General features: G+C 41.2%; 2 protein-coding genes across 4 annotated transcripts; both read left to right on the top strand.

Moving 5' to 3' along the window:
* Positions 1-27,120: 27,120 nt before the first annotated feature.
* On the top strand, positions 27,121-31,382 carry znf703 (zinc finger protein 703). Its single transcript, XM_060883238.1, has 2 exons — positions 27,121-27,711; positions 29,113-31,382. Exons 1-2 carry the CDS (start codon positions 27,418-27,420, stop codon positions 30,619-30,621), a joined length of 1,803 nt encoding a protein of 600 aa, XP_060739221.1. The 5' UTR covers positions 27,121-27,417; the 3' UTR covers positions 30,622-31,382.
* Positions 31,383-45,256: 13,874 nt separating this feature from the next.
* erlin2 (ER lipid raft associated 2) lies at positions 45,257-68,715 on the top strand. Of its 3 annotated transcripts, XR_009649261.1 has the most exons (14): positions 45,257-45,339; positions 47,420-47,524; positions 48,542-48,623; positions 50,825-50,871; positions 51,001-51,062; positions 52,525-52,650; positions 53,333-53,406; positions 58,361-58,419; positions 59,056-59,147; positions 62,178-62,267; positions 63,832-63,911; positions 64,275-65,063; positions 67,834-67,911; positions 68,016-68,715. XR_009649261.1 is itself a non-coding variant. In XM_060882909.1 (12 exons), the coding sequence occupies exons 2-12, from the start codon at positions 47,421-47,423 to the stop codon at positions 64,434-64,436; spliced, it is 978 nt and encodes a 325-aa protein (XP_060738892.1). In that variant the 5' UTR covers positions 45,257-45,339; position 47,420; the 3' UTR covers positions 64,437-66,529. The 3 variants fall into 3 exon arrangements, 1 of the variants encoding a protein (XP_060738892.1); XR_009649260.1 differs by having other exon boundaries at positions 67,834-68,715; XM_060882909.1 differs by lacking the exons at positions 67,834-67,911; positions 68,016-68,715 and having other exon boundaries at positions 64,275-66,529.
* Positions 68,716-72,089: the final 3,374 nt, after the last annotated feature.

Raw genomic sequence — 72,089 nt, 5'->3', positions numbered from 1 at the left:
GCACACACACTCACACACACACCTCAGATGCATCTGAACTCTTAACTACACACAGAAAGAACTCTCTCTTGTCCTGTTTCTCTGCACTGTGACAATGCAGTGCTGCAACCTGAGCATCAACGTCTCTTTGATCTCTGATGGCGACAGTAAAAGCGCTAACTCGGAGTGACAGGTCTACGGCATGGCGTGTTGACAGGTCTGAGATGACGGACAGTTCCTGACATAAGAGTGCTGACATCACACTGTCTCCTGAGGCGCACACACCCAAACACACACACACACACACACACACAGTGGCGCTGTAGCCTAATCCAGGCTCAGACAGGAGTGACAGCCTGAGGAGAGACGAGAGCAGAGAGAAAGGAGAGAGGAGAGTCAGGAGAGAAGAGTGAGGGATGAATATATATATATATATATATATATAGAGAGAGAGAGAGAGAGAGAGAGACCCTGTTTGGGTAGGTTAGACAGGAGGTCTGTTTGTCTGTTATCTGTTTCTCTGCCTCATTTGTTCTACACGTCACCTGTCCAGTGACTGAGGAGCTCCAGAGAACCTTTAGATCTTTCTGAAATGCCTGATTATAAACTGTTTTTCATTGCGACTATTCCAAGATAATTAAGGAATGCTTCCAGATGAAACCTTTGCATGTGTGTGGTTAAGTTAGGGTTCCCAGGAGGAGGACACACAGGACGTTTCTGTGTTAATGTTCAAAAGCTCTCGTAAGAATCGAGTCCTCGGAGTCTTCAATATGTAAAATGTTCTTCAAAGTCTTTTACAAGTTTCCAGACCACACCTGAAACAAAGCTTTAACCAGATTTTATGAGACACAGTTACAGGAAGGTGAAGATAATAAAGGGGTGTAGAACCTGTCTGAGTTCTGATATGGCCAGCTTGACTGGTGAGTTTGTCTGAAGGTCAAAACCTCCTCAAGGTTTCAAGGAGGAACAGAAACCAATGACTGCATAGTGAACACTGATAATGCTCCGTACAGGTGGAGTAGAAGGTGTAGAACTTCACTTATCTCCATTTTAAATCCACTCTTCACTGGATGTTCCTGAAGATCTCAGCCAGCAGCACACATCTCCCAATGATGTTGCATTTCATCCAGAACATTCCTTCAGCTTCAACTAAGACTCTCTAGCAGTTAACCAGATGCTTATATCTCTTACAGGGTTGTTCGTAGTGTGTAGCAGCTGTTCTCACTGTGTCTTGTGTGCGTGGCCTGTATAGCATTCCAGTCTGTATGTGTACTATATGTTGTGTACATGTGATGTTACATGTTCAGCTTCACGCTAGCTTCAGGCTTAGATTAGATTAGCAGATAAGGATGTTAAACTGTTCAGTACCTGCCACATGCACTCCATAATGATTTCTTCTACTTTATTTCAGACTTTTATTGTCTTTCTTTTGATATTTAATAAGAGGATGAGGAGAAAACAGGGTTATATGTGTTTTTTTGAGTGTTTTTTTTGAACTGAAGAATCACAGGATCACAGGAACAGCCTGAAAAGTCATTTCAGATGATCATTTGTAAAGTTACAGCACTTTATTTTACAGAATCCTACAAACCTTTACAGCACTTTATAACAGATTACAGCACTCTACAAAACATTACAACATTTAATAACACTTTACAAAATTTAACAATACTTTACAAAACTTTACAACATTTAACACCTTACAACACTTTACAGCATTTTACAACACTTTACAACATTTGACAACACTTTATAGCACTTTACAACACTTTACAGCATTTTACAAAATTTTACAACACTTTACAACACTTTACAGCATTTTACAAAATTTTACAACACTTTACAACATTTTACAACACTTTACAGCACTTTACATTTGACAACACTTTACAGCACTTTACAACACTTTACAGCACTTTACAACACTACAGCATTTTACAACACTTTACAACATTTGACAACACTTTATAGCACTTTACACTGTACAACACGTTACAGCATTTTACAACACTGTACAATACTTTACAGCACTTTACAGCACTTTGTGACACTTTACAGCACTTTGTGACACTTTACAGCACTTTGTTGCTTGTCAGTGATGTTTGGTCTCGGTGTGATGAACATGAGCAGATAATAAACACTCGTTTTCTGTCCTCACGCTGACTCTCACAGGCTTGACTCACTTCCATGGAGAATAAACAAGTCCATCAGACTTTGGGCTTTTCCTGCTGTTTGTAAAGCTGAAAAGACACATTAAGTGTTTGAACTCTTCTCCCTAAGGCCGTGACTAATCCCCAAATCACCGTATGCACAAAGTACAACATTCTTTATTATTATTTTCTCCTTTGTGTAACTGAGCATGTTCCCACATTTCGTCTGGAGGATCGCTGATAAAGAGCAGCTGAAACTCTCCCAGAACTCTGACGTCTTCTTCTGGAAAAAAAAAAAACTGTACAAAGGAAAAGTTTCTCATGAAACATGTCATTATAAACCACGTGTTTGTGCTGGGGTTAAATTTCACTCTTAAAGAAGACGTCGCTTGCGGTTCTATGTTTTTAAAAAAGATTCGATTAAATGATGAAACACTTCAATAAGACGCAGAAGACAATTTCCTCACAACACAACGATGGTGTTTTAGCTAAAAACCTCTTTTAGTTTGTTTAAATGAGCTAAAAATTAATTCTTTAAATTTATATCTAATAATAATAATAATAAAGTGAAAAATGGTTCTAGATAAAGATTTTATATAAAGAACCTTTTTTGGTTCCATCAGTGAAGCGATAGAAGAATTTTAGGATTAATAATGAAAGATACTTTTAAGAGTCTAACAGACGTTTATATGACGAGCCACGCTGACTGCGTCCTCTGTTTCGTCCACATTTTAGTGATATATAATCAGGACAAATCCTAAAATGACCATAAAACATATTGGACTTTAGAAAAGATTGCACGTTTTTTTTATAAGTTGTTTATTTTGGTTGCTATCAGTACTGAGTTTCGTTCCCTCTCGTGTACCACAGGTTCTGGACTGACAGTAAACCTTAATGACTCATCAAAAAAAAATCCATGTAGGAATTACATAGAATTGTGTGTTTGTGTGTGTTTGTGTGTGTGTGTGTGTGTGTGTGTGTGTGTGTGTGTGTGTGTGTGTGTTTGGCAGCTAGTTCTTTAATAAACACCTTTCTCACACAATGTTTTTAGTATCCCAGCAGCCCTTGAGGTGTCATGTGACCACCTTAATTTAACCACATCTCTGACAGCTTAGAACAGCTGATTGCCATAATACCCTCCTCCTCCACCACCTCCTCCACCTCCACCTCCAGCACCACCTCCTCCTCCTCCTCCTCCTCCTCCTCTACACTCTTTAGCGCTCTGTTTCACAGCTTAACGACTCAGTAGCTGGACTTTGATGGACAGAGGCGTCACAGCTGACACCTTCCTCATAAAAGCTCATCTAAGCTGGATATTATCCCGTCACCGAGGTGCGACCTGGGGCCCAGGCGTGAGGCGGCGTTTAGTCAGGGTGTTGGGGTGAGGGGGCAGTTACAGGTGGCTTTACACGTCTCGTCCCAGAGGAAGGAAACAGACTTTTACAGGTCTGTAAAAATTCCCTGCCTCCTGTTTAGGACTCTTGAGTCAGAGCTGAGTCATTCTCATGAGGCTACTGTGAAGGCTGCAGATATACTGAGAAGTCATTAGTAACACTGTGTGTGTGTGTGTGTGTGTGTGTGTGTGTGTGTGTTTGTGTGTGAGTATCTCTGGAGTTTTTGATTCAATGTACTGTAGGAATCATGAAGCAATTTTTCCACCGCCGCCACCAGCAAGTCTAACGTTCCTCATTATTATTTATTACCTGAAAAATCCTTAAAATCTGCAAACAGGAAGTAAGCTGCTGAAGAAAAGCTGCTAGCGTCAACTCCCTAGTTCACTTCTCAGGGCAGCGATCAGAGCGTCGGCTATCCCACTATTCACCGTGTACAATAATAACATAAGCAGCTTGGTCTCACTGTCGTAGCTCTCAGATCAATCTCAGGTTTTATCTTCAACAGCACGAGCGAGACGACATTCAGTAACGCTATAAACGGAGGTGATTAAGCTGTGACAGTCTGTCATAAAAATATTTTCATTTCATATCGTGTTCTTTTCCTTCTTTGAATTTTTTTTTTTTGCTAACTGTGATGTTCGAATCATTCACCATTAGCATCACACGCTAAATTTTTTAACACAGCATTATGATTTTTATATCAGTTCCACTTTTGCAGATTATTTTTGGAGATTTATTAACTGTTTTTAATCTAATTTTCTCAGAACACTTTAGTTTGTTTAGTTTAGTTGGTTGTTTATTAACAGTCTGTGAACAGGAAGCTGAGCAGACGAACATTATCAGCGGTGACGCTAACGCTAACAGACAACCTTCTGTTCGTTTCACCTTCATTTTTGAGCCTCGACTATTGAACCTGTTTAGGATTTTGAGCTTCAGAGACAAAAATCTCAGATTAATCTTGTGTTTTTATGAGACAGTTTACATCGCTGGTGAAGGTCATCAGTGATTCTGGACTGTTGTTGGTTCGACTCGGCTGTTTCACGCTGCATGATAAATTCCGTCACTGCTGAAAAAAAACACTTCAACAGACCACACAACTGAGCTACAGAGAAGAGAAGAGAAGAGAAGAGAAGAGGAGAGGAAAGGAGAGGAGAGAAAAGAAAAGAGGAGAGGAGAGGAGAAGAGAGGAGAGAAGAGAAGAGAAGAGAAGAGAAGAGAAGAGAAGAGAAGAGGAGAGAAGAGAAGAGAAGAGAAGAGAAGAGAAGAAAAGAGAAGAGAAGAGAAGAGAAGAGGAGAGAAGAGAACAGCAGCTTTTGTTCCTCTGATCTGATCCACACAGTGTTTGTGTAAGACTTCAGTGTGTTTACAGACATTATCTTTTCTTAAGAACCACATCATCTGTTAGGATCTGAAGCCCTCTGTCTGAGTGCTGTTGCAGACGGGATTCACACATCTCTGTGTATACACACACACACACACACACACACACAGAGAGACACACACATACGAAATTAAAGAAAGTTTAAAAGGTTTGGTTTCTTTCTTTCTTTCTCTCTTTCTTTCTGCACACATCCCCTTCTCTCTATGTTCTCTCTCTCTCTCTCTCTCTCTCTCTCTCTCTCTCTCTCTCTCTCTCTCAGTCTCTTTCTCAGTCTCTTTCTCTGTCTCTCTCTCTCTCTCTCTCTCTCTCTCTCTCTCTCTCTCTCAGTTGTTTGTTATGAAAGCCGTTAGCACACGCAGGCAGATGAACAGCCGATAATCTCTCAGCTCATGTGCTCTTTATTTTGTCTCTCTTCAGTCTTGTTAGCTGATAGAATCAGTGAGCAGACACAAGGTCTGGAACATCAGTGTCACTCCAACACACCCTGCAGCCATGTTTTCCTCTCTGTCCTTGAATTCCTCCAAATCTCCCGTCATGGAGGAAGATGGACGTGGATCCAGTGGACATCTAAAATTTCATGCAAATGTGTTCCAGGTGCGGCGCTCAGAAGAGCTGCCAGATGTGTATCAGGTGTTCCAGGTGTGTATCAGGTGTGTTCCAGATGTGAATGGGTGTGTTTCATGTGTGTATCAGGTGTGTTCCAGATGTGAATGGGTGTGTTTCATGTGTGTATCAGGTGTGTTCCATGTATGTATCAGATGTGTATCATGTGTGTATCAGGAGTGTTCGATGTGTGCATCAGGTATGTTCCAGGTGTGTTCGAGGTGTGTTCCAGGTGTATGTCAGGTGTGTTCCAGGTGTGTGTGTGAGTGTGACAGGTGTGTTTTTATGTGTGTATCAGGTGTGTTCCAGGTGTGTTCCATGTATGTATCAGATGTGTATTATGTGTGTATCAGGAGTGTTCAATGTGTGCATCAGGTATGTTCCAGGTGTGTTCTAGGTGGGTTCCAGGTGTATGTCAGGTGTGTTCCAGGTGTGTGTGTGTGTGCGTGTGTGAGTGTGACAGGTGTGTTTTTATGTGTGTATCAGGTGTGTTCCATGTGTGTATCAGGTGTGTTCCATGTATGTATCAGATGTGTACCAGGTGTGTATCAGGTGTGTTCCAGGAGTGTATCAGGTGTGTTCCATGTTTATGTCAGGTGTGTTCCGTGTGTGTGACAGGTGTTTTACAGATGTGTATCAGGTGTGTTCCAGATGTGTATCAAGCGTTTTCCAGGTGTGTATCAGGCTTGTTCCAAGTGTGTATCAGGTGATACTGTGTTTTCCGATTGCCAAGGTTACTAATCAGTCATTAATTAATTAGTACAAAGTCAGTAATCAGTAACTAATCAGCCAATACATTACATGTCTCTATTCCTTATTATTAGTTCAGTATGGTGTGTTTTGATTGGCTGGGGCAGTTCAGTGTGTTTTTTTACACATATTTACAAATACTAAACTTTGATGACAATGCATTAGAAGTTCAGAAGTTCCTACAAATATTCCAAGGTTAATTCAAATATTCTTGTAATTAAATCACCCCTGAAGTTCTTAGTTTCTGAAAAGGTTCCTGCAATGGAAAGTGCCTGAAATGATTAAGTTCCAGCAAGCGCACTCGAAAAGGTTGCAGAAATGAAATGAAACTGCCTGAACTTCTGAAAAGGTTCCTGTAGCAGAAACTGGTTCCTGGATGAGTCCATAATGTCCTGATGTTGTAACTCTAGTGAAAAAAGACCTGATGTTCATAGATTTCTACAAAGGTTCCTGCAGTGAGAAATGACTAGAGGTTCCTATAGAGTTCTTAGGAGCATTCAGGAGCTCCTAAACAGTGGTGGAAATGTGCTGGAAACATGAACCATAAACCATGAGATGTTTGCTGCAACTGAAGGATCCTGAGAAAGTTCCAGTTATTTACCAAACCCAGCGGACTGTGTTAATGACCAAATTGGTTTTTAGCTCATCTAAACAACTGATTCCAACAATAAAAGTTTATTCTCTGGTTTAAATGACAGAGGAAAAGAGAAAAACATCCTTTTATTTGCTTTATTTCACTCACTCACTCTCACTCATTTTCTACCACTTATCCAAACTACCTCGGGTCACGGGGAGCCTGTGCCTATCTCAGGCGTCATCGGGCATCAAGGCAGGATACACCCTGGACGGAGTGCCAACCCATCACAGGGCACACACACACTCTCATTCACTCACGCAATCACACACTACGAACAATTTTCCAGAGATGCCAATCAACCTACCATGCATGTCTTTGGACCGGGGGAGGAAACCGGAGTACCCGGAGGAAACCCCCGAGGCACGGGGAGAACATGCAAAATCCACACACACAAGGCAGGGAATCGAACCCCGACCCTGGAGGTGTGAGGCGAACGTGCTAACCACTAAGCCACCGTGCCCCCCTGCTTTATTTCATATAAAGATAAAAAAGAGCAAAAAAAAAAAAGATTCATAAATTGGTAAGACAGGCCAATGAGTAGAAACGTGTGTCCAGTGGAACAAGTTGGAGAAGAAAAAAGTGGAAAAGAAAGTGGGTGAAAAAAAGGAGAATGATGACCCAAGAATCTCCCTCACATGTGTGTGTGTGTTGGATTTGTGGGCTAATGTGATTTATGTCTTGGAACTTTGATCTCCTAAAAGGCTTGGAGATTTACACAACAATAATTCTTTTTGGCTTGTCCTGAGATAAATGATGTGCTTGTGGCAGGAGTCCAGGATGAAGTTTAATAGACTGATCTGAGGAAGGGGGGGTGGGTCAGTCATGGGAGGAGGGATTGTCGGTGGAGACGAGGGGGCGGTTTTGGAAGACGTTCCTGAAAGGCTTAGTACATAGCTCACAAAAAAAATCTGTAAAAATGCTCCATAAATACCAGGCTAATAAAAGTCAAGGTCAGCAAGAGCTCCTAATAACTTTACGAGTCCCTCTCATCGCCGCCGTCGAGTACAAAGAGACGGAACAGCGTTCTAACAGAGACGCATCTGCTGGGGCTGAGCTGACTTTAACAACAGGAAAGAGCTGAACATGCTGAGTGTTGAAGTTTACATGCTTGTGAGTGAGCAGAAGAAAGGCAGCGGTAGTAAGAACAACAACACGAGTTACGATTCTCTTTAGAAGCTGGAATTTACATCTTTAACCCGGATCACCTCCTTACACATGGCTGCTACAGATCCTGTCTATGTTACATGCTAAACTAGCTAGCTATCTAGATTATTTGTAGTTGGTGACTTCTAGTGCTCTTTTAACCTGGTGTATCTTATTTAAGTCTAAATATTCAATTTCATAAATCACAGTAGCTACTGTAGCTAACTGACATGCTAGCAATTATTTATTTCAGTGTAGCTACTGCAATGCTAACTGTATGTGCCATATTGTATTAAATTGCTTTACAGTGTTGTTAGCTACCTGACTATATGGTTATTTAGCATATCTTCCTGACAACGTTGTGGTGTTATGCTACTGTAGCTAGCTAGCTTGCTATAACGGATATTTTCCCATGAAAATATAATTTTTCCAATGATTTGAGCCACTGGAACTTTAGTTAACTCAATAGTTCCTGGTCCTCAAGAATGTAGCAACTCTGAAAAAGGAACTAAAGCTTATCTAGGAAGTTCAGACCCAAGCTAAAAAATTAGCCCAAGTACATTTAGAGCTAAAACAGCTGAAGTGCATGAGCTACTCAAATGGTTCCTGTGATAGAAACATGCCTGAAGGTACTGAGGTCATTAAAGAGTTCCTGACAATGTTCCTGTAATGGAAATGCAAAGGGTTTTTCAAAGTAGTTCCTATGATGTAAACAGGTCTGAGGTTCCTGAAAGTATACATGAGAGTTCCTGAAAAGGTTCCTGAACAGGTCTAATAGTGCCCTAGTATAGCAATAGTTCCTCAAATTCTTCCTACATTCCTGCAAGAGCTCAAAAGTTACAAAAATGCTCTTGTGATGGAAACATGCCTGAAGATCCTGAGTTCCAAAAAGAGTTCCTAAACTTCCTGAGAAGGTTCAATTCTGACATTCATAATATGTGACACACATAAAAGGTTCTTGAGTTCCTGAAAGAAGTTCTTATTGGAAATGTGCCTGAAGTTTAAGTTCCTGAAAGAGAAAAATGTTTGAGGTTCTAAATGTTTCTTTAAGAGTTCTTAAGCAGCACACCTGAAACTCCTGGAGAAGGTTCCATTACTGGAAACGTGCCTAGAGATGGAATTTTCATAAAACGCACAGTTTTTTTCCTTAAGTAGGTGCCATCTGTAGACCTTTTACATGTAAATCTCTGACACTCGCTCCTGCAAACAAAAACAAAAAGATGGAAGTGGTAAGAAAATCGTTGGCTTAGCCGTGAAGACTGCTTTGCCTTTGGAGTGCCTTCAGAACCTTTGGAGCTGAGTTACAGATACACACACACACACACACACACACACACACACACACGTTTCTTCTGCATTTGACTAATGCTTGCAACCATCCTTCAGCCAGGAGAAACCACAGAACTCATCCCTTTAAGTCTTATCTTGTAAACTTGAGGATCTCCACAACCCTGAGATCTGCACAGGACAGAAAGCCAGCAGGCTGCTCAGACCATCACTAGTGACGGAAGCAGCGTTCCTTTACTTTTAATGAGTAATGATCTATAACGATTATACAGTGGACTATTTTATGGAGGTAAACAAATCACACACCTAGCTAACGTCAACGGTTGCTAACAAATGAGGCGTCCATTTTTTTACCACTTTGTAGCTCAAACAATATTCCGATTTCTGAGCTTCCGAATTCTATTGAATTCAGTGTTATTCCCCAAGGCTGCCTCGCCTTTAGAGATTTTCGAGTTCAGGCATGGATTCCAAAACCAACAACCCTCCCCCTTACACACACACCCACACCCACACACCCACACACACACACACACACTATCTTCCATACATTCTGGGAGTAAGGAGAAGGAGAAGAAAAGCCCACGCAAGCGTTAATCTTTTTGTCTTTCCATGTGTACTCTTTCTTTTTCCCCTAACAGAGGAATTTCCCACACGCTCCTCTGTGATGGCACGGCCACAGATTCGGTTTTTAATAACGCCGAGCGCAAACACTGTAAATCAGCGGTTTGAACGACTCTCTGAAAAGATAACCCAAATCTCTGAGGCCATAATTTTCCGCTCTCCCTCTGCAGCAGCTGGTTGTGCTCAGTGCAGGACGTGACGGGCTTCTTTTGAAATAGCAATCAGTGCATCCGTAGTGCTGGGAGGACTCGTAAAAGTGTCAGGCCGGGGCGATATACGGCGCCATATTTCACCCGCTCCTCTCTATTTTTAAACGGCTGAGTTATGGCTGGGGAAATGGGGCCCCATTAGAGGTGATATGATGTATTCTCTGCCTTGTTCTGAGACTCGTTCATCAAGCGGGGGCGACAAGAAAGCTGCCACCACCCCTCTCCCTTTCTCTCTCTCTCTCTCTCTCTCTCTCCCTCTCTCTCTCTCTCTCTGTCTTTCTCAGCACCCCTAGAGCGCAGCCCCCGTTCTGGTGGACTGTCACGAGTAATTTATGACACACAGGCAGTGTAACCTTCTGGCAGGTTTTGTGCAAGCAGACTTCTCTCTTTCTCTCTCTCTCTCTCTCTCTCTCTCTCTCTCGCTCTCCTAATAACCTTTTGCAGAGTTCCGGCTTTCCCAGGAACCGCAGTGGGATCTAGACCTGAGAGGACAAGTGTGTGATTCTGTCCCTTAAGCCCAGTCCATGAAACCGAAGGCAGAAGAACCTGAGATCCATCAGTGAAGCCGTGATGAGCGCTGATGATGTTACGTTAGATCTCCATGGTCTGGATGTCCACTGTCTCTTGGTTCTTCAGACATCTTATTGAGGTTTATTCAGATGTCTGGAAGATCTTTAACGTTTCTATGTTTTGTTTTTCTTAATTGTCCTACCAGGAGAACCAAAAGTTCCTTGAAAAAGAGCTTTAAAATATTTCTGCTCTCCTCTGCATTCGTAGGAATGGCCTCAATAGCAGAAGATTTTGAAGGGCTCTTCTGATTGTTTTACCAGCAGAACCCTTAGATGTTTCATTTGTTCCTCTGAACAACGGAACCTTAAGTTCTTGGAAAATTTCCAGAGGTTCATTTGATTGTTCATGGAAGATCTTGGGATTGTTTTGTACCACAAACGTTACATCTTGGAAGATCTTTTGGATCCTTCTTCTCTCAGGGTTGTCTCAAGTGCATAGCCGTTAAGGTCCTGGAAGATTTCATGGTTCTGAATTCTGTATCATGGAAGATCTTTGGAGCATGTTTTAGTTAAGAGTTAAGAGTTTCAGTACATCTGTAAGTAATGTTCCTGATGTAGTTTTGAGAGTTTTTTCATTATTTATTGTATTTTCCACCAAATATTTTCCACTGAAACAGTTGGACAGTTTGATCGGATGTCAGTGGATATAATCGCTATCCTTCGATTCCATGCTGTGTTTTTTGTCCGTCCGTCACGACCCCTGTGCCTTCGCCCGCTCGCTGGGAGATTAACGAGGAGGGTGGATCGTCATAATAATCTTTTGTTTGAAGTGACACGACTGATGGCTGCTGATTGGCTTTTAATCGAGCGCCTTCGTGTTGCTAAAAACGGCGAAGATAAAAGCTTACGTCTGTATGAACTCGAGCTCGGGTGGAAAAAAAAATCAGGCATGTCAGTCATTACATCATGGAATTTGTAATTAGGATTTCGAACACGATGAATGATTTATTAATTAGGGGGTTAATGCTCAGACGTTATCACTGACTCTGTCACCAAACCATTTATTTACCTCTGATCCATACATGACTCACTTTACCAGAAATTTGGTCTTTGAGAATGATGATGATGGTGTTGCTGATAATGTAGAGAAGAAATAGTTTTGCTACTCGTCTCATTCGTTTAAAAAGTCGTAAAAGCAAATCGTTTACGTTTGTTCGGTGAATCAAATAACTTCAGTTGATGCCTTATAAATGAATATCACACACAGATTTAGAACAAAAACTTTACCAGTTTTAACACCGTTAGTTAGTTTGTTGTTGTTGTTTTTTTTGTTAGGAAATGGCAGAAGGGGGGGCACGGTGGCTTAGTGGTTAGCACGTTTGCCTCACACCTCCAGGGTCGGGGTTCGATTCCCGCCTCCACCTTGTGTGTGTGGAGTTTGCATGTTCTCCCCGTGCCTCGGGGGTTTCCTCCGGGTACTCCGGTTTCCTCCCCCAGTCCAAAGACATGCATGGTAGGTTGATTGGCATCTCTGGAAAAATTGTCCGTAGTGTGTGATTGTGTGAGTGAATGAGAGAGTGTGTGTGCCCTGCGATGGGTTGGCGCTCCGTCCAGGGTGTATTCTGCCTTGATGCCCGATGACGCCTGAGATAGGCACAGGCTCCCCGTGACCCGAGTAGTTCGGATAAGCGGTAGAAGATGAATGAATGAATGAAATGGCAGAAGAACCGAATCCCACGGATCCTACCAATGTAGTAAACTGTAGAACAACAAAAAGAGAAAACTTTTTAAAACATTTTTGAGAACTAAAGACTGGCGTAAGGTGTAAGTGAGAAGGTTTCTTGAAATTAATTAGCCTATTAAAAAAAATGATCAGAACGAGTACAGCATCCGCATTTGTAGCTCTTTTCACCATGACGACGTTAAACGACACAAAAAGGCGGCAATCAGAATTTTTTAGAAAGATCGTCATGACCACCAGTGATAATCATGCCATAAAGAATTACAGCACCTTCTCAGAAAAAAAGAAACTTAACTTTACCTTTAATATGTTACTATCACCTGTGGATATATAATGTGAGTTGATTGATTGATTGATTGATTGATTGATTTTTGAGACATGTCATTGATTGATTTTGGAGACGTGTCAAAAGCAACGTTCCTGCATTGTTCTAGATATACAGGATACGTTCGATAATGTTCTTAGCTCGCTTTCTTACTCTGTGTTTTGGTAGATAGACAGAAATTAAAATAAAGGAAAAGTTTAGAACGTTAAATAAATGGTCAGTTCCAGTTAAGAGTAAAGTCACCTCTCAGGAAAGCAAATAGATTTCATCTTAATGGCGTCTTTCAAGCCACAAGCAAAGTTAACGATAAACAAGAACGCTAACATAACAGAGTAGCTGCTTCAGCTAGCTATCAATACGTCACTTTAGCTAGCTACATACACTGACATTATGTTAGCGAGGAAAGAAATCAGACTTCCGACAGAAACGACTGTTATAGCTTTAACAAAAACAAAAAATTTTTACTCACATTTGTAGTTGATGCTCAGATGTAGGTTCCCGTTTCCTTGGATACCGCTTTCCAAGTCGGAGGCAATAATTATAGGAATGTTTTAAAGGCTACAAACCTAAAATTCCAATACAGTGAACGTCCTCGAGACTTCACTCAGGAAATGTTCCGCTAAGCTTAACTCTGCTGGAGTCACTATAGAGTTTGGAAAGATGGCTGACATTCTACCCTGGGACGCTTTAAATTCCCTGAAGTGGTTTAGGTGTTTAAGCAGAACACCAGGGAAGAACCTCAGCCGAGTCTCTTCAGGTTTCTCAGTGTGTTAGAGCAGGAACATCTCCAACTGTGCAGTTTACAGACAACAGCTGGAGATTTACACAAAGGGAGTCTGTGGGATACGTTTTCATTTGGTAGTGTAGAATGTACAAATGCTACAAATAGGTGGGAAGAAAGCAGAAATACGGTGAGTTAAGATTTGTGGTATCAATACACTGCCAATGGGGGCACGTAACGGCTTAGTGGTTAGCACGTTCGCCTCACACCTCCAGGGTTGGGGGTTCGATTCTCGCCTCCACCTTGTGTGTGTGGAGTTTGCATGTTCTCCCCGTGCCTCGGGGGTTTCCTCCGGGTACTCCGGTTTCCTCCCCCGGTCCAAAGACATGTATGGTAGGTTGATTGGCATCTCTGGAAAATTGTCTGTAGTGTGTGAGTGCGTGAGTGAATGAGAGTGTGTGTGTGTGCCCTGTGATGGGTTGGCACTCCGTCCAGGGTGTATCCTGCCTTGATGCCCGATGACGCCTGAGATAGGCACAGGCTCCCCGTGACCCGAGGTAGTTCGGATGAGAGGTAGAAGATGAATGAATGAATGAATACACTGCCAAATAATGTTGTTTCCTTCTGTTTGTCTCGTGTCCATGTTGATGATTGAACGTCTTCCTCATGTCTCACTCATGTCTCACTCCACAGTGGTGTTAGTATGAAGCTCATATAAAAGTAGACACTCAGAAATTTGTAGAGTTCCATCAGGATTCATCTGTTTTTCTCTACAATACTAGAGGTGATATATTCATAGAAAGGATACAAAAAAACCCTGTTATTTTTTTCCCACACAGATGTTTGTATTTTCAGAATAAATGTTGATATCAAACCCATTTCTGCTCTCTGAGATGCTCCAAGTGTTTGTTGTGATCTTCAAACATTAAAATTCAGTGTAAGATAATCAACAGAGGGACAAAAACACGTCTCACAGATTCATTTTAGATCAGACTCGTGGAGATAAAGTCACTGTTTTCTTACCACCGCCCCATAAATCCATGTTTAAATGTATTTGATTTCTGTGAGTAAATCTCGACAGGTTTGTTTCCACGGATGCTGCTGTCGTCATGGTGACGTTCAGTTATTCGTCCTTTAATTTTCTACAAAGTGGACAGGAGCCGGTGCAGTGGAGCGTAATGCTGGTTAGTGCGAGGGAATGAAAACATCTGGTGTTTTTTAACAGCAGGTTTACGAGCTGAGAGAAAATTCTCAGAGCTGCTGAGTTGTCAGGGTTTGAGGCTGAAGCTGTAAATGACGTTTGAGCTGATAATCGCTTATGTAACATTACAATACTGAACAGTTTATATATGCTAATGTGGGTAGAAACTGTAAAACCATCAACGCCGCTGCCTTTGAAGAGACATTAGCTCGGGTGGCTAGGACGTTAGCGGTCTGTAAAAAAGACACTGAAATTGTTTCATTCTTGCTTTAATCGGTTGCTTCATTCTGTTCTTTTATCCATCATAAAAGATAAATGACTAGCATGCTAGTTAGCTTTGTTTAGCAGTCTGGCTAGCAGCTAGTAACTCACGCTAGCGCTATCCTCCGTCCAGCTACTCAATAAACCAGTAAATAGTGCTGAATAAACAGATTTTAATTATTTAATTAAATTATATTTTAATATTTTTAATTTATTTAATTATGGTTCAAATGTTGAATCAGAAATGATAAAATAAAAATAAAATAACGATAAAACCCTCGGTACTGTGATAATTACAGAACGTAGAGGTGTGGTGACGTAAGAAACGAAAAAACAACATGAGAAACATCTGACATAAGAAAAAAGTGTGTGTGTGTGTTCGTCTGTTTGTGTCTGTGAGTATGTGTGTGTATGTGTATGTGCGTGTGTGTGAGTGTGTGTGTGTATGTGTATGTGCGTGTGTGTGAGTGTGTGTGTGTGTGTCTGTGAGTATGTGTGTGTATGTGTATGTGCGTGTGTGTGAGTGTGTGTGTGTGTCTGTGAGTGTGTGTGTGTTTCATTTTACAGACAAAGAAAACAAGAAGAAGTAAAGAAGTTGATGTTTAGTCGTTCCGATGCGTTCCTTTTGAAACGATGAACACCTTCTCAGGTCTGATTGGATTTTTACGCTTTTACGATTTATGGCCTACGTGTTCAGATCGGGACGTGTGTGTGTTTTTCCTCACTCACCGCTGATAACTTCACCATGTGGAGGACAATGGCTGCTTTTGTTTCAGCTGGAGCAGTGTATTTAAGTTCACGAGTCTGTGTGTGTGTGTGTGTGTGTGTGTGTGTGTGTGTGTGTGTGTGAGGCATTTATGGTCTAAATAAAATTCCCTCATTAACTTGAAGGCACGCTGGTGATTTTAGGCAGACAGAAAGCAAACACACACACACTCTCACACACACACACACACACTCAGACACACTCTCACACACACACCATCCAGATTTGTTTTCACTCCGATTTGATTTCATTCACTGTTTTTATCGTGTGATTTTCACCCATCCAGGAAGTAAAAAGTCTTCATGTTAACATCATTAATTATGTTATTTGATCTCTTTTGTTTGTTTTTTTTTTGATTCAACAGAAAAGAGCAAAGTTTCCAAACCGACAGGAAAGTAATTTAAAGATGACTGAAACAGGAGGTTTATCTGTTTTCACCATCAAACAACCTGCACATGGGGGAACTGACAGCTTTCATATCTAATGTGACAGAATCACTGATAATATCAAGGTTTCCCTCATGTGTGTGACAGAGAAATGCTAATTATACGTAGCATCAACCACTAAATCTTACGTGCCAAGAAGATTTTGGAACTCCACTGAGATGAGACCGACTCTGTGAGAATCCTGAGGCATCTACAGATCTACCAGCTCATTGGGGATAAATACAAACACATTTAAATATATCTAATATTAATCTTGAGTTTTTGTGTTATATTAATCTTTATATTATTCTTTATATTAACCTTTTGTTCTATGTTTATGTTCCGTAAAGCTGCTTTGAGACGACGTCAGTTCTTAAATGTGCTAAACAAATACATTTGAATTGAATTGAATTAGCGAGTCAGTTGCGCCTAGCTGTCAGGAAATATCCAGCTGTAGTGCGCTTTATGTTGGCTGTTGGTCTGGAATCTTTCTGTAAACGCAGCATCACTTTATCACGCTAATCGTCTGTCATGTAGCTAAATCTGACGTGTCTGTTTTTCCTGTCTGTTCGTTTCCATAGCATTTTATTACAGCTGGTTTTGCTATAACACGACTCCTTCAAACTCACACACACACACACACACACACACACACACACACACACACACACACACACACACACACACACATGCTGTCTCCTGATCCGTGAAGTCGTTCCACTCTTTATGATTAGATCCGAGTTTCTCTGGGAGATTTTTCTTGTGAGTTCTGCTTTTCCTCATCCCTCAGGCCTGCTCTCGCACGTCACTCACACTCCGTAAACCTGTCACCTTTCTTTCTCTTCCTTCAAACTGGTGGTATTCCTGGAGACGACACGGTCCCGCCTGTGGCCTCTGGACGCTTCACGCCACACGCACCTCATCCTTCAGACGCACCTAATTAAATGGGAGTGATTTGCATGCTGCCTCTCCCGCTCAGATCTCCTTACGATTCCCTCGCTCTGTCTCTCTTCTTTAATCTCTTTCTCTGCGCCTAAATCACGAGCGGCAGTTCGGCTCCCGTCCCACGGCGCCGTCACGTTACAGCCGGAACTCGGCCAAGCACGGTCACGCAAATAACACACGCATTAGAACATAGAACAAGAACATGAGGAGATAGCAGATGGAGCACTGGAGCGTGGCCGATCAAACGAAGTGCTTTATAGCTAAAATATAGCAGAATAAAGAAACCACAGGCACATCGAATTCTCATTCCTGATTACTCTTCTGATACGTTACGGTTTCTATAGCGACCGCTCGCTCACAGGGACTCGTACATACGACACCCCACGTGAACAGATTTTTGTTTATTTCACATCTAAGGAAGGAGTCTTCAGTTTCAGCAGAAAAACTTTTTGTCTTATGAACTTCCTGTTCTTCCGGCTGCTTTAGGTCTATATATAGCCAGGGGAAAAAGTTACGCAAGCATTCGTAATGTTGTCAGTTAGCCAAAGTTGCAAAAGTTATTAGGACATTTATAGGTGTTATATGGACAGAATCAGCAGTTCAGGAACAAACAGCCTCTACAGCCACTCATCAAACACATCAGAGCTTCATGATTATTATTATTATTATTATTATTATTATTATTATTATTATTCATTCATTCATTCATCTTCTACCGCTTATCTGAACTACCTCGGGTCACGGGGAGCCTGTGCCTATCTAATGGCGTCATCGGGCATCAAGGCAGGATACACCCTGGACGGCCAACCCATCACAGGGCACACACACACACTCTCTCATTCACTTACACAATCACACACTACAGACAATTTTCCAGAGATGCCAATCAACCTACCATGCATGTCTTTGGACCGGGGGAGGAAACCGGAGTACCCGGAGGAAACCCCCGAGGCACGGGGAGAACATGCAAACTCCACACACACAAGGCGGAGGCGGGAATCGAACACCGACCCTGGAGGTGTGAGACAAACGTGCTAACCACTAAGCCACCGTGCCCCCTGTGTGTATTATTATTATTATTATTATTATTATTATTATTATTATTATTATCTCTTTAGCTACTTACAGCCTTTAGCTACCGCAGTCATTAGCTACACTTTAGCTACCGCAGTCCCAGTCAAATGCTCCACAACGACCCCCACCCTTCTCCATCTGCCCCGGGGGTAAGTGCACTCCTGCCGTGAGCTGTGGTGTTTATTGTGACCGTCAGGATCAGAGCAGAAAGCGAGCTCTTGTCTCCGGATGTGTAGGTGTTCTTCTTTTCAGCCTTTTGTTTGGTTGCTGTATTGTTAAAACACTGTGTGCTGTGATACCACCTCGAATTAGCAAAACACTTCTGGCATTAAAGAGACCCATCTCTCTCTCTCTCTCTCTCTCTCTCTCTCTCTCTCTCTCTCTCTCTCTCTCTCTAAATATTTGTGACAGGAAGTGGCCATCAGTCATGTGCAGGCCAGAGCAGCTGTTAGGATCCTACTTCAAGGCCAGAGATGAAAGGAGCTGTTCCTCTGTTCTTTCAGCCCTCCCTTCATTCTTCTCTCATTCTCTCTGTTTTTTTTCTTTACAGTTATTTTCTATTCCTCCTCCTCCATCTGTTCTTCCTTCTTCCTTATTCTTCATCTCAGCTTCTTTTAAATCGCCTATCTTAATTCCATCTCTCTCCTCCTCCATCTTTGTCACTCTCTCATTTTTACCTCAGCGTTTACCGTGCTAGCTATTTTGCAAGCTAGATTAGTAAATAGCTAGTTAACTAGCTAACAGCGGATGTTATCAGAAAGGTTAATGTTACGTTGTTTTAAATCCGGCGTCTGATATCAGTTCAAACATTTAAACTTTAAAATTAGCTGACACTGACATCATTAAAATGTTAGCGTTAATGTGTTAGCATTAATGTTAGCATTAACGTTAGCATTAATGTTTCCTACTTTAAAAAATGTTGCAGCAAAATGTTTTTCTTTAATAGCAAGCAAGCTCTACGTAAATAAAAAGCTAGTTAGCTAGCTAACAGATAGCATTAGCAGAACATTACCCTGTAGAAAACAGGCTGAAGTGTCACAAAAACTGTATGGAAAGTTGTAGAAATGTGACTTTGTAAACATCATTGACCAAAAAAAGTGAATGTTCTAAAGGCTATATTTAAAAAAATTAATGCTTTAATTGGGAACAGTTGCACCAAACAATTAGCATAAAAGTTGTTCAAATCCTTGCAAAATAATAGACATTTTTCAGATTCCAAAAATTTGTTTCAATTAATAAAAAAAAAAGATTTCTGCTAACATTCATAAAACTAAAATGTTAGCCGCTCTGAAAATAAAATTTTTGTGTTAAGTTTTGCTGTATGAATGTTTATAACATTGCATTAAAAATGTAAAAAAGAATTAGCAACAAATCACATAATTCAGTTTGAATTAATAGTTGTTTTAATTCTTTGGAGTTTTTGAATAAGTTTATTTTTAAAAAACGCTGCTAGAACTTTCTGGAAAAACCTGACAGACAGTGGATTGGGAAATATTTTCTACCAACCTACAATTGTTAGCATACAGGCAAAAAATAAAAATCTAGACTGAAATATGTTCTTTTTTTTTAAAAAAACATTATTTAATAAAATTAATATTTTCTAAGCAGCGCTAACACTCAGACCTAAAAGAATTCTGTAAAAAAAAAAAAAAAAAAATCACATGACTCATGGTGGCTATCGGTTGATTTGCACTTGCGAGTCGACGTGAAAATTCACCCTGGGGTCTGAGGAGGTAAAGGGCCGACTGACAGGTGAATCCCAGCAATGATCACATCACTTTCCACTTTCAACATCACAGCTGAAGAGCTGCTGTTGTGTGAAGATTGATGCTTTAATAACGACAAGTCAAACAGCGGCGGTGTTAAGTGATGCGGAATCAGACCTTTTCTCTTCTTAGTTACATAAAAGTGTCTGGTGCTGGTTTCACACGCTGCACTGCTTCAATGTCCTCACACAATGTTTTACACGTCACACTGCACTGGGATTCTCAGACAGACCGTGTCATGATGTTGTGTGGTGTTGTGTACACAAAGAAGATTCTCTACACATAAGCTTCCCATGCGTAATTTACATCTTCCACCGGTGCCATGAAGAAACACAGATCATGTAAACTAACATTCTTCATGGCCAATAAAGAGATTTGTTTCTGTCCGTTAGCATGTTACATTTCTGTTTAAAGATCGATGTAGCCGTCTTGTGACTTTGCTGTCCTCTGAATGAGCTGTCCGATCAGACCTTCTGATGTCATCCGTCTTTGGCGTCACTAAATCTCCCGCGTTCTCATCTCAAAAAAATATTTTACGGTGTAGTGTAATTTATGTAATTTATTTTCAAAATGGGACGAAGCCTCCTGGTGGTCCAGCGGCAGGATCCCGCACTTTCGTTACCGTGGACCGGGTTCGATTACCAGGCAATGAACTAACCCAGCTGCTTAAATCTCAGTGCTGCTCCAAAGCCCGGATAAAGTGTGAGGGTTACATCAGGAAGGGCATCTGTTGTAATACCAGCAGCAAATCAAAAATATGTGGACCAGACGATCCGCTGTAGTGACCTCAAACAGGTAAAGCCAGAAACAAAATATACAGTTTATTACCCTCTTCAGCACATCTTCACACCATCATCAACGGGCAACATGACAGTTTGAGATGTGGAACAGATGAGTGTGGTGGATTCATCACGCAGGGGGTCATCAATTGTCCAGAAAGAGACACTGTAATAATACCTGTGACACATCACCTGCCTTTGATCATCTATCAGCTGTCAGACAGAGTGTTTCAGGGTGTGTTACCGTGTGTGTGTGTGCTTTTTGTTGCCTTTAAAAACGACAGGATGTTGACAAGTTCAAACCTTCAGCTAGCATAACTCTAAGCACACAGTCTGGGATACAGAAGGAAAATGTCCCGTGCGTATGCTACACAAAGCGAGGAGAAAAATCCACGCTAGCTCTCGGGGCTCCGCCTCTACCTGGGTCAACAGTTTAAGCTTTCTGTCTTATTGTCATTTTTATTACGGCGAGTCGAGCAGGCATGTGCTTTCATCCGTGTCTGCAGGTGTGCTTTGTTTTGAGCATCAGAGCGGCTCTAAAGATCATGGGTCCTACATGTTTTTACACACCAGGTTCTGCAGCAAGTGTTGTGCTGCTGCGATCACTTGAATTCCTGTCCTACAGGAAGCTGAGGAGACATGTGACGAGTCAAAGTCCTCCACGACACCAACAATTACACCGTAAATCAAAGACGGTGTTTCTTGAAAGCATTGCAGTTATCTTGAGTTCTGTATAATGTCAACATTCACATCTGTTTTCTTAAAGATAGATAGATAGATAGATAGATAGATAGATAGATAGATAGATCGATCGATGATAGATAGATGGATAGATAGATAGACAGATAGATAGAGGGATAGATAGATAGATAGATAGAGGGATAGATAGATAGATAGATAGATAGATAGATAGATAGATAGATAGATAGATAGATAGAGTACATTATTTATTTCTCAGGGAAATTCATTAATAATTAATGTTGATAATTTATCACCTACCACTAGCTTGACAACTTACTTAGCTACTATGAAGTAGCTGAAAATGTTTAGCTAGCATGCTAGCAATCTTATTCACTGTTATTCTGGCAAAAAATTCTAAGTTGCCCCCCATTAACTTGCTTTGTAGCAAAGATGCCTTGGAAATACAGTCACATTCAGAACTAGCAGAGATAAGTATCAATAGTAAGATGAGTAAAGCTAGCTTATTTAAATAAGATAGGTTAGCCTAGGCTAGGTTAGGATTCTCTAGGTTAGGTTAGGCTAGGCTAGGTTAGGATTGGCTAGCTCAGGTTAGGCTAGGCTTGTTTAGGTCTAACTGTCATTGCCACACAATGAACTTATAAATTAGCAGTTAGCATCCAAACAGTAGTGCAAAAAAGCAAATATGACAAATGAAATAAATGAGAGTTATGGTTCACCAGTAAAGTTAAACACTTTGATTTAAACCAGTAATAGAAATGGCAACTAGTTTAAATAAAATAAATAATGATTCTGGTGTAATAGATAGAATACAGTGTTACAGCGGTAGAAGTTCACCATGATCTGAGGAGCAAGGCAAGCTTTCTTCAGTCTTCTCAGAGATGACAGGTGCTGTTGAGCCTTCTTGAGGTCAGAGGAGGTGTTGAGGTTTCAGGAAACACCTGGAAATCCAGAAGCTAGAGACATGGTATTACTCAGTTATTCATAAAGGCAGGGGTGTGTCTGTGGCTCCTCAATGACTTCCCACAGTCCACAAACAGTTCTTTGGGTTTCTGGGTGTTAAAGTTAGCAGATCCTGAACCTCTTCCTAACATGTGCAATATGTTAACTTGATTATAGAGTTGGAGGTACGCAGGTACGCACCCTGAGGTGAAGAAGGAGAAGAGTATTAAAGATGGTGGTGGAGGAGGTGCTGCTGTCAAGTCTAAACACTATGGTCCATTGGTCATAAAGTCTACAGTCTAGTTGTTGATACCAAGTTTGAGAGTTTGAGTTCAGTTTAGATGGAATGACAGCAGCTGTATGCAGAGCTGTATGCAGAGACTGTGGACATTCTGACCAATACACCACTGTGTAGCATCTACATGCTATTTTCCAGGTGAGTCAATGCCAAGTGAAGGACTGAGGTGATGCTGTCTGTCCTTTGTTGATTTGTTGAGCCTTTCTTTACATAGATGCAAATGTCTTCTCCTCTGAGGATGCTTTTACAAGAGTTCTCTGCTGTTTAGCTCCTGAGGCCAAAACTAGTGAAAAGAAAGGCTAAGAAGGTTTTCTGACACCTTTTCATCAATTATCTCACATTCTATTCTCCAATATGACCAGATTACTAAAGTTAGCCTACACTAGTTATCAATGTCATTGTTCTAGCTAGCAGACATTGATATCTACCATCAAACATCAAAAACCTACTGTGGGAAAGATAAAGTAATATGTTAGTGCTAATGTTAGCATAGTGCTGAATGTAGCAGTGCGAAGCAGTGAAACGTTGATGTTGAACAGTACGCTAAGGAAGAGCTAAGGAAGTAACAATAAAGTGTAGTGTTGACATACGATCACGTTGATGATTAGCTAATAATGTTTAGCTTTCTAGAACTAATAGGTGCATCAGATACTTGATTTAATCAACATTCGAAAGTAGGATGTTTAAAGTACACACATAGCTACTCTGGAATATATGTTAGAAACTATTTTGAATATTTTAGATCTGTGAAAGTCTATGTGTCAATGTGCAAATCTAAAATTAACTTTTCGTCTTTTATTTACATCCTAATTTGATTTTGTTTCTTTTTCCACCTCTGCACTTTGGCGGTGTAGCTACACTTGGTTCCTGGTTTCTCTCATGATTTGAATACCTATTTTATTTAAAATAAAAAAAAAAAAAAACTAACTAAAAAAAACATTTGCTGTTGCTCACATTTATGGTCAATATCCTGTTTCGTTCTCCGTATGCAAATCGGGGCACTCGTGCGCTTTTCACGGCTACAGGTCTGACAATGCAAAACGCATGCAAAGCCACGTGAGAAGGCAAATCCAGGCTGGGAGGAAAAAAGAGCACAGCTGGCTACAGGTTTCAGTTTATCACCTCAGATAACAAAAACAAATCAAATAACAAAAGAAAAATCTTCTATAAAGCTACAGATAAACGTAAGATCTGCTTAAAAAAATACTGAAGTGAAACAAGTTTAAAGTTTTTATTTCTTTTAGTGGATCAAGAAGCATTATGTACAATTTTCTGAAGTATAGAACACTTTAAATTGTGACAAGATTCTGAAGGACGACTTCACTCGTGCAATAAACATTTATATAATGGCTAAATAAAATGACTAACCCTGAAGGACAAATGCCCAAGTCTGTGTCTGCTACATTAGTTATATTAGTCAAAGTTAGCTAAAATTACTGCTACAAGTAAATATTTATCTCAGAACAAAGCTAAATCTGGAGCAGAATCATAGATTTTATCATAATAAAAAATGCCATTTTTTAATATTTGTCTTAACTTAAGTTCAACATTCAAGAATATTTTTATTAAAAAAAAACTTTAGCTGGCTTCAAACAACACATCTACTGTACATATACTGTAGGCAAGATATGTTTTGCTATATCCATCATCTTCAACATTAATTATTTAACATTAAATATTACGGGATGGTGTGTACGTAGTGAACTAGTTTGCTTAGAACTAGCTTAGCTAATGTTATCATTTGTTGTTAATTTTCCAAAGAGATCAAATTAAACATTGCTCTTTCTTGTGTTCTTTTATAAAGACATTTCTCTAGCTATCCTGTATCACTTTTAGCTTGCTAGCTGTTTTGATCTTTAAATGGTTAGCTCCTTTAAACCTGTGTCCTGGTTGTGTGTGTTTGTGTTTATATTTGTTAGCGTTTGTTGTTAGGCACTAATTTACATGTACATATGGTGGGTGAGGATTAGCAAACATACATGTGCATACTGTTCATATTTAACTAACAAATTAAAATGATGGACAGCGTTGTTCTTGGTTTTAAAGGTATTTGTTTTGCAAAATTAGTCATATACATAGGCTCAGTGTAAACTCCCTTTCATGTGTTGTACCAACACTTAAGGATAACCTACGACTATTTTCTTAATACCAGCCTGTCATGTTACCGAGAAACCGTACAGCGTAAAATCCTTTCAGAAAACAAAAAGTTACAAAGCACTGACACTGGAGACTCCTTCCATAAATGTTACAGAAACGTCGTCTAGCAGACAACTTCACCATAATTCAAGATATTACACAGCATGGCTTTTTATGCGTAAAATATGCGTAAAATGTTATTATAGAAATGATAAAAAAGAAAACCGACAAATCGGAATTCAGACTTCAACAGAATTAGAATAAGAATTATGTCTTATTTAATGACTTTTACCATGTAAAGCACTTTGGTCCATTGTTATGGTGTTGAAAGTGCTATACAAATAAATTTTGATTGATTGATTGATTGAATGGGGGGGGGGGCACGGTGGCTTAGTGGTTAGCATGTTCGCCTCACACCTCCAGGGTTGGGGGTTCGATTCCCGCCTCCACCTTGTGTGTGTGGAGTTTGCATGTTCTCCCCGTGCCTCGGGGGTTTCCTCCGGGTACTCCGGTTTCCTCCCCCGGTCCAAAGACATGCATGGTAGGTTGACTGGCATCTCTGGAAAATTGTCCGTAGTGTGTGATTGTGTGAGTGAATGAGAGAGTGTGTGTGTGTGTGTGCCCTGTGATGGGTTGGCACTCCGTCCAGGGTGTATCCTGCCTTGATGCCCGATGACGCCTGAGATAGGCACAGGCTCCCCGTGACCCGAGGTAGTTCGGATAAGCGGTAGATGAATGAATGAATGAATGAATATACGTCTGTTGGTTGTACATCTTCCGGTCCTCAGACAGAATGATCGCACATGATCTGTGTAATACAAGTGTAGTTTTACAATAACACAATGCATTATGGGATTTCACTTCTGACTTCTTTAAGTAATAGGGCGTGGTGTGAGCAGTCGTTTTGTTTGTAGGAACATTGACTATTCTTAGCCTGGATTATTCTTCCAGTCTGGTAAAAAAAAAAAAAATGAGTCAAAGAGTGTCCCGTAAAACAAGCCTCGCCTTTGTGTATCCAGAGCACACAAAGGATGAAATAATGCAGGCGGTTTCAACTCGCGAACAATTATAGGCCATAAATTACTCCTGAGCTTCAAAGGCATTCAGACGCTAAACTATTACAGGCCTGCCTGCTCTAACAGCCGCTCTGCCAGGCTTCGCTTTTAAGTAATGAAGCCAATTCATTGCATAATTAAGTTAGCTAAATTACTCCGTTAGCAAAGCAGCCTGCGGTAATGGAATAAAGTTATTAACATTCCAGCTTTGGAAACCGACACCGTTTTGACACAAGCAGTTGTTGTGTATTGGATAAATCATTCGGTGTCGTTAGAAACGTGAAAACGAGAGGCTTGTTTTCGAAAAACAGAAATCAGTACGGTGATGATATGAACCGGAAAAGCGAAAGAAATTGTGTCCAAATAATAAAAACATGAATAGCGACTCCTGTGACTGTGAGACATGTTACGTTTTTATTGTTTTTTTTTTAACAGTACGTTTTTTTCTCATTTTTTATTTACTTTTTTAAAAACTGTTTTTCATTTTATTTGGGAAAAAAACTAGTTTTAGATGAAACTCTGTGCCACCTCTAATAGACTGAGCTAAGCTTTTTCTTTTATTTGTTTGATTTTTTATTTTTTTGTTTAAATTTGTCTTTCTAATTTGGGGTCAAAGTGTTTTAAATGACGTCTCATGTCTCATATCTGATCAGTCGAATTTTTGGGAAATCATTTTCGGTTTAAGAAACAAGACAAACAAGACTTTTTTTTTAATCTAAAAAAATTCACTAATTGTTATTTCTAATTGTTTGAAAGCAAATCTCTTTAATAAACAAGGGAAACAACTCCAAATGATATTTAAAATGTTAAAGGTATTTAAAACTTTGTGTAAAAATCGAATGTTTTACATGATGAATGTTTCCTCTGGTCTCATCTTGTAATATTCAGACATCTAGTTTTCACTCAGTTGTGCCTCAATGTTGACATGTTTTAATGTGGAGGTGAAAATGATGCTAAATGTGATTGTAGTGTTATATTATTAATACTGAACCTGTTTGTCATTCATTTCACAACAATGTTGTTCTACGTCTGACAATCTGGTCATATTTATTGGCACACTTCACTGCTGCTTTTATAGGTTTAGCTCCATTTCTGTGGAGTATTTGGGTCATTCTTATCCACCCACATGCCACCTCCTCTAGCACAGCCATGCTGTCAGTCATCCTGGAGAGTGGGAGGGGCGTGGGCGATGTTGTCCCGCCCTCTTTCGCACAGTCACCTCCTTCTCTGCCTGTGATTGGTCGGCGACTGGTAGCTTTGAAGCACCGCTTGAGCGCTCGGTGAGAGCAGCGCGCGCGCGACACGCAGACACAGAAGTGAGGACATCGCGAGCGCGGACGGAGACGAGCACCGGACCGAGCACAGCACCGGACGTACACCGGGATTGTCTCCTCAGTTTAAAGGATCCCCAAAGTCTTTTTTTTTTGGTGATTTTTAGAAGTTCACAAGTGGGGTATTTTTTGGAGTGTATCTTTTCCAGAGAGACGCGTTTTGCTGTTTATTCGGAATTTGTTTTTCTCCCCACATCCCAGTTTGGATATTTTCACGTCTTTTTGGAAGTCGGTGCCATGCGGATACTCGCGCGCTGCAAATGAGAAACGGACGACGCGCTCGCGCCACATGAGCGACGTGCCGTCTGGAGACGCGCGGACACCGAGACCCCCCACACCGGAGAGCAGCCGCCCCGCCAGCACCTCGTACACAGACCGCAACCTCGCTGTCGGTCAGAGCGGCGAATCGAGAGCACAGGATCGAGCTCCACGGCTCGCGCTCGCATCGCTGCCCCTCGCGGATCCGGTGCGTCACGCGAAGCGGCTTCCCGTACGGATTCTCCAAATGCTGAGCGCACGCGCGGCTCACATGCTCCACGCGGACTACCTGCAGCCGCTCAGCTCCGCGCCGCTCCCTATCGAGGTATAATCATCATCATCATCATCATCATCATCATACTACTATTACTACTACTACTAATAATAATAGTAATAATAGAAATAATAATAATCATCAATAAGAACAATAAGAATAATAATAAAAATTTGGTTTATAATTGTACTTGTACCTGGTTTAATAATTTATTTCACTGTTCATTTCGTTCTAAAGAAAAGATAAATGTTCTACTTTATTGCATATTTACATAAAAAATGCACTCGCGCCATCATCTACTTTTAAATTCTAATTAAAGCTAAAACAATATTTATTTACTGTCTTTGGGAGAGAACTGGAGACTTCAGAAATAAAAAAACTCTTTATTTACATAAAAAATAAATTCTTAATAATAATAATAATAATAATAATAATAATAATAATAATAATAATAAACTTTTGAAACACGTGATTTTCGGGTTTTATGTGTAGAAGGATTTGAATTTTAGAACTTAAAATTTTACATTGTGCACATTCAAAAATGCAAAAAAAGAAAGTTAGAAAAAACAAGTACAGCATTAAAAATGAGATTTTTTTAAGAACAAAAATAGATTTAAAAAAGGAAATATAAAGGATTAAAAAAAAACCCTGAAACCACACAAAACAGTTCTGTGAGTGAGTTTTCCCATTATTTTCCTCATGTTATTTCCCAGAGCGTTTTTACAAACACACTAATCATCATCTACAGAAGTTACACATGGGTTTTGTTTTCCATGTCTGACGTTTAGCATTAGTATTTGTCTAGTCAATATAGAATTCACCAATCATTGCACTTTCCTTTTATCTAGTAAACATGGCCATAAAACTAAATGTCATGCTATATTTACATAAGATCAATACTGGGATATAAACTCGTTGAAAAGATAGGTTTGTGAACAGGTGGCGTGTCAGGGCTGGAGCGGTGAGTAAAACCACAGGAGTAAATATTTCACAATTCTAACACTGTGATTATTGTTTAAAAACAGACCGAGTTATAAAAAGGCAGCTGTGAAACGCATCGGATCTCAAACTAGAAACCAGAAGACTGTGCCATCTGTGTTAAAACACTCCACCTATTCGTGTTTAAAGACTTTTTTTTTTTAAATATATATAAGCCGTGAAAAACAGCACAGTTTGGACATACCGTAAGCTCCAGAACAGTTCCAGAAACCTGTGCTATGTCATCAGGCATTTTGAGCTCCTTGGCAAATCGTTTTTTTAACGAGGGGTCTATAAATGAACTAACTCATTAATGAAGGCTTTATGAAGAAACACTAGCTCCCTCCTTCCCTTTTAAAGTATTGTGGATGTCCCCTGAGTTCTAGAGATCATTTCCAAGCTCTGTTTTTTTTTTTCAAATCAATATTTTTTATGAATTGAACCTGAGCATATGTCTCGATTTCTTCCTTTCAGCTGGATGCTAAAAAGAGTCCACTGGCCCTTCTGGCTCAGACCTGCTCCCAGATTGGCAAGCAGGATTCGCCGTCGTCCTCCAAGCTAAGCTCGCTCTCCTCGGGCAACTTGGGAGACAAAGATGGCCGGTCGACTGGTTCGGGTCTTAAATCAGCAGAGCAACAGCAACAGCATGGCCTGGAGGACAAGTCCAGCTTCAAGCCTTATTCCAAAAACAGCTCGGAATGCCGGAAGGATGGAGTCGTCCTGAGCGGATCAGGTGACAAATCCGGGTTCAGGACTTCTGGTGGGAGTTCAGCTACAACGACATGTCCATCATTCCCTCCTCATAACTCTTCTCCAAGGACCTGCTCACCATCCCAGCATGCCCCAGGTCAGGCACATGTACATCGTCAGACACAATCTCCGTCCACACAGAAACCCCTCAGTGTGGACTCCAAAACTGCAAGTTCTGACTCAAGCACGGAGAGTAGCAGTGGCAGCGATCGTGTCGGGAAAAAAGACTTGGATAACAGCAGACTTGACAATGCCCAGATAGCTAACTCTAGCCAAGCACGTGCAAGTGTCAACTCCAGCAGTGGTAGTGCCTCTAGTAGCCCTCGACCAGAGAGCAAGAACGATTCCCAACCACCACAGACATCCTTAGCTAATTCCAGCCATGTTGCCCCAATTTCACCATTTAAACCAGGACACTCTGTGTTCCCCTTGCCTGCTTCCACCCTGGGATACCATGGCTCCATCGTTGGTGCCTATGCTGGGTATCCATCACAGTTCGTCTCTGGGTTGGACCATGCCAAGACTGGTTTAGTGGGTTCTGGGATCGCAAAACACCCAAGCTCCAGTCCTTTAACAGGCACATCTCCTCCATCCTTTATGCAAGGCTTGTGTCGGGACCCATATTGCCTCACTTACCCCAACACGCCCCACTTAGGGGGTAGCAACTGCAATACTTGTGTCCATGACCCATCCTCGTCTCTCAAGTCAGGATTCCCATTGATGTATCCTTCTCCACACCTCCACGCGCTCCATCCAGGGTCTCTGTCCACATCCGGTGCTTCCGTCTCCCTCTCCCACCCGCTCTACACCTATGGATTCATGCTTCCTAGTGACTCCCTTCCTCATGCCTGCAACTGGGTCTCTGTCAGTGGGCCCTGCGACAAGCGCTTTGCCTCTTCAGAGGAACTTTTGGTGCACTTGCGCACTCATACCTCCCTTCCTGGTGTTGATGGAAAGCTCTTGTCTGCCTATCCTTCCTCTGCCTCTTCCTCAGCTGCTTCTTGCCACCTACACTTGCCCCCTCCCAGCAGCCCCGGGGCTCTTCCAAGCTCCTTCTCACTTCGAGGTTCACCTGGACTTGGTCTGGCTCGCTACCATCCATACAGCAAACCCCATTTGCCAGGAGCACCTTCCTTACCTATGCACTCTCTCCCTGCTACAGCACCATACTACTCACCTTACGCTCTCTACAGCCAGAGACTGGGCTCAGCATCGGCACTCGGTTACCCTTGATGGTCGCACAGCTGATGAGAATGAGCAAAGGTTCAAGACAAGGACAAAGACCATCCGGAAAAAAAAAGAAGAGGCTCAGAGTCAAAAAGGAGCCTTTGATGGAGTTGCCTATGTAAACCGTGTCGGGGAACACATAGGAACCGTAAGACATGAACACTGTCAGATCTGTAGAGAGAACCATGAAACATGTGCTTGATACCTGAGAATAATGGAACTGATAACTTTAATATTATTTGATGATCAAAGTTTTATTTCAGTTTATTAATAAAAAAAAAGTATATTTATTTTTCTCTTGAGCGCTTGGCTTTTTACTTGGGAAACATTTACCATCTAAATGCATTCGTTGTCACTTTGGTACAGGAACAATATTTTCCGAGATCAATATCGCTCTTTCCACAATGCATTTTTATAACAAACACTCATTTATCTTTCAGTTGTCACTTTGATTGTTTTTTTTTTTCCTTTTGTTTTCTCGAGTGCTTCAGCAAGCATGACTTGCCCGACAGCCGGTTTGTTCTTGGAAATTTGCCATTTTTTGTTTCTTTTTTTTGTACTTGTACAGTTCAAAAAAATAAAACAAACAGACAGATGTGATATATTTTCTATGGTGAATGATTCGGCAAGCTGGAGAGGGTTTACTTTGAGGGTTGAAGGGAAACGGGGTGAAATAAATACAAACAATTAAGAATCCTATGTATAGATGGTGGCGCTATACGCTTAACAGAATGTCTTATTTTGTGAAATAAATAATAACTTGATTACATGTGTTACATGTTTTAGTTCTTGTCTTTTTATCATCTAGAGTAGATGTTTAGTACTGGTGTAGCATTACACTGTAATGTAGCGTAGACCACCGTGCTAATAGCAAACATGCTAATCTTTTACACATTTTGCAAAGAAACTCAACCTGTAAAAACTATGAAAAAAAATTAAATCATTCCGTCCATTATCACGACATAAAATCTGTTTGACTTAGAAAACACATGAGCTAACGTTAGAAAATTAGAAAAATTAGTTAGCTGTATTTATTATAGATATTGTTTCGGTTTTTAGCTCAAACATGACAATTGATCTTAATTAACATAGATTATTCCCCCTCAAATGCCTGTTGGTTACCATAAAACCACCGCATTTACTTTTACTCTATTTTCTACTTTAGACGGTCTGTAGGTGTTAAACTTGCAGTGGAACCTACATTAATACACACTGTTTGTAGCTCCGCAGTGCTGTTGTTGTGTAAAGTGCTTACTTAGCATCGGACAATCCAGTGACTCTTAACCACAGCTCCATTGGAGGCCAGTAATAACCCTGCTGAGGGCCTGACCTCGCTCCCATGCAAACTCTGATGGATCGTTCCTGCCACACAAAGGCCAAAAGACGGCATCAGGAGTCTGTTAGCGGAGAAATATTTATCAAGCGTCCCTGACACGACCCTCAGGAGGATGGTCCTTATTGTTGGAGCTCTGTATGAGGTCTGCAGGGTCTTCTAATGAAGGTCGCTCAGATACTGAGCTGGCGCTGTGCTTTAGCTCCAACAACTGGTATAATATTTTTATATTTATAGGTACTCGCTGTGCTAGTGGGAGTAATTTCACAGTAATGTGTCTTGAAGGTTGTTAAAGCAGGTTGGAGTGAGAACTGGGTTCTTATACACAAACACACACACACACACACACACACACACACACACTGAGTTCATTAGCACTTCAGACAGAAAAGGACACTGCACAGGTGTCACTTGACAGGACCATTAACTGAATTGATCACAGCAGAGATCTCAGTTAGTTCAGCTTGTCCAGCAAGGTCACTGCCCACTAAAGCTTCTTACCAAAGGATTTAAGGTTTTAAAGATGCTTTCAGTGATGATGATGATGATGATGATGACCAAGATGATGTTCTTCTTTCTTCATAGGAGACCGAGCAAAAGAAACAGTGGTAAGATCGATTAGCTCTGTTAAGCTAGCACTTGGGTGAATGTTCACAATGTTCTGATGGAAATATTGGTTCCTCAGAATCAATATTATAATAAGTTTTGTCACAGCCGACATTTCTGTCTGAGATATCATAGCTTTTAACATATCAAGAACTTAGAAAAACCAAGAAATTACCAACAGATAGACAAATATATCACGATACAGAGTTTTTTTTGCTGTATCGTCCTCCCGTACATAGCTCAAGGTTTTTTTGTAAAGTTCTACTTTGGCATCCACCTTCATGTGATTAAAGAGGTTCTAAAAAAGCACAAAAAACAGTACTAGATAAAAAGATAAAAAAAAAATTGTACTCATAGCATTCATGGCTTGCAATAACTGTGCAAACATTCCTATAGTTTCCTATCAGTTCCTCTGAATTCTCATGGTGACTATAGACAGGAAGTTTATTTAGTGTTTTAACCCTCCAACAGATCTCACATCATATTGGTCTCTGCTGCCCCTTGTGGATAAGGAGAGCAACTACATAATCGTTTAACTTTTACAGTTTACATCAAAAATAGTGCAATAGTTTGATACGTGAACAACAAACAATTTATTTCTGCTCAGGTTTAATAATAAAGTGCCAGCAAAATAACACAGAAATTATCAATCAAGTTTTAATATCCAATCAGCTACTAGCCAACAAACAGTAAAAAACAAATGACATTTTAAATTCTAAGATTTACTGAAAGAAAGAAAATCAAATAATTTTTAATAATAAAATTTTACTTGTGGATACAAAACATCTGCAAAAAAATGGAACAATTGGTCAAATATATTTGATATTTAATGTTTTATTATTTTTTTTTATAAATGTATTATTCATTTAATTTTATTTGTGTTCCTTAAAAACACGACAATACAATTCTTTAAAAAGGTAAAAGAAGAATAAATATTCGACAAACAATTCGGTCAATAATCAGAAAACATGAAAATGGAAAATAAAACGGATTATAAAAAATGAACTAAAAGAAAAGGTGTAGATGAGATCCTTAATGGCTGAGAGAAGAGAAGAGAAGAGAAGAGAAGAAAAGAGAAGAGAAGAAAAGAAAGAGAAGAGAAGAGAAGAGAGGTGAAACCGAGGGGAACGCACTCCATCTTGAGTGATTCATCTCATTCTCACTCGTTCATCACATCCCTCATCCATCTCAATGTTCCATTTCTCTCTCTCTCTCTCTCTCTCTCTCTCTCTCTCTCTCTCTCTCTCTCTCTCACTCATGCACTCTCTTTCCCCTTTATGGCTTCAGCTGAGTCAATATGCAAGTCGACGCTCAGTTTCTGTCACCTGTGTGTGTGTGTGTGTGTGTGTGTGTGTGTGTGTGTGTGTGTGTGTGTGTGGACAATTCCAGGCCATGACAAGTTTCTCCTCAGCAGGACTACACCTGTTTGATTGATCTCTCTCTTCTCTGAGGATTCAGTCTCTTAGGGTTTGAAATGGAGGTGGAGGATGTGAGGTTACAGACGTCCCCCACTGCTCACTCAGCAAAGAGAGAGAGAGTGTGTGTGTGTGTGTGTGTGAGTGTGTGTGTGTGTGTGAGAGAGCTTTATTCGGCCTCAGCAGTGTCCTGGGCAGGCAGCCGACAGCGCCGGTGATTAATGATGACAGCGTGTGGAGTTGCTCTCCAATTAGCCAGAGCGAGAAGCAGAGTGAGACGCACTTTATCTTCCTTTCCTCCTATTTTTCCTTCCTCCCTCTCTCATTCTCTCTCCCTCGTTCCGTCTGGCTCTTTGTCTCTCAGCACACAGGCTCCATCTTTCTGTCTCTCCGTTGTCCTGATTGACTAAACGCCTTGATGAACATTCAGCGCAACACCATTACGCCTCAAACACGCCAGATCCTGAAGCAGCGTCTTTTCATCCAACAAAACAAAACAAAACAAAAACCCTGCCTCCTGTCCACTGTCAAACAACACTGGCTTTTTATAAAAGACGGAAACCATAAACATCTACAGCACTAGCGGCAGAGCCCGATGGTGCGTCACGGTTCCACGTCCACGCGATCCATCACAGCAGGCCTGTGGACGAGCTCAACAGCAGCGGAGCGTGATGAAGGCGCAGTAACGATGGCGTACCGCTAATACTCTTCACGCCGCACCAGCAGCTGGACTCCATTTAGGAACGCTCCGGGGGGACTCTGTGCTCGTGGAAAAACGTGCCTTGGCACGGGAACGTGGGGAATCGAGTCGCGCCAGAGCCGTGCTCCAAATGACAGCACACATGACGTTCATCTGGGGGCTCAGGATTGAAGGGGGTGGGGGTGGGGATAATGGGGAGGGGGTTCGTTTGATTCCTAAGCCACATGCCTCTGGGCCGCTTCGCTGTAGGTGTGTTAGCCTCAACGCAACCGAAGGAAGTTATTTATAAGTTTTTCCACTGAAGTATATATACATTTTATTACTGAACTGCTCAGAGACGTGGAAGAGAAACATAAGCTGATGTCTAGTTTTCATAATAAAATGATTCAGACTGCAGCTGAGGGAGAAAATAAATAACGGCAAAAGTTTCCATTGACTTTAATGACATTTTTACACTTAAAAAAGATTGAATGAAATTTCTACAAAAAAGAACAAAAACCGTTCTCTTTACGTCTGCGGTATTAATATCACGCTCAGCTCTGGATGCTGATTGGTCAGAAGATGTTGATTTGTTTTCTATATACAGTATCGTTATCTGTTATCGGTGAGGTGTGAGTAACTCCTCCTCTTCATCACTGTGCTCTTGGTGAACTTCCTCACATGGACCGGATCGTTCTGTACACGTTCAGGACAGAGAACAGATCTGCTGCAGGATGTTAGAGGGTTAAAGATGGCATAAAGCTCTGAACTACTGTATATATCTCTACTGTGAGAAACTCCACACACACACACTCACACTCACACTCACACTCACACACACATGCCCACACTCACACACACTTACACACACACACACTCACACTCACACTCACACTCACATGCCCACACTCACACACACTCACACACACACACACACACACTCACACTCACACTCACACACACATGCCCACACTCACAAACACACACTTACACACACACACATGCACACACTCACAAACACACACTTACACACACACACATGCACACACTCACAAACACACACTTAGACACACACTCTCACACAGACACACACCCACTCACATGCACACACACATGCACACACATGCCCACACTCACACACACTCACACACCCACACACACACATGCACACACATGCCCACACTTACAAACACACACACACTCACACACACACATGCACACACTCACAAACACACACTTACACACACACACTCACACAGACACACACCCACTCACATGCACACACACACTCACACTCACACACACATGCACACACTCACAAACACACACTTACACACACACACATGCACACACTCACAAACACACACTTAGACACACACTCTCACAGACACACACCCACTCACATGCACACACACACACTCACACTCACACACACATGCACACACTCACAAACACACACTTACACACACACACATGCACACACTCACAAACACACAGACACACACCCACTCACATGCACACACACACACACACACACATGCACACACATGCCCACACATGACCACACTTACAAACAAACACACACACTCACACAGACACACACCCACTCACATGCACACACACACACACTCACACTCACACACACATGCACAAACTCACAAACACACACTTACACACACACACATGCACACACTCACAAACACACACTTATACACACTCACACATGCCCACACTCACAAACACACACTTACACACACACTCACACACACTCACAAACACACATGCACACACTCACAAACACACACTTATACACACTCACACATGCCCACACTCACAAACACACACTTACACACACACTCACACACACTCACAAACACACACTCACACAGACACACACCCACTCACATGCACACACACACACACTCACACTCACACACACATGCACACACTCACAAACACACACTTACACACACATGCACACACTCACAAACACACACTTACAAACACACACACACTCACACACACACATGCACACACTCACAAACACACACTTACACACACCCACTCACATGCACACACACACTCACACTCACACACACATGCACACACTCACAAACACACACTTACACACACATGCACACACTCACACACACTCACACAAACACACACACACTCACACACACACCCACTCACATGCACACACACACACTCACACTCACACACAAACACATTCACACACTCACACACACACTCACACACACACACACACACACTCTCTCACACACACGCACACACTCACACACACTCACAAACACACACACACGAACACACAGTCACGCACACACACACAGTTGCACTTCAGTGTAGGTGTCAGTGTTAGTCACACAGTCAGATTTGTGGCTGTTTAACTTTCCTGAGGCACTTCGTCAGAAACTTGGCACAACGGTGCGAGCAGTTTTTAAGCCTCCTGTCACACACACTTTGGGTTAGCGTCAGCATCATGACAACCGGCATAAACTCGTGACAGTCAGCATGGCACACTGTTCCGTAATGACTCAATAATGTGTCAAGACCAAATAGCTGTCCGTCGCTGAGCCGCAGCAGAGCCGAGCGCTTTGGGTCAGAGGACCTGCTGATGGAGTCTCGTCACAACATCCTCACTAGACCGCTATCAGAACCTCACACTCACTAAACCTGGACCGGGACAGGAACCTGACACATGCTGATCATCTGCGTTCAACAATATTATAAATAATAATAATAATAATTCTGATTGGTCAGAAGGTGATTCATTTCCAGAGAGATTTATATTCATGTGCTCGTACTACATAATACCTTAGACGGTTTCTATAGCAACGGCTCATGCGCATGAAGGTGTGTAATGTATTGCGCCGATACGGTGAAGATTTCTATAATGAAGAGATATGTTTATTGAGGACATAAGGAAGGAGTCTCCGGTTCCAGTGCTTTGTAACAGTCAGAGGTAAAGCTGGAATGTATTCAAGTGACTAAATGGATAAAAAAGTATCCAGTAAAAAGTTCATGATCTATTAAATGTATTGTTTATTTTGTGTGTGTTCAGTTTTATTTTATAAAGTAAGCAATATAAATCAGTTCCGTGTGATTTATCTATAACTTATGAAGTGTTTTCAGTCTGTATGAGAAGCGGCGAGTCCTGCGACAGGTCGAAGGTGGATGTCAGAACACACACCGGTGTGAGACGCCATGCAGAAATCTGTCACGTCTCCTCTAATGAAAGGCTCAGTGATGAAAGTGCTCCTGTCAACGCCGAGCTATATTTCCTTTAAACCTCAAAAAAAAACCTGAGTGTCCTTCCGTCTCCTTCCGTGACCCTGCGCCGAATCTCTGTATGAGAACGACACGAGACCAAGTCACATGAGGAGGGAGAGAACCGAGAGAACTCAGAAGGTTCTCCAGTCATGTGATCTTTCCAGAAGAGTCGAAACTCGCATTCTTTACGAGGCTCTCTCTCTCTCTCTCTCTCTCTCTCTCTGTCTAGCTCTCTCTCACTTTCTCTCTCTCTCTCACACACACTCTCTCTCTTTCTACCTCTCTCTCACTTTTTCTCACACTCGCTCTCTCTCTCTCTCTCTCTCACACACTCTCTCTCTCTCTCTCTCTCTCTCTCTCTCTCTCTCTCTCTCTCTCTCTCATGCACACACTCTCTTTCGCTCTCTCTTACACACACACTCTCTCTCTTTCCTCCTCCGACTCAGCCATAAACCAAAGCCAGCTGTCACTGAAAACTGCTGCAGAGAGGGAAAAGAGGAAGGAGGGAGAGAAGGAAGGAGGGAGAGAGAGAGAGGGAGGGAGGGGAAGGAGGCCTGATTATCCAAATACAGTCATTAAAGGAGAAATGTGTTTTTCAAACTGTCAGGATGATTAATGAGCGCGAGCAAATCCTCACAAATGCTCCTGTTTAGTCTAACTGGCAGACATGATCTTAGGACTGATTTATGGCAGAGCTGCTCGGAGGCCACGCAGAGGTTACGGGAAGGAGGGGGAGAAAAAAAACAGAGCATGGCCGAAACTGAGAGAGAGAGAGAGAGAGAGAGAGAGAGAGAGAACAGAAAAAGACAAGACAGAACAAGAAAGAGAGTAAAAAAAAAGAGATATTATGAGTGTACAAAAGTCACAAAGGGAGAGAAAAGGTTTGAGAAAAGACAAAAAAGGATGATGAAAGAGTGAAAGTAAGAGAGAGAGAGACCCGGAGGTAAGAAGTCAGCTAAAGAAATTTGACAGAAAAAGGAGAAAGTAACAAACACAAAGAGACAAAAGAAAAAGAAATATGAATAAAATAAAGTAAAAATTACAGACAGACATAGAGAGAGAGAGAGAGAGAGAGAGAGAGAGAGAGAGAGAGAGAGAGAAATACACATAAAGACAGACAGATTAAGGGGGAAAAGAGACATAGAGACAGAGACAGATTGATAGAGTTGGACAGATAAAGGAAGAAGACAGGAAAAGAGAAAGTAAGTTACACAGAGAGAAAAATCAGGGAAGGAGAAAAGTTACAAAAAAAAAACAGATCGAGAGAGAAATTTCAGAGAGAGAGAGAGAGAGAGAGAGAGAGAGAGAGAGAGAGAGAGAGAGAGAGAGAGTCTGTGTGTGTGTGTGTGTGTTTGTGCACCAATAAGGCTGACCTCTGTTGTGATTGATTGTCCTCCAGCCACCACTAAAGTGCTGATATGTCGCTTTCTTACTACTGCTGACCTTTACTTAAAGAGCACCATCGCAAAAACACACACACACACACATACACACACAAACACATGCACGCACGCACGCACACACACACACACACACACACACACACACACACACACACACACACACACACACACACACACACAGTAGCTGGTAAGATCTATTAGCTTGGCAAAATGTGCAGAATCATTAAGCGTCTCTCTTATTTTCTTTGCTAAAGGAATGCAGCGGGTTTAAAGAGAAAATAAAAGTCTCTGCTAGCTCTGCTAATGTTAGCTAGCTCATTAATAAACTTGCTCCTGCTTTTATTTTCACAAAATATACACAATAATGTTGTCTAGTGATGTTTTATTTTATTATTGTTAACATAATGTTAGCTTTATTTTGATTACACATTATGGTAGCTACACTCATGTTAGCTAGCATGTGGAGATCTTTTCAGCTAAAAAGCTGTTGTTTTCATTACACATTATATTGTTATCCTAATATTACCTAGCTTACAAGATGTTATTTTCATTAGCTTGCTAGCAAACTATAGAACAAGTTTTGGTTAATCATTAGTAGTTAGCCTAACATTAGCTAGTTATCTATTACAAAAACTTTAATTAGTTAGTTAGCAAATTTGGCTTATGCATTATAGTAGTTAGCCTAAAGTTAGTAAGCAATATGATGTCTCTCTTATGTGTTAGCTTAAGTTAGCATCCATGTTTACAAATTAAGCAAAACAATACAATGCCTCAGGACAGAAGTACACCTAATGAGAGCTAGCTCACTACATAAACTCACAACTAGCTTTATCTTCAAATAACACAATTGTTAGGCTAACGTTAGATAGCAGATTTGGATGCTATCATTGATTATAGTCATTAGCCTTATCTTAGCTAGCTTTCAAGTAAAGTTTGAGTATACATTTGAGCAAATTTGTTTTTAACTTCAGTTAGCATGCTTGTTTGATGGTTTTTATAATTCATTATGTAGTAATATAGTAATTGTTAGCTAATATAGTAATGTTATATATATATAAGACAGATTAGCAGTTAGTTTATGTGAGCTGGTTAGCAATCAGAGTTGTTGTTTTGGGCATGTTATATTAATTTGCTAGCTTACTAGCGATACATAAATGGTCAAATATGTGTTTCAAATATGTTGGCTTTTTTATTTATTTGTAAAACAACATGATTCCTAGACATAAGAACCCACCCTCCCACTCACACACACACACACACACACACACACACACACACACACACACACACACACACACACTCTACTGTGTGATTAATAACTTTATAAGTTTAACAGACTTCTCTCTCTCTTTCTCTCGCACTCTATCTCTATGTCTCTTGTCCTCCCTCCAGCGACTGGATCTGTTTCTTTTCTTGGCTCATGTGAGCGTAGGGGGTCTAAGATTTTTCCTCTGCCTCCTCATCATTACCATCATCATCTGTTCCTACACACACACACACACACACACACACACACACACACACACACGTTCTGTCAAATAGGCAGATATGTTTCAGAGCTTTTCAAACACACTTCTCTAATGGCATTATGGAGGAACAGCCCATACCACATACTCCCATTCTCTGTCACACACTCCTTCAAGCACGCACATGCACACACACACACACACACACACTCCCACACATGACGCACAAAGCAGGAGGATGTTGTCCCATATGGAGGATGTTAGATGGGCCGAGCGTTAAGGAGGAGAGGACGGAGTGTTTATCTAATGCTGTCCAAGGACAGCTCCTATCGGCCTGTCTAGTAACACACACACTCAATCATTCTCTCTTACACACACACACACACACACACACTTAATCATACTCTCTCTCACATACAAATACACCCTCTCAATCTTCCTCTCTCAGACACAGGCGCTTAGGGCTGTTACACCTCAAGCTAACGCCAGGATACTAGCATCGTTCACCATTAAATGTAAATAACATTCTTACTATTGCATCAATGACTTTCTAACTATTTAGCTGTATGTGTATAGTTGCGCCTCAGAGTACATCTAGCTAGCTTGCCATTTATTTTTAGATAATGAACACAAATAACAGGCCCTCGTCATAACATGCTTATCTTGGTTAGCTAAGCTGTTATATTGTGTATCTTGCTTAATAATTAAGTAAATAATTCACTGGCACTATTGTAAGATCAGGTTTATGATTGCCTGATTAAATCTAACTTAATCTCTACCCTTATAGAGCCAGGGAATCCTGTCAGTCACTGACAAACACACACACACACACACACACACACACACAAAGACACACAAAAGAGATTACGAAGAATGTCATCATGCTGGCGGTCTTTTAATTTGGGAATCTGTGGATGCTGTGAAAGCCAAAACACAGAGGCGTGTGTGTGTGTATGTGTGTGTGTCAGGCTGCTGTCAGTGTGTGATTTATGGCTGTGAGACTCGCAGCAGTCCTCACTGCCAGTTCAGTATTGTTACATCTGACATCTAATGAGGCCCGACGTGCCTTCAAGAGCGGCACTTAACACAGGCTTCCATCTCCGGCCGTCACTCAGCCCCGCCTCTTCTTCTTTCTCTCTCTCTCTCTCTCTCTCTCTCTTTCTCTCTCTCTCTCTCTCTCTCTCTCTCTCTCTCACACACACACACACACACACACACACAAACATACTCACATCAGTGTTGCTAAAGCTCTCTCGTCCCCCTTTCGCCTGTCGCTCTCAGTCCGATTTATTCTCCACATGAGCTGTCTGAGAGAGACAGATCTCTCACAGGGAACCACAGCAGCCACGAAGTTCTGTCAGGCCAGTGGGCGTGTCTGTGTGAGACAGATGGGCGTGTTTTTGAGTTCATATATGGGCTCAGAGACACACCCATCTGTATCACACAGACACGCCCACTGGCCTGACAGACCTTCATGGCTGCTGTGGTTCCCTGTGAGAGATCTGTCTCTCTCAGACAACTTTAGATATGAACCTGTAACCCAAAAGTAGTTTTGTGATTGCAATCAAATTATCTCAATGTAGCTGGCTACCTAGTATCAACATGTAACTATAAAGGATGCCTTACTTGATTCTAACACATGCAACACAGTGAATACATGCATCAAAAAAACGTAAAAGCTAGCTTTTATGTCTTGAATTACAGACAATGTGAAGGCACGGTGATGTCAGAAACAAGACTTAACCATCATGACTAAAATTTCACAATTACTATCTGACATGTTGAGGAATGTCAGTGTCACGTTACAAATCATAAATTCTGAACTGTGTGGAAATTTCCAGTGCTTTCAAACAGATGATGAAGGACTAGTAATCGATTAAGCGGCTAGCACTTCGCTGCTAATGCTTAACAGACAGGATAAAGACACAGAGACACTGAAAAAGAGATGAAACAATTAGGAATATTGACTTTTACCTTATTTTATTGCTAATTACTAATTACTAAAAATAACTGCTGTAATTTAAGTGGAAGTTTACTGGCTAACAGTTTAGTATGATAGAACATAGCCACTATTCAAAGACAATGTACAGGCAGAGAAACCATGGAAACCAGTTAAAGTTGGCTGGTTACTAACATTTTCCTCACACGTCTTGGACTGGACGCTTAGCATTGACCTTTGGGTTTCTTTGTATTGAGAAATGTCAACATCGAATCATAATGTTTTCATATATTTGACTTCTGTCAAATCAAATCACATACACGGGATCGTTTTTTTAACCTGCTTTCTATTTTTCTTATTTTTTGTTTCTCTAGCATTCTTTTGAACTGATTTGACATGACTGTGCCAGTTAGAAAACCTTAAACATAAAGGCAAATGCTCGAGAGCAGAGTGACCTTGCTTTGGCAACTCATCACCTCAGCTCATTCACTCCCACGTGGCTATGATTGTTTCGAAACAGGAAAGGGGTCTCGCCGTGAAAAACAGGGGCCAATGAGAGTAATGCAGGTCGAGAGCTCTTTGGTTCCGCTTTCTTGCCTCTTCGTCTCGGGTTTCTGTTCGGCAAACCAACCAATTCGGTCAGGACCCTTCTCTGTAATCACGAGCAGCGTCTCTGCGTGCCCGCTCCGCTGTCAGACGTGATTAATGGCGCCCGGCCCCCGGCGCGCCTCGCCTTGCCAGCCCTGCAGATCTTCCCCTGATACTTAATGAACTCTGACAAACTTCTTTTCTCTCATTGTGTTCCGCCAAGTCTTCTCTCTCCCTCCCTCTCTTCTTCTCTCTTTCTTGCTTTGTTTAAAGGTGCTCAACATAAATTTACCACCACGGCGCCAAAGAGCAGGTCATGCAAGGTTCTCATGTTTCCCCCGTAGTCAGGTTGAGGGAGGTTAAACTTTACGATGGAAACACAGCCAACACTGTAGGCAGTTCAACTGATTCCAGGTTGGTAGGAATGTAGGCCAGTTGTGATGTGGAGGCTCCACATAATACAGTTTTCTCTCTGTTTCAAGGAGACTAGATTTAGATTCAGTCACCAAAATGCCAAAATACCCTTTTGTGACACTCCTGGAAAGACATGATTATGATATTAATTAGAATTTAATATCATTTCTGTATGTCTAACGAACATTGAGTAGATATTCCAGATTTTGATGGAATTCTGTTTTGGGGTAAACTCTTTTTTACATATTTGGAAGGGAATAAAGTGAGTCAGGACTTTTATGTCTCAGGATTTGATTGGGGTGTTTTCTGGCACATTTCTGTGCTCACACGTGGTAGTAGAACCCTTTAATGCTTTTGGTTTTGTATATTAAAAGTCTTTGATATTGCGTGAACTTTGTGTTAAACTGCAGGGTTTTAGAACAGGACCGAAGCCATATTGAGCCCCAGAAACGTATTAAAATGTTTATTTATGTATACGATACGATATGTGTCAGTTGTCTTTAACAGTTGTCTATAAATAGTTGTCTATAAGTTGTCTATATAAGTTGTTTAGTTGTCTATAAATTCCAGTTGTCCATCATAACGCTTTTGGGGATTTGGAGCAAAGTGAAACTTTTCTCCTGTCAAATATAATGTTTACATATGAATTCATTTAGTATAAAGTGACAGTAGAAGAAGAAGCCTTTATTTTGTCACATCTACATTACAGCACTGAGAAATTCTTTCTTTACATAATCCAACTTTGGGGTCAGAGATGATACAGCACCTGGAGCAGAGAGGGTTAAGGGCCTTGCTCAAGGGCCCAACAGTGGCAGCTTAGCAGTGCTGGGGCTTGAACCCTGAGCCTCTGATCAACAACCCAGAGCCTTAACCGCTTGAGCTCCAACACATATTTGCCTTAAAGGTGTGTTAGTTAAGATTTGCCAGCAAAAAATAATATTTGAGCCAACTTCCGTTTTCAATCATGTAGACAAATCCCTGCGTGTGAAACCTATGGGTGGCTCAGCTAGAGAGTTAGCGTTAGCAAACAAAAGTCATGATTGTTTTGAAACACGCTCTGACGTTCAGACCGCTCGAAAGCCAAGTTACGACTCGATTAACGTTAACGATTTATGATGATGTGAAGATGTGCTGTGGTTTTGGCTATAAAATGACTTACTAGAAGCCAGTTTTTATTCATTCTGGACCCAAACCCAGATTTCCAGATTTTATTTGTCATCATCATAACAACACACGTTCTGACACAGTGCTTTAGTTATTACTTATTATTGTTTGTACTTAATTTCCTACATTATTTGTACTAGTAGAAAAATATTGACTTTGGCACTTTTACGTGTAATTACTGTAATTTAGGCCTTATATAAACTTTTTCGTAGTGAATTTCTGGCACGTCCTTAGTGCACTGAATATAAATAAATATATAAATAGACTAGCTTTGGCTTTGGCGCCATCTGTCGACATAAACCGCACGAAGAACCAGGAACGAACGGGAACTTCCTGTGACGAAGGACGTAACCGTGCGTCTTGACGCCATTGAGAGTTTGAGACGTTCAGGTGTCTAAACAGGATTATCTGAATTAACACGAACAGGTAAAGCAGCGTTTTGTTAACGGTCTCATGATTATAATGTTAATGACACAAACTGGGTTTAATCTGTATGACAAGATACACGAGCAGGACACGAAATGTACTATATGTATATAGTGAAAGTTGTGTATGCTAGTTATGCTAGTTATCAACGTAAACACCTCAGTGCTAGTGTTAATGACGAAGCACTTAGTTTGTTATCAACTTAGTTAGATATCAGGGTTTGTAGTGTGTTATAATGTGTATATAATGTTTATATTAGGGTTTGTAGTGTGTTATAATGTGTATATAATGTTTATATTAGGGTTTGTAGTGTGTTATAATGTGTATATAATGTTTATATTAGGGGTTTGTAGTGTTATATAATGTGTATATAATGTTTATATTAGGGTTTGTAGTGTGTTATAATGTGTATATAATGTTTATATTAGTGTTTGTAGTGTTCTATAATGTGTATATAATGTTTATATTAGGGTTTGTAGTGTGTTATAATGTGTATATAATGTTTATATCAGGGTTTGTAGTGTGTTATAATGTGTATATAATGTTTATATTAGGGTTTGTAGTGTGTTATAATGTGTATATAATGTTTATATTAGGGTTTGTAGTGTGTTATAATGTGTATATAATGTTTATATTAGGGTTTGTAGTGTGTTATAATGTGTATATAATGTTTATATTAGTGTTTGTAGTGTTCTATAATGTGTATATAATGTTTATATTAGGGTTTGTAGTGTGTTATAATGTGTATATAATGTTTATATTAGTGTTTGTAGTGTTCTATAATGTGTATATAATGTTTATATTAGGGTTTGTAGTGTGTTATAATGTGTATATAATGTTTATATCAGGGTTTGTAGTGTGTTATAATGTGTATATAATGTTTATATTAGGGTTTGTAGTGTGTTATAATGTGTATATAATGTTTATATTAGGGTTTGTAGTGTGTTATATAATGTGTATAATGTTTATATTAGGGTTTGTAGTGTTATATAATGTGTATATAATGTTTATATTAGGGGTTTGTAGTGTGTTATAATGTGTATATAATGTTTATATTAGGGTTTGTAGTGTGTTATAATGTGTATATAATGTTTATATTAGGGTTTGTAGTGTGTTATAATGTGTATATAATGTTTATATTAGGGTTTGTAGTGTGTTATAATGTGTATATAATGTTTATATTAGGGTTTGTAGTGTGTTATAATGTGTATATAATGTTTATATTAGGGTTTGTAGTGTGTTATAATGTGTATATAATGTTTATATCAGGGTTTGTAGTGTGTTATAATGTGTATATAATGTTTATATCAGGGTTTGTAGTGTGTTATAATGTGTATATAATGTTTATATCAGGGTTTGTAGTGTGTTATAATGTGTATATAATGTTTATATCAGGGTTTGTAGTGTGTTATAATGTGTATATAATGTTTATATTAGGGTTTGTAGTGTGTTATAATGTGTATATAATGTTTATATTAGTGTTTGTAGTGTGTTATAATGTGTATATAATGTTTATATTAGGGTTTGTAGTGTGTTATAATGTGTATATAATGTTTATATTAGTGTTTGTAGTGTTATATAATGTGCATAATTCATATTAGGGTTTATATTAGGGTTTGTAGTGCTATATAATGTTTATAATTCATATTAAGGGTTTGTAGTGTTATAATGTGTATATAATGTTTATATTAGGGTTTGTAATGTTATATAATGTGTATATAATGTTTATAATTCATATTAGGGGTTTGTAGTGTTATATAATGTGTATATAATGTTTATATTAGGGGTTTGTAGTGTTATATAATGTGTATAATTCATATCAGGGTTTATATTAGGGTTTGTAGTGTGTTATAATGTGTATATAATGTTAATATTAGGGGTTTGTAGTGTTATATAATGTGTATAATTCATATCAGGGTTTATATTAGGGGTTTGTAGTGAACTCAAAAGGGTGTTTACATCATATATTGTTTTTACATGTCCACTTCCTGAACATATGGCACACTACATAGGGTTTAGTTGCCATATTATACAGAGCGTAACGTCTGTGCTGTTGTGTGTCTGTGTCCTCTGGGGTCAGGATGTCTGCAGGAGCCGTGGTGTCGGTGATCCTGGCCATCGGAGGAGCTGCCATGTTTTCCTCCGTTCACAAGATTGATGAAGGACACACTGCTGTTTACTACAGGTCTCACTCCACTACAATGAGCAGATCATCTCCACTAGGGCTGATAAACATAAACAGCTCAGACTGAACTCGTTATAGCATTTTTATTAATGTTACACTTTAGGGTTTTTCCACTTTTAATTCAAGTTAATGGTCATTTCTGATGACTTTTGGGTTATTCTTAAGTTCTTCATTCACAATTAATATTAGTTGGGTCGGTTTAGTAGATTGTACAGAGCAGATATCATGTAAAATGCATCACAGTGAAGTTGCATATATATGTATATGTATATATTAGAAGAGTAGACGGCAATAAATGAAGTAGTTTAATTTGTGTGTGCAGCACTGATTTGACCAGCAGGTGGCGCTGTAGGCTTTACACATTTTTATAATCTTTACAAACCTTCTCATGTTGTCATGCAGTGTGTTAGTGTACGCACACAGAACTTATTGTGTTTTTTACAAAAATCCTTTTTTTTTTTTACATTACGTTTAATTCCCAGCTCATTCAGCTAATATTGCATTGCCTTAGTTTTCATTATTAACTTTATTAGCTCGTGTGCAATGTGAACGTTTCCTCGTGTGGTATGTTTACTGTAATAAAAACATGGAAAAAATAAATTCTCACATCTCAGTTCTACTTGTGATGAATATAATCTCTGCTTTGAAAGTCCATTTTCTAAACATGTGAGATCATTATGATGAGGTTTTGCACCTAAATGTGATAATACAGTATATGTGTACATATATGTGTGCGACACTCGTGCTGTAACCATAGCGACGCTCCAACAGTCCTAGCTAATATGGAGTAACTAACCAGCCTTTCATTTTGTATGTATTAGTAAAAAGGAGCCCCATTTGGAAGCTCCACTGTGATTAAGGTTTCTTTTTAAAGGCACTCGCATTCTTTAGTGTTGCTTGTAAAACGTGCTGGTAGAAAAAAAAAACATTGTCTGGAGCAGCATTAGTGTGTTAAAGTGTGAAGTTAATGTGTGTGTGTGTGTGTGTGTGTGTGTGTGTGTGTGTGTCGGCTCTCAGAGGTGGAGCTCTGCTGACAGCCACCAGCGGGCCAGGCTTTCACCTCATGCTGCCCTTCATCACCACCTACAAGTCTGTACAGGTGAGAAACACACACCTTTACACACCACACACACTTTCAGGCTCATCCAAAGGCTTGAGGAGATGGATTTATGCTGTCAGGTATCTATTTCTGTAAAAGAGAATCTTGACCTGAGGGTAAAAGAAAAAAACACATACCCCATGATGTGTGGTGCGTTCTCTTCTGTTGTAGCTCTTCTTTGCTTCTTGTTCTCACTAGTGGACACGTAGTGCACTAGGTAGGGTGTATACTCCGTATCTGACTCTGTAGTGGACACGTAGTGCACTAGGTAGGGTGTATACTCCGTATCTTAGTCTGTAGTGGACACGTAGTGCACTAGGTAGGGTGTATACTCTGTATCTTAGTTTGTAGTGGACACGTAGTGCACTAGGTAGGGTGTATACTCTGTATCTTAGTCTGTAGTGGACACGTAGTGCACTAGGTAGGGTGTATACTCTGTATCTGACTCTGTAGTGGACACGTAGTGCACTAGGTAGGGTGTATACTCTGTGTCTGACTCTGTAGTGGACACGTAGTGCACTAGGTAGGGTGTATACTCTGTATCTGACTCTGTAGTGGACACGTAGTGCACTAGGTAGGGTGTATACGAGTGCACTAGGTAAGGTGTATACTCTGTATCTTAGTCTATAGTGGACACGTAGTGCACTAGGTAGGGTGTATACTCTGTATCTTAGTTTGTAGTGGACACATAGTGCACTAGGTAGGGTGTATACTTTGTATCTGACTCTGTAGTGGACATGTAGTGCACTAGGTAGGGTGTATACTCCGTATCTGACTCTGTAGTGGACACGTAGTGCACTAGGTAGGGTGTATACTCCGTATCTTAGTCTGTAGTGGACATGTAGTGCACTAGGTAGGGTGTATACTCCGTATCTTAGTCTGTAGTGGACATGTAGTGCACTAGGTAGGGTGTATACTCCGTATCTGACTCTGTAGTGGACACGTAGTGCACTAGGTAGGGTGTATACGAGTGCACTAGGTAGGGTGTATACTCTGTATCTTAGTCTATAGTGGACACGTAGTGCACTAGGTAGGGTGTATACTCTGTATTTTAGTTTGTAGTGGACACATAGTGCACTAGGTAGGGTGTATACTTTGTATCTGACTCTGTAGTGGACATGTAGTGCACTAGGTAGGGTGTATACTCCGTATCTGACTCTGTAGTGGACACGTAGTGCACTAGGTATGGTGTATACTCCGTATCTTAGTCTGTAGTGGACATGTAGTGCACTAGGTAGGGTGTATACTCCGTATCTGACTCTGTAGTGGACACGTAGTGCACTAGGTAGGGTGTATACTCTGTATCCTAGTCTGTAGTGGACACGTAGTGCACTAGGTAGGGTGTATACTCTGTGTCTGACTGTAGTGGACACGTAGTGCACTAGGTAGGGTGTATACTCTGTATCTGACTCTGTAGTGGACACGTAGTGCACTAGGTAGGGTGTATACGAGTGCACTAGGTAGGGTGTATACTCTGTATCTTAGTCTGTAGTGGACACGTAGTGCACTAGGTAGGGTGTATACTCCGTATCTTAGTCTGTAGTGGACACGTAGTGCACTAGGTAGGGTGTATACGAGTGCACTAGGTAGGGTGTATACTCTGTATCTTAGTCTGTAGTGGACACGTAGTGCACTAGGTAGGGTGTATACTCTGTATCTTAGTCTGTAGTGGACACGTAGTGCACTAGGTAGGGTGTATACTCTGTATCTTAGTCTGTAGTGGACACGTAGTGCACTAGGTAGGGTGTATACTCTGTATCTGACTCTGTAGTGGACACGTAGTGCACTAGGTAGGGTGTATACTCCGTATCTGACTCTGTAGTGGACACGTAGTGCACTAGGTATGGTGTATACTCCGTATCTTAGTCTGTAGTGGACACGTAGTGCACTAGGTAGGGTGTATACTCCGTATCTTAGTCTGTAGTGGACACGTAGTGCACTAGGTAGGGTGTATACTCCGTATCTGACTCTGTAGTGGACACGTAGTGCACTAGGTAGGGTGTATACTCTGTGTCCACCATAATAGTCACCTGGCTTACGTATGCATGTGTGGGGCGGAGCTATCAATACATGGGGTGACACCCATTTGGGTTAGGGGTGTGTTTGTTTTGGTGATTTCAAATGTCAACATTGGCTTTCAGACATCGTGCACCGCACCTTTAACAGCTTTAAAAGCTCGTATTCGTTTTGCTTCTTCACAGACCACACTACAGACAGACGAAGTGAAAAACGTCCCATGTGGCACAAGGTAAGAAAACATCTGTAAAGTAAAGACATGAGCAGATGTTCATTCTTGAAGGCCGAATCTATTTTATACATGATCAGGGATTACGACGGCACAAAGTGAGACGATTTCTTTTTCTTGTCTCTCCGTCAGCGGTGGAGTGATGATCTATTTCGACAGGATAGAAGTGGTGAACTACCTCATACCTTCTGCTGGTAACGTTCACTTAAACCTTTCAGTTCTGTAACAGCTAGAGAAATATCCACATCGGACTCTTTATTTTATTTTTATTTTATATTTCATCTTTATTTTTGTTTTGGACATAAAGTGTAATAACATGAGGTTTGTTCATCAATCAGATTCATTTCTAAATAGCTAGTTAGAGGGGAAAAAGATTTCTATACGTATATATTAAAGACATGAGAGACGGAGACTCTAAAGCAAATGAAGACAGATACTTAGAGAAGACTAGATTTGAGTAGTGTAAAAGTAATGGCACCCTAGTTACCATTTTGTCATTTTCTGCGCTTTTTTTTTTTTCTTTCTTTTTCCCCCACATGTAAGTATGAAGAATTATTTTGGTTGATCTGTTAGATTTGATTTGATCCCTTTTATTTTTTTAAACATTTAATGAGTGACATGTTGACACATGTTTGACGTTTTTTAAACATTTGTTGAGGGAGGGGTGTGTGTGTGTGTGTGTGTGAAAACATGGGAATTACTTTGTGTTCAAGGGAATTCATTTCGCTCATTGTTCTCTTCTGGTTCGAGGCAGTTTGTGCTCTTCTACGGAGGTCTTACAGTGAAAAAAACAAACCCACAGATCCTGATGCTCCAGATACTAAGGGGCTTTTTACACCTGGTCACTTCATGAGTTTTCTGTGATCTGATATCTACCCGACGGTAAAAAGACCAGGTCTAAATGCCCTCTGAAACGTTTTGGAGACAGATATAAATCCAACGGTACAAACCACTTCAGGAGGTGGTCTGGGACGCGTTTCAGATGAAACTGGACAGGTGTAAATGAATGTGGTTGTTCAAGCCACATACGTCAGCGCTATACTCCTCCCAAACGGAAGTACATCACTCGCAGGTGACTCACGAGTCGTGCATCGCGCCACAAACAAATAACATGGACGACACACAGGCACTAATTGCTCTTTGAAGCGATGAAAGCGTCCAACAAAGTACACACACCAAAGCGTGTTCCGTTTCAGTTACCCCGGGAATGAGGTAAAATATATTAGCATTTTGGGCGGGAGCAGAAAGATCGGATCGATATCCGATTCGCCGAGACGCGTTTATGTGGCCTAATGTAAATGGAACAGTTTTAACAAATCAGATAGCTATCGGATCAGAGAAAACACACGAAGTCACCAGGTGTAAAAAGGCCCTTAATTGTCCTAAAGAAGGACACCTTGATTGCTCCCTTAATCAGTACAACAGTTTTCAGCTGTGTGAACAAAATTGCAGAAAGGTTTTCTAATAAACAGTCAGCTTTATAAAATGATTCACTTGAGATTGAAACAGAGGACTGATGGTTCCTGATGATGAGCCTCTGGGAGACAATGTAGATCTTTCTTTAAAAGCAAGGACATTCCCAAATGATCTGTGTGTGTGTGTGTGTGTGTGTGTGTGTGTGTGTGTGTGTGTGTGTCCTCTCTTCTCCATGCACAGTGTACGGCATTGTAAGAAACTACACGGTGGACTACGACAAAGCTCTGATCTTCAACAAGGTGCACCATGAGCTGAACCAGTTCTGCAGCGTACACTCACTTCAGGAGGTTTACATCGGACTGTTCGGTACGAACCGCACCACCAGGCCACACACACTCCTCCAATACAGACGGAAAACAAACTACAGTACAGTAGAGCACGAGGACAGTGTGAACAGAAATAATCTGAATTTAATTGATTGAATGTGGAATAAGATTTTCAGACCGGTGTTAATGTTACCGCAGGACTGTACTGATTTCAGGGGGCGTGGCCATGCTCGATCGACTGGTCACATGACCGAGTGATTTCAGGGGGCGTGGCCATGTTACCTGTGCTACGAAACCTTGTCTATTTAAATTTCTGCTTTGTTTTTACTCTTTATACAAATGGTCTCAAACAAAAGGTGAAATACAAGGTTGTGACTCCCAGGGCTTTTTATACAAATGTAAAGAAATGTGATTTGTCTCCAATTTAGACATTAAACACTATTTTTTACTTTAAAATCATATTTTTTATTTTAATTATTTAAGTATTTTTTTTTTAAAACACGTTTATAGAATTTTTTAAAATATTTCCATGATTTCAACTATTTTCTCGTTTCATTATTTCAAATTAATTAATTAGCAAGATTCGGTGTTTTATTACTTAACGACATTTTAGAATCATGCATGTAGGTCGTGTACTAATAATTCTTTACCTAATTCTATGATATTTATTTTATTTTATACGATATCTAAGGTGTAAACGTGTATGTATTTGTGTGTTAAAGCTCAGATCGATGAGAATCTGAAGCTCACCCTGCAGGCGGATCTGACCAACATGGCTCCTGGTCTCATCATCCAGGTGCCGTCACACTTCTGTTCAACTCTACAAACCTGTGACTTTATATTATCAAATACACCACATTGACTCAGATCTATTTAGTTCTTATTTACATGATATTCTCACAGACTCCTCGCTCAGTTCTGCTCTTTCAGGTTCATTTGTCACGTGTAGGAAATGTCAGGTCGTCGGAACGCGTGTCGTGAAGCTCGGGTACCGTACGGCTATGTCACAGGAGGAAAGAGGAAAGACCTGGACAGAGATTGTTTGTGTGGAATGAATATTATGAAGAAGGTGTCTGTGCTGTGATCCTGTGTCTTCCTCAGACATCCTGTGTAGAAGTTAACAGAACTTAATACCGGAGGTTTATTGGCAGTAATGAGCTCAGCTTCGCTCAGGACTCTCCGGAAGGAACGGCCGCTTGCGGAGGCAGAAGTTCTTGCTTATACGTATAAAATCTCAGAATGCAGATACTCCAACACAGATCTTCTTGTCTGTTCAGTCTGGGATGGAATAATGACAAACAGATGTGGTTCAGGTCAGATCCATGATGGTTCAGTCCTGAGGGATCTCTGAAGGTTGAAGTATCCAGCTCTTAGTTTCATCTGCTAGGATTCCTACTGATTTACTTCACTTAGTTGTGTTGAGTTCACGGTGCTTTCTGACCTCGTGTCTTCTCAGACCTGTCAGTCTCCATCTTTTTAGATTACACAACAGCCCGAGTAACACAGCTGACTAAACATGTAGTTAAGATAAGAATTAGTCATCACAGAATCCGAGAATAATGACGCTACTACAGAATCGCTTGCTTTAGCACTCAGTCAGAGCGAAACAGTGATTTTTACCTCTTGGTATTTTAATTGTAGATCTGTTTGAGTTTCTTCTTAGCAGTGGTTTCAGGAAATGCCTCAGCCATTAAGCTCTGACCACTGTGGCTGTTCTAGACAAACACATGCAGGACCAAACTTGGCTGCTGTTCACTAAGTTTAATGAGTTTTTAATGCAACACAGAACATGTTCTTCTGTACATTTTCTCACAGCCTTCTACAAGCCAGAGGCTGGACCAGACCTGTTCATTAGGGACTGTGCTTTAGCCAGCTTCAGGATTTAAATTACAAACTAATATTAAAATGTATTCATTTTGGAAGCTGAAGGTGGTGAGTGTTACTGCTTACATGTGAGGAAGTGAAACTATTCATTTACATTCGGTAAGATGTTCCTTTAATAACGATCCAAGGAGCATGAAAGGCAAATGATCTGCAGATCTTGTGCCGGTCGTTCTGATGCAACTTTGGAAAATTCCTCTTTGAGCAAATAGGTGTGTCACTCTATAATAAAATGACCTCCTGTTTTCTCACATTCGGTTTGATGTTATTTCTCATGCTCAGTAACTCAAGCTGTGCTCAAAGAGCTGGTCCATGATGACCTGGTCCAGGCAGATTGTTTCCTTTAAGTCGCTGATATCAGTCTAATATCAGTGGGAGAACAGTGAGGAGGGAGGGGTGTGACGTGTGTCTGTGTGACGTGTGTGTGTGAGACGTGCGTGTGTGAGACGTGTGAGTGATGTGACGCATGTGCGTGTGACGGGTGTGTGCGCGAGAGAGACGTGTGCGTGCGAGACAGAGACGTGTGCGTGTGTGTGTGTGAGAGAGAGAGACGTGCGTGCGTGTGTGTGAGAGAGAGAGACGTGCGTGCGTGTGTGTGAGAGAGAGACACGTGCGTGCGTGTGTGTGAGAGAGAGACACGTGCGCGTGTGTGAGAGAGAGAGACACGTGTGTGTGTGCGCGAGAGACGTGTGTGTGCGCGAGAGACGTGTGTGTGCGCGAGAGACGTGTGTGTGCGCGAGAGACGTGTGTGTGCGCGAGAGACGTGTGTGTGTGTGAGAGAGAGACACGTGCGTGCGTGTGTGTGAGAGAGAGACGTGCGCGCGTGTGAGAGAGACACGTGCGTGTGTGTGAGAGAGAGAGACACGTGTGTGTGTGAGAGAGAGACACGTGAGTGTGTGTGTGTGAGAGAGACGTGCGTGTGTGAGAGAGAGAGAGAGAGACGTGCGTGTGTGAGAGAGAGAGACGTGCGCGTGCGTATATGTGAGAGAGAGAGACGTGTGCGAGGGTGTGAGAGAGAGAGACGCGTGAGAGAGAGAGAGAGACAGGTGCGCGTGTGTGAGAGAGAGAGAGAGACGTGTGTGTGTGAGAGAGACATATGTGTGTGTGTGTGTGTGTGTGTGTGAGAGAGAGAGACACGTGCGCGCGCGCGTGTGTGTGTGAGAGAGACACATACGTGTGTGTGGGTGTGTAAGTGACACGTGTCTGTGAGACGTGTGTGATGTGTGTTTAAGAGACGTGTCTGTTGTAGACGTGTGTGTGTGTCTGCAGGTTGTAGAACTACACCAGTGTTTCGTGTGGTTTCATGTTTTGGATTAGTAACGAACTGAAATCCATCTCACTCTCCAGTCTGAACAGGACTTAAAGACTGAACGGAGTTCATAACACATCACTGCTGCCATTTATACAGGATCAGTTCTGAAAGAGTCTGTAGATTATTATATATAATATAATATGGCATTGTTACCATGGCAACAGTATGTAATGTGTAAGGAAGGAGTCTCCAGTGTCAGCACTTTGTAACAGTCAGAGGTAAAGCAGGAACTTTTCAGGAGTGAGCACTTTTAATAAGCTGAGATTTGTTTATTTAGGGCCCGAGCACCGAATGGTGCGAAGCCCTATTGTTTTTCCTCGGGAGTAGTATTTTTTTTTTTTCCCCCACACATTTGTTGGGGTTGGGGTCCCTTAACATGCTCGAAAACTCTTGAAATTTGACACACACGTCAGAGTCGCGCGACACTAGGATTGGACAAAGGTTGGAATACGGGCGTGGCAGGGGGGCTCTGTAGCGCCCCCTGTAATGCAAAAACAAACATTGCTGCACAGATCGGGCAATTATGTACGCACATGTACGAGAGTTGGTACGCATATAGATCTCATCGACCCGAACAACTTTCGCGCTCTAAACTATGAGCTCCGCCCAACAGGAAGTCGGCCATTTTGGATTGTTTTATAAGTGCATGCGGTGAACTTTTAAATACTCCTCCTAGGGAATTCATGCGATTGACATTAAACGTGGTGAACATGATGCCGAGACATTGCACTTGCTAAATTGCGAAGGGATTTTTGATATCTCGAACGGTGCTGCCATGGCGAGGCGACAAAGTTATGGCGAATTCAGAGAAACAGAAAGTGTCTAATATCTAAAGCAAAAAATGTCTTATTGGGAAGACACACGGTGTGTATGTTCGGCCAAGGATTCCGATCGCATCGATGTGCCTATTGTGAATCTCGGACATAGCGCCACCAACAGGCGCCAGGAAGTGTGTCAGTCACAACAGTTGCATGTGGTGAACTTTTAAATACTCCTCCTAGAGGATTCATGCAATTGAGACCAGACTTGGCCACCATGACGCAGAGATATTGGAGATGCAAAATTGCGAACGGATTTTTGATATCTCAAACACTGTTGCCATGGCATCGTGTCAAAGTTTACTTTTATTTCAGGCATATTTAAGGCTTTTGGTGTGCTTAGATTAACTTGAAATTTGACACATACATCACATTTGTCGGCTGTTAAGTGTGGACGAAAAGGTCAGACACAGGTGTGTCTCTTAAGTGGCTCACTAGCGCCCCCATTTGTCTAAAATGTGGGGTTTCATTTACCTACAGTCTCCAAATGGGTCAGTAACAACGTAAAATAGTTGACTGATATTTACCCACTTGATGCACTCACAGTGCATTGTTTTCTGGGAGCCACCGTATAGCGATAAACAAACGTGCGAGGGCCCGTCATCGCTGCTTGCAGCTATATTTAATTATTTATTTTTGTTCAGGGGAAGTAACAAGTAACGAAGTGGTATTAAGTAGTTATGATGAAATAACGAGACGTAATAACGGGTTATGAAGTCACAGGTGGTCTTGAGATCATAACCAGTTTGAAATATTGGTGATAGAAAGATGAAGTAAACTTTGAATTAAAGTTTGAAGTATTTTAAATAACACAAGTCTGTTTTTTAAAGAATCGAACCCAGACCCACTGAAGTGACCCAAGTACAAATGGATCCACATGTTTCCATGTTGGTGGTCAACACTAATGTAGTCTCAGACCTGTGTGATGTCTTTATACAGTTTCTCATTGAGACCCAGTCCAATTGTGGCCTCACACCTTACTGTAGTATTTTTCTACACTTTTATTATTTTTTGATTTTCTCAGCATGGAGTCAGTGAGAGTCTTTATTATATCTGGATAAAACGTGTGTATGTGTGTCTACGTGCATGTGTGTCTACGTGCATGTGTGTCTACGTGCATGTGTGTCTACGTGCATGTGTGTCTACGTGCATGTGTGTCTACGTGCATGTGTGTCTACGTGCATGTGTGTCTACGTGCATGTGTGTCTACGTGCGTGTGTCTACGTGCGTGTGTCTACGTGCGTGTGTCTACGTGCGTGTGTCTACGTGCGTGTGTCTACGTGTGTGCATTCGTGCGTGTGTGTGCGTGCGTGTCTGCGTGTGCGTGCGCGCGTGTGTGTGTATTGCTTTACATAATAAAGCTCTTTGTTAGTACTCCCAGCTGCTCCCCCCTCACAGCTCTGTTCTTTCTCTCTGCTGCTCTGTTCCTTGTTGTCTTCCTGTAAATGGAGGCCACTGTGCCAGGCTTTTTATAAGATGGTTGCATAATCTGTCTGTATTTTTTACTTTTCCCACTAGAAGCAGAACGAACTCAGAGGAGACCGTCGTCTTCCTATAGATTTACATCACCATACTTTCTGTCTCATGCTCCGTCGTGCACTCACTTCTCAGTTGTCTGTGTGTCTGAGTACTGAATTCTGAATAATACTTCACCATTCTCTCTCTCTCTCTCTCTCTCTCTCTCTCTCTCTCTCTCTCTCTCTCTCTCTCTCTCCCCGTTTCTTTTTTGCGTTTCACAGGCTGTGCGTCTGACTAAACCCAACATTCCTGAGTCCATCCGCAGGAACTATGAGCTCATGTAAGCACATTAACCAGTTAACTCTTTTTCTGCTACCCGCTGGTCTAATGTTCACCACACTTCTGGATTCTGCTCGGTCGAAACAGCCGGTTCACTGATACTTGGAAACAAACTTTTGTCTTATAAAAGAGAGGACAGACGTACAGTATGTGAGAACAGGAACCCGGTGCTGTCTGAGATGATCCACAGCAGTAAATGTAACCGTAAATGGATAAAAAGCATGATGTCGTTAGTTAATCATCACAGAGCTGCTGTGGAGTAACAGAGGAATAAAACACTTTAGGGTGCACAGTTATAAAAGTAATCAACTACACAAAGGTCACTCAGCTAAATCAGTGTAAGGCAAATCTGTACCACTGTGGAGCAGCGACGGGGTTGTATTCTGTTCTGTTGTATATTCTATTCTATTCCCCAAAGAAACATAAAGTTTATTTATTTTGTGTCTGCACGAGTTTGTGTTTTAAGCATCCGTATGTTTTAACAGCTTTGTTCTTAGAGAATGTGTTTAAACTTTGGCCCTGGAGTGAGAATGTGGGTTATTTTTGTGCTCAGGTTTGCCTTTTGGGATTTTAAAGAACATGTGTTGATACTTAAAGCGTGTGTGTGTGTGTGTTTGTTTGTGTGTCTGTCTGTCAGGGAAACCGAGCGAACCAAACTGCTGGTCGCTGCTCAGACGCAGAAGGTGGTGGAGAAGGAGGCGGAGACTGAGAGGAAACGTGCTTTGATTGGTGAGCAGCGCTGTCACTCAGAGGGTTTCATTTATTATTAGTATTTTGTGCATTGATTAGATTAGATTTAACTGTCATTACACAAGTACAAGGCAACAAAATGCAGTTTGGTGTTTAACCAGAAGTACAATAAGCAGCAAGTGTAAGGTGTACAGTGTGTACGGTATTTACAGTGTATACAGTGTGTGTACAGTGTGTACAATATTTAGTGTGTGTACAGTGTGTAGTGTGTACAGTGTGTGAGGGAGAGAGAGACGCGTGTGTGGGTGTGTAAGTGACACGTGTCTGTGAGTCGTGCGTGATGTGTGTTTAAGAGACGTGTCTGTTGTAGACGTGTGTGTGTGTCTGCAGGTTGTAGAACTACACCAGTGTTTCGTGTGGTTTCATGTTTTGGATCAGTAACGAACTGAAATCCATCTCACTCTCCAGTCTGAACAGGACTTAAAGACTGAACGGAGTTCATAACACATCACTGCTGCCATTTATACAGGATCAGTTCTGAAAGAGTCTGTAGATTATTATATATAATATAATATAATATGGCATTGTTACCATGGCAACAGTATGTAATGTGTAAGGAAGGAGTCTCCAGTGTCAGCACTTTGTAACAGTCAGAGGTAAAGCAGGAACTTTTCAGGAGTGAGCACTTTTAATAAGCTGAGATTTGTTTATTTAATTATTTATTTTTGTTCAGGGGAAGTAACAAGTAACGAAGTGGTATTAAGGAGTTATGATGAAATAACGAGACGTAATAACGGGTTATGAAGTCACAGGTGGTCTTGAGATCATAACCAGTTTGAAATATTGGTGATAGAAAGATGAAGTAAACTTTGAATTAAAGTTTGAAGTATTTTAAATAACACACAAGTCTGTTTTTAAAGAATGTGTGTGCACGTGTGTGTGTGTGTGGTGTGTATTGCTTTACATAATAAAGCTCTTTGTCAGTACTCCAAGCTGCTCCCCAATCACAGCTATTGTACAGTGTGTACAATATTTAGTGTGGGTATAGTATTTAGTGTGTGTACAGTGTGTACAGTATGTGTACAGTGTGTACAGTATTTAGTGTGTGTACAGTATTTACAGTGTGTGCAATATTTAGTGTGTACAGTATTTAGTGTGTGTACAGTGTGTACAGTATTTACAATGTGTACAGTGTTTAGTGTGTACAGTGTGTGTGTATACAGTGTGTACAGTATTTACAGTGTGAGTACAGTATTTAGTTTGTACAGTGTGTGTACAGTACGAACATTATAATATACAGATGAATATACTATGGATATATAAGTATGGAAATACAAGATATATACAGGTTGGGTGATATAGACATGAAATATACAGGGAGTGCAGAATTATTAGGGAAGTTGTATTTTTGAGGATTAATTTTATTATTGAACAACAACCATGTTCTCAATGAACCCAAAAAACTCATTAATAGCAAAGCTGAATATTTTTGGAAGTAGTTTTTAGTTTGTTTGTAGTTTTAGCTATTTTAGGAGGATATCTGTGTGTGCAGGTGACTATTACTGTGCATAATTATTAGGCAACTTAACAAAAAACAAATATATACCCATTTCAATTATTTATCTTCACCAGTGAAACCAATATTACATCTCAACATTCACTAATATACATTTCTGACATTCAAAAACAAAACAAAAACAAATCAGTGACCAATATAGCCACCTTTCTTTGCAAGGACACTCAAAAGCCTGCCATCCATGGATTCTGTCAGTGTTTTGATCTGTTCACCGTCAACATTGCGTGCAGCAGCAACCACAGCCTCCCAGACACTCTTCAGAGAGGTGTACTGTTTTCCCTCCTTGTAAATCTCACATTTGATGATGGACCACAGGTTCTCTATGGGGTTCAGATCAGGTGAACAAGGAGGCCATGTCATTAGTTTTTCTTCTTTTAGACCCTTTCTTGCCAGCCACGCTGTGGAGTACTTGGACGCGTGTGATGGAGCATTGTCCTGCATGAAAATCATGTTTTTCTTGAAGGATGCAGACTTCTTCCTGTACCACTGCTTGAAGAAGGTGTCTTCCAGAAACTGGCAGTAGGACTGGGAGTTGAGCTTGACCCCATCCTCAACCCGAAAAGGCCCCACAAGCTCATCTTTGATGATACCAGCCCAAACCAGTACTCCACCTCCACCTTGCTGGCGTCTCAGTCGGACTGGAGCTCTCTGCCCTTTACCGATCCAGCCACGAGCCCATCCATCTGGCCCATCAAGACTCACTCTCATTTCATCAGTCCATAAAACCTTAGAAAAATCAGTCTTCAGATATTTCTTGGCCCAGTCTTGACGTTTCAGCTTGTGTGTCTTGTTCAGTGGTGGTCGTTTTTCAGCCTTTCTTACCTTGGCCATGTCTCTGAGTATTGCACACCTTGTGCTTTTGGGCACTCCAGTGATGTTGCAGCTCTGAAATATGGCAAAACTGGTGGCAAGTGGCATCTTGGCAGCTGCACGCTTGACTTTTCTCAGTTCATGGGCAGTTATTTTGCGCCTTGGTTTTTCCACACGCTTCTTGCGACCCTGTTGACTATTTTGAATGAAACGCTTGATTGTTCGATGATCACGCTTCAGAAGCTTGGCAATTTTAAGAGTGCTGCATCCCTCTGCAAGATATCTCACTATTTTTGACTTTTCGGAGCCTGTCAAGTCCTTCTTTTGACCCATTTTGCCAAAGGAAAGGAAGTTGCCTAATAATTATGCACACCTGATATAGGGTGTAGATGTCATTAGACCACACCCCTTCTCATTACAGAGATGCACATCACCTAATATGCTTAATTGGTTGTAGGCTTTCGAGCCTATACAGCTTGGAGTAAGACAACATGCATAAAGAGGATGATGTGGTCAAAATACTCATTTGCCTAATAATTCTGCACTCCCTGTATACAGTGTTGTATATTATATCGACAGATATACAGGTGCTATTGACATAATATGCAGGGGTGGTTCGTCACCCATATATGTATGTATATATGTATATAACTAAATAAAAGTGTGTGTGTGTGTGCGCTTAGAGGCAGAGAAGATCGCTCAAGTGTCTGAGATCAAATTCGGACAGAAAGTGATGGAGAAGCAGACGGAGAAGAAGATCTCTGAAATTGAGGGTATGTAGCGCTCCGTAATTGCAGGCTGTGCTCATGTGGCTTACCCTAAATACCAAAACACACCATAACATTTTATTCCCAAAGTTACTAAATATAGCGAATCCGGGAAATGACAGAAACTGGATATTTTGTACTGTGTTCCATAAATAAACACACACACACGCCTTTGGGATATAAATAAACAAGTGTGTTATAAATAATGTTTGTGGATCTGCTGTAGTTCTGCACACACACTGATGTTTGACTTGGAGCTGTGTGTGGGAGCAGTGTGTGGGAGCAGTGTGTGGGAGCAGTGTGTGGGAGCAGTGTGTGGGAGCAGTGTGTGGGAGCAGTGTGTGGGAGCAGTGTGTGGGAGCAGTGTGTGGGAGCTGTGTGTGGGAGCTGTGTGTGGGAGCTGTGTGTGGGAGCTGTGTGACCTGGACTCTGCACCATCTTGCACTTTTCCAGCCAAAGGATTCATTGCTGTAGCTCTGTTATAGCTGGACCCTGGGGAATTTTCCAAAAAGAAACCAACATAAAAAAATAAATAAAAAGCTGTGAGGGAAAAAAAAAGAGCCCGAGTTTGGTTTCACCGCTGCCATCTAAATCCTTTTACTGGAATATTCTCACATCAGCGTCTGGCAGGAGAACACGTCTGGGCCGGGGTCCAGTCAGGCACAGTGAGGTTCACACTCAGGCCACGCCCCCCATTAGACCAGGTCACGCCCCCATTAGACCAGGTCACGCCCCCATTAGACCAGGTCACGCCCCCAGTAGACCAGGTCACGCCCCCAGTAGACCAGGTCACGCCCCATTAGACCAGGTCACGCCCCCAGTAGACCAGGCCATATTTTCAGTATGAGACTTTTTTATAAATAACACATGAAAAAAGGAAAGTAAAAGTACTTGTTTATAATTTATGTAAAATGTATAAATAAATTTTTTTTTCTTCAGTTTTTGTCACTTTACAACACTTTACAAACCTGTGGGGTTTTATATTCCCACTCGTGTTTGTATGTTACGCTGAAGGCAAAAACGAGAGCTGCACGTTATCTTGCTGGATATGAACACAGATTTATTTATTTATTTATTTAATACATTTATTTATTTAATTCACTTGTTGGGGTTCACACTGTGGAGCTGTTTTGTGCCTGATTTCATGAACAGAAATGATTTAATTAGTTGATGTCATTTATATATCGGTTTCAGAAGCAGTTTAAATTTAGCGTTAAATTCATTATCAGTGTATTATTGCTCTGTCACTTTAATTATGGTGATTTACTGAATGTTTAAATGTTAATATCTGTATTACTATAAAGAGTTCATTAACAATCCTGAGTACATCACCTGCTGCTGGAGGCGGAGCCTAACAGTGAAGGAGGCGGGGCCTATGGCATGGCTTCCTCCATAACTTCTGAGAAAATTTCTCACGCCCATGTATTGTGCTCTCTCTCTCTGTCTCTCTCCCTCTCTCCTTCTGTCTCTCTCCTTATGTCTCTCTACCTCTGTCTCTCTCCTTCTGTCTCTACCTCTGTCTCTCTCTCTCCCTCTCTCTCCCTCCCTCTCTCTCTCTCTCTCTCTATAGACGGTGCATTCGTCGCTCGTCAGAGAGCCAAAGCAGATGCTCAGTTCTACACGGCTCAGAGAGCAGCTGAAGCGAATAAGGTGAGAGAAAGTTTATGTTCCCTACAGAACATCCAATAAATCAACCTACGTTTTCTCCTTCTCACATTACGTCTTCCTTTCACAGCTGTCCCTCACTCCAGGGTCCGTTCTCACGTTTCTTTCCTTTACAGCCTCTGTAGTGCTCTCTCTCTCTCTCTCTCTCTCTCTCTCTCTCGCTCTGTTTCTCTCTCTAACCTCCTTTAGTGAGAAGAGATTTCACTGAAATTTTACTGATTGAAATCTGTGTTAGAAAATGATTTTACTCTCCTTCGTGGTTTCTCTCTCTCTCTCACTCACTCACTCACTCTCTCTCTCTCTCTCTCTCTCTCTCTCTCTCTCTCCCTCTCTCCCTCTCTCCCTCAGATGAAGCTGACTCCTGAGTATCTGCAGGTGATGAAGTACAAAGCTATAGCAGCTAACAGTAAGATCTACTTCGGCAGTGAAATTCCGCGCATGTTCCTCGACTCCAGAAGCACATCCAAACCCACCGAGCTTCTTCTCGAGGACTTCCTGAACACGGACTGACGGCGCAGAGAGAGAGAGGAATAGACGTCCATCCCTCCATCCCTCCCCTTCCCTCACCCACTCTCTTGCTGAGAATCAGAGCAGAACTGCAGAAGAGGCAGCTGTAGAGTTTCTGCTCTCACCGTGTGCCTCTCGGTCGTCCTGCGTCTTTGTGGTTGTATTTCTCCCAGAACACACACCGTGTTTAAATACGAGCTTAGAGATAATTTCCTGATGTCTAAACAACCTCAAAGCCTCAAAGCGGACAATAGACTCTGAGGAAGACGTGCACTGATTTCTGTAAATACTTCAGACCAAGCTGAAAGGTTTTGATGGTTGGTTTGTTGGTGTTCTGAAGAACAGACATGAATTTCACAAAACATCACATGTTCCTTCACCAAGGGAGAAAAACCCGTTTATTCTCCAAACGTACGACGGTCTAAAATCTCACGTAACTCCTCTGTGGATGAGACGGACGTGTGAGAAAGCCTGAGCGAGTCTCTAACGATTTACTTTTCCAACACTGGGGCGCAAGAATAAAAGTAGTTCCGTGGTGTGTGTACGCCGGGTCAGAACCACGTGATCCGGTTCTGTTCCACACCAGGCCTGAGTGATGAGGATGACTACATCACCACTCTTATACTAAAGGTATCACAGTGTACTGGTTTGTTCACAAGACTCCAGTAAAACACACTGATACATTAAAGTGTCTGGTGCTACGTGTGTTCATCATGTCACATGACCCAGGAGCACGACGAGGTTCCGGTAATTTACTAACGGGTTTGTTTTATTTAGCCGCATCTGATCTGTTCATCGCTTTTACACAGAAATCAAAAAGAAAGTGTAAAGGGAACAAAACCACATCGCATCATGATGTGAACTGGTTACCTGTGAACAGTCCTGCTCAGGTTGTCATGGCAACAGGGAGGAATAAAGTCTATAATGAAGTAAACAGGATCTTTAGTTTCTTCTGGAAGGTACAGGGAAATAAACCAGTGTTGGTTTTCTGTTAGTGCTAATCTCTCTTTCTCTATCCCTCTTTCTCGTTCTATCCCTCTTTCTTGCTCTCTCTCTCTTGCTCTCTCTCTCTTTTTCTTGCACGCTCTCTCTTTCTTGCTCTCTCTCTCTCTCTCTCTCGTTCTTGCACGCGCTCTCTCTCTTTCTCTCTCTTACATGTGCTCTCTCTCTCTCGCACACCCTCTCTTTTTGCACTATCTCTCTTGCACTTGTTATTGTGCTCACTTCCTCTATCTTCCCCTCTCTCTCTCTCTCTCTCTCTCTCTCTCTCACTCTCTATCACACGCACTCTCACACAGAGGTTTTGCCTTTAATGTTAGTAGGTTATTCGTTCTCCCTCTCCATTTTTTGCTGTATTTTTAACAATAGTCTTCCTCCTCTTCCACCCTTTAACTCGACATCTGGCCATGACCTCAGTGTTCCATTACCCTTACACACACACACACACACACACACACACACACACACACACATACACGCACCAGGTGTGTGGGATTTCTCAGTAAGTCGGACATGTTCCTGAAATTAGACCCTGTTTTTTTTCCTCACTCTGACTCGAGATGTTTGAATATTTCTGTCCTATCAAATGAACACATCTTAGTTCTTACAAAACGCTTAGTTATTGATTGACATTTGAACACAACAAACCTGAGAAAGTGTCTAAAACACAGACATTGAAATCAGCTCCGTCTGTGTAGAGAAATGAATCTGCATCCAGTTTCACTATTAAAGAATGTCATTGATTCCGAGTCGTCAGTGTTTGTGATCATTAGTACAGACATTAGTGTGGAGCTCGGCTGTGTGTGTGGAGACGCGTTTAAATTCTCAGCGTGTTTTGTCTCTTGTTTGTTTTCAGTCTTTTCTAACTGGGTTGTCCTGCTGACTCCAGTACAGTATTGTTTTCATCTGTTAATGCCCTCGCTCTAGTATGTTATCCTTTCTACCGTAACAATATATCAGGTGCTGTGCTGATTAAAATCGGTTGATGTGCCGTTTTCTCTGAAACAGAAGAGTTTAGGTTTTTTGAGAGAAGAGGAACAAACTCGTCCTGCTTTAATGAGGTGCTTGGACTACTAAATAAAACTTTATCTCATGTTCCTGTGATTATTCTATGAATAAAGGGGGAGGGTGTGCAGTGGGTGGGGCTTTTTTATTTACTATTTTACCACCTGATGGCTGAACTCATCATATCCTGTTTAGAGCATCAGGAAAATCCCAAACTGTTCTGTATCTAACACCCCAGAGGTCAGTCACGCTAATCTGTTGGTTTAGCTTCGTTCTGCAGTGAAACTTAAGTCTTTTAGAGTTTCTGTTCACCTGCACGACACCTTCATGTCATCACTAATCCACATCCATGTTTGTGTGTTTAGAGGCACGTTGTACACGTTGTGTTTCACTCCACCAGGACCTAACACACACACACACACACACACACACACACACACACAGAAACCTGTGCACAAAGATCTCGAGTGTCCTGCACTGAGCCCTGACTCTGACTCAACCCCACTGAACACCTTCAGGATGAACATCAGTCTCTGATCTCACTCATGCTCAGAGCACAAGGTCAGCCACGATACAGCACCACTGGAGCAGAGAGGGTTAAGGGCCTTGATCAGGGGCCCGACAGTGGAACAGTGAACCCTGAGCCTCTGATCAACAACACAGAGCCTTAACCACTTGACCCACCACGGCCCCTTTAGTGGTCATTAGTGATAACATTAATCCACACAGCCGTCATCTAACATCCAGTGGAAAACCATCCAGAAGAGAAGAGTGGAGATGGTTGTAAGGGTAAAGGGAGAGGAAGAATTGTGGAATGAGATGTTCAGCAACAAGGACATATGGGTGATGGAGATGATGTGCAGGGGTGCACAAACCTTTGGCTGTATAGTGTATTAATCAATACACACAGATGATCGGCTGCTAAATATATGAGAGTGATGTTGGATGATGATGATAATGGTTGTGGATTACCTCTATAGTGTACAGAGACTGTTCTCCCCGTGCCTCGGGGGTTTCCTCCGGGTACTCCGGTTTCCTCCCCCGGTCCAAAGACATGCATGGTAGGTTGATTGGCATCTCTGGAAAATTGTCCGTAGTGTGTGATTGTGTGAGTGAATGAGAGTGTGTGTGTGTGTGTGTGTGTGTGCCTTGTGATGGGTTGGCACTCCGTCCAGGGTGTATCCTGCCTTGATGCCCGATGACGCCTGAGATAGGCACAGGCTCCCCGTGACCTGAGGTAGTTCGGATAAGCGGTAGAAAATGAATGAGTGTACAGAGACATTTGAGACACTGGTTTGGGGATGAAGAACACAGGTGTGATGGTCAGGGTGCACAAACTTTTGGTTCTGTCGTGTTTTTCAGTGAAGAGTAAAAATTATCTGATTCTTTTCCTCAGGCTTCAGGGTGTATCAGAGTTCCACATGCTCTGTTAAAGGAAACACACACACACAGGAACACCAGCTTCCTGCAGCAGGTCAGGTTTCCAACACCGACTCGCTGTTCACAGCAGAACTTCACACCAACACTGAAACCTGAACATCGATCGTAATCACCCGCTGTTTTTGTTCTCATTCACAGACAGACGATTCGACCCCAAACAACTTTTAATCCGTGGTGGGTTTTTTTTACCTGTAGGAGTCAAAATGACCCGGTTTGGAGTTTAGACGATGAAATGTTGGCAGATAAACATGAGGAGGTGTTAAGATGGAGACTGATGATGATGATGATGATTATTATTATTATTATTTAATCATCTGGGAAATGCACTGAAATAAATAAACACAAATTAGATTATAATATTTTAACACTTTCTTACTGTTGTATTTTAATGCACTTGGTCTTTTAGCTAGCGCACACACACACACACACACACACACTCTGTTTGCGATTGTATGAATCTTGCAGTTGATGAAATTTTATTCAGTTCCAACAATTTTTTGTGCTTATTTATTTGTTTGTTTGTTTGTTAGCAGAAATCATCTCCCATTGGTGAAATCACAATCCCGGTGTTCTTGTATTTATCTCTTCCCTATGAGACGTCTGTAATGATGTTCTCTGAGACTCATGTTCACACACGTTCCTCTGTGTTTACTCGATTTTGTCAATTTCTGTAATCATACAATAGTGTAATCTTAAGGGACTGATAAACAGCGCCTCCTGCAGGCCTGGAGCTCATATACAGCATGTGAGCTCATGTGAAGTGTTAAGATTTGTTAAGCAGAGACTTTGTGTCTGTTTGTAGAATCTGAATGAGAGTAAAATGAAAACTGTTTCTTCATTTCTCATTCAGTTTGTTTGTTTGCCTTAAATCAAACCTCCACGTCTGAGCTTCACGACGGCTCATGAACATCACGGCAGTGCGGAAAACATGCAGCCTGCACTGGATACACCACTGGGTCGTTATACATGTCAATAAATTAGAATAAATAACAGAATTGATTTGATGATGTCTTATGAAATAGTGCAGATCCCAGTATTTTATTTAGTACAGTGGCTACATTAACAAAAAAAATCTGAACACAGTATTATTCCATCACAGTTCAGTAGTGAGGACTTTATGAGATTCTTCACTGATAAAATTGAAAGTATCAGGAACAAAATAGTTGATGTTTAACCCATGACATCATCTCGTGAACCAGTCTCACCTAAAGCTCTACACTCACAACAACCGTGCCTTACAAGTACAGGACAGGAAGAGATAGATAAGCTTATTACTACAGCTAAAGTTCTAGTTCTACTTGACCTTAGTGCTGCATTCGACACTATAGATCACAACATTCTCCTAGATCACCTACAAAATTACACAGGTATTCAGGAACAGGCTTTAAGTTGGTTTAGATCCTACCTGTCTGATCGATACTATTTTGTAGATTTCAATGGTGAAGCCTTCAGTTTATTGCCAGTTAACTATGGGGTCCCTCAAGGATCAGTTCTAGGACCTCTGCTTTTCTCAGTATACATGCTTCCATTGGGGAACATTATTAGATGGGATTAGTTTTCACTGTTATGCTGACGATACACAGTTATATATCTCGTCAAAACCAGATGAAATAGCTAAATTGTCCAAATTAACTGAGTGCATTAAAGAGAAAAGATTGTGGATGAGCTGTAATTTTCTGTTGTTAAACTCTGCTAAGACAGAAATACTACTTATAGGTCCAAAAACCAGTACACAGAAACTCTCACAATTCAACTTCCATTTAGAGGGATGTACTGTTACTAGTAGCTTGACAGTGAAAGACCTGGTGTTTATTAGGCAGTAACTTGTCTTTAAAATCATATCACCGTATTACAAACACAACCTTCTTCCAACTTAGAAATATTGCCATGCTGAGAAACATCCTGTCTGTATCTGATGCTGAGAAGCTAGTTCATGCTTTCATGACCTCTAGACTGGACTATTGTAATGCATCACTAGGTGGTTGTCCTGCATCTTTAATAAATAGGCTACAGTTAGTCCAAAATGCAGCTGCCAGAGTTCTCACTAGGACAAGAAAGTATGACCATATAACCCCAATTTTATCATCTCTACACTGGCTACCTGTTAAGTTTAGAATTGATTACAAACTGCTGCTACTTACGTACAAGGCTCTTAATGGTTTAGCTCCCATGTATCTAACTAGTCTTCTAACACGTTACAATCCTTCACGCTCTCTGAGATCACAAAACTCAGGACTTCTGGTAGTTCCCAGAATATCTAAGTCTACTAAAGGTGGTAGAGCGTTTTCTTATTTAAACTTTGGAATAGTCTTCCTGATAGTGTTCGGGGCTCAGACACACTTTTAAATGTAGAGTAAAAACTCATCTCTTTAGTCAGGCATACACATAATACATCCCATAATATTGTGCTCTAATACATCAGACCAAATGCACATTACCATCTAGTGCTTGCTAATATTATAACCAGCAGCTACGTTAATTCCTCTCCACTGCTTCTCTCTTTCTACCATCCCGAGGCATCCAGAAATTGTACCAGATCCGGTCGTCTTCCGTGCCCTGAAGATTTTGGACCTCCACTGATATGAGGGCGACTCTGTGAGGATCCTGAGGCATCTAGAGATGTTCCAACTCCGGTGATAGTCCTGTGTCCTGTGATACTAAAGAGGAGATGTGAACTCCATGTGGTCTTTTACACCAACACAACATTTATCAGACTGTATATTTATAATCACACCCCCAGTGTCACCCAGATGAGGATGAGGTTCCCCTTTGAGTCTGGTTCCTCTCAAAGTTTCTTCCTTTACCATCTAAGGGAGTTTTTCCTCCCCACAGTCACCTGAGTGACCTTAGACTTGTTCAGTGGGGATAAATACAAACACATTTAAATATATCTAATATTAATCTGGAGTTTTGTATTATATTAATCTTTATATTATTCTTTATATTAACCTTTTGTTCTATGTTTATTTTCTGTAAAGCTGCTTTGAGACGACGGCAGTTGTTAAAATCGCTAAACAAATAAACTTGAATTTGAATTTAGATCCCCGATATGAAGTACACTCATCCTTTATTAGACTCTCTTGTGGGAAGCACCGATGATGGGAAAAAAGTCCCCAGCTTTCCAGAAGGACAAGGTCATTGAGTAACAACAAACAGAAGCTCACAGTTTGACATTTATACAGTAAACTCAATTCTGCAGGCTGTGTACTGGGAAAAAAACATTGAAAATTAGAGTCAGTGTGTAAAATGTGTTGTTTTGCTTTCATTTCCCAGAAGCACATGCCAGTTTCCGTTAATGCGACTTAACTGAGAGACTTGGAGTCCGGAGCCGAGACTTCCGCTAATTTTTTTTTCTTAGTGCAGCAGAAAATCTTTGACTGTCGCATTACAGCTGAATTGGACAGAAGTAAAAACCTCTTCAGCAGTCCTCTCTATAACGCACATTCACCATCGCAAACATGAACACAAAATCAAGCAGCTTTTCAAAATGAATGCAGCTTTGTTTGTTGAGACCTTGTTCATTGTCGATGGGACACCAACGATCATCTGTGTGATTGCTTTCTGGCTGTAGACACTACAGACTCTATACACACACTTTTACACCTCAGACAAACAGTGAAGGAATTTCAGCACTTTTTAACTGACCAAAAGTAATGAAACACACTAAGGATTCTAAATTAAATGTTCTTCTACAGTCCTGACTGCCTCAAGTTGATTTGATAGTGGAGTGTTATTGCTTAAAGTCGAGGGTTTTCTTTTCTTCAGGAGCTGAACAGCTCAGTCAGCTTCAGTTCTGCTGATTGACTCGTCCAGTCTAAAACCTTCCACTTTTCCCTTGATAGACTCCTGTGTTGAGTGTCAGTGTGTTTTGGATTGTTGTCTTGCTACGTGATGAAGTTCCTCCTGATTCATTTGGACTCGTTTCTCCATGAACACTCGGACAGAATGTTTCCGTAGACGTCTGAATTCATTCTGCTGCTTCCATCATGAGCTCCGTAATCAGTAAAGACTAGTGAGAACGTTCCAGAAGCAGCCACGCAAGCTCAAGCCAAGACACTATCACCACCGTGCTTCGTTGTGTGTTGGGGATCATTTGTATCAGATCCTTTCTTTCTCTACATTTTGGTCTTTCCATCACTTTGGTAGAGGTTCATCTTGGTTCCAGAGCTTGTGTAGCATGAACTCTGTAGAGTTCCAGCTTGGCCTTCTGAG

This window comes from Tachysurus vachellii, chromosome 12 (genome assembly GCF_030014155.1).
Source record: "Tachysurus vachellii isolate PV-2020 chromosome 12, HZAU_Pvac_v1, whole genome shotgun sequence".
In the NCBI taxonomy this organism is placed as follows: Eukaryota; Metazoa; Chordata; class Actinopteri; order Siluriformes; family Bagridae; genus Tachysurus; species Tachysurus vachellii.
This window is presented reverse-complemented; position numbering and strand designations above follow the sequence as displayed.

Coding starts and splice junctions, on each gene's coding strand:
- znf703 (XM_060883238.1), top strand. CDS start 27,418: ATGAGCGACGTGCCGTCTGGAGACGCGCGGACACCGAGACCCCCCACA. Junction 27,712..29,112: donor CCGCGCCGCTCCCTATCGAG/GTATAATCATCA, acceptor TCTTCCTTTCAG/CTGGATGCTAAAAAGAGTCC.
- erlin2 (XM_060882909.1), top strand. CDS start 47,421: ATGTCTGCAGGAGCCGTGGTGTCGGTGATCCTGGCCATCGGAGGAGCT. Junction 51,063..52,524: donor CTACCTCATACCTTCTGCTG/GTAACGTTCACT, acceptor CTCCATGCACAG/TGTACGGCATTGTAAGAAAC. Junction 53,407..58,360: donor CTCCTGGTCTCATCATCCAG/GTGCCGTCACAC, acceptor TGCGTTTCACAG/GCTGTGCGTCTGACTAAACC.